The sequence below is a fragment of the Callithrix jacchus genome, chromosome 2 (assembly GCF_049354715.1).
Source record: "Callithrix jacchus isolate 240 chromosome 2, calJac240_pri, whole genome shotgun sequence".
Lineage (NCBI taxonomy): Eukaryota > Metazoa > Chordata > Mammalia > Primates > Cebidae > Callithrix > Callithrix jacchus.
Genome location: NC_133503.1, coordinates 23,166,434 through 23,237,325, shown reverse-complemented (window position 1 = coordinate 23,237,325; position 70,892 = coordinate 23,166,434). Strand labels below are relative to the sequence as shown.

General features: G+C 42.0%; 4 protein-coding genes across 14 annotated transcripts in view; 3 read left to right on the top strand and 1 right to left on the bottom strand.

Annotated features, from left to right (window-relative positions):
• Positions 1-2,730, bottom strand: part of PTTG1 (PTTG1 regulator of sister chromatid separation, securin) — a 6,980-nt gene extending 4,250 nt beyond the window's left edge. The window contains exons 1-4 of one of the 7 annotated variants that reach the window (XM_008984331.3): positions 2,434-2,730; positions 2,182-2,283; positions 1,695-1,879; positions 180-273 (exon numbers count right to left, since the gene is read on the bottom strand). In XM_008984331.3, the coding sequence (XP_008982579.1) occupies positions 180-273; positions 1,695-1,879; positions 2,182-2,272 (370 nt within the window). In that variant the 5' untranslated portion in view covers positions 2,273-2,283; positions 2,434-2,730. The remainder of the gene's footprint in view (positions 1-179; positions 274-1,694; positions 1,880-2,181; positions 2,284-2,433) is intronic. The other 6 variants (XM_008984317.5, XM_008984345.4, XM_008984323.5 and 3 more) reach the window with 6 other exon arrangements.
• Positions 2,731-5,851: 3,121 nt separating this feature from the next.
• Positions 5,852-24,367, top strand: SLU7 (spliceosome associated SLU7). Of its 4 annotated transcripts, none has more exons than XM_035284117.3 (17): positions 5,852-5,910; positions 6,609-6,774; positions 10,231-10,416; positions 11,104-11,257; positions 11,600-11,680; positions 11,970-12,134; positions 13,068-13,136; positions 16,110-16,157; positions 16,338-16,469; positions 16,718-16,815; positions 16,972-17,039; positions 17,172-17,311; positions 18,167-18,328; positions 19,974-20,078; positions 20,232-20,303; positions 20,540-20,653; positions 21,630-24,367. In XM_035284117.3, the coding sequence occupies exons 3-17, from the start codon at positions 10,247-10,249 to the stop codon at positions 21,807-21,809; spliced, it is 1,758 nt and encodes a 585-aa protein (XP_035140008.1). In that variant the 5' UTR covers positions 5,852-5,910; positions 6,609-6,774; positions 10,231-10,246; the 3' UTR covers positions 21,810-24,367. The 4 variants fall into 4 exon arrangements, with proteins under 4 accessions (XP_035140008.1, XP_008982532.1, XP_078214948.1 ...); XM_008984284.5 differs by having other exon boundaries at positions 6,606-6,774; XM_078358822.1 differs by having other exon boundaries at positions 5,852-6,375.
• A 623-nt stretch (positions 24,368-24,990) lies between these two features.
• On the top strand, positions 24,991-31,619 carry FAM200C (family with sequence similarity 200 member C). Its single transcript, XM_008984272.5, has 2 exons — positions 24,991-25,405; positions 29,230-31,619. The coding sequence occupies exon 2, from the start codon at positions 29,279-29,281 to the stop codon at positions 31,061-31,063; it is 1,785 nt and encodes a 594-aa protein (XP_008982520.1). The 5' UTR covers positions 24,991-25,405; positions 29,230-29,278; the 3' UTR covers positions 31,064-31,619.
• Positions 31,620-47,340: 15,721 nt separating this feature from the next.
• On the top strand, positions 47,341-69,980 carry C1QTNF2 (C1q and TNF related 2). 2 transcript variants are annotated; one of them, XM_035284088.3, is made up of 4 exons: positions 47,341-47,465; positions 63,393-63,508; positions 63,715-63,967; positions 69,192-69,980. In XM_035284088.3, exons 2-4 carry the CDS (start codon positions 63,464-63,466, stop codon positions 69,803-69,805), a joined length of 912 nt encoding a protein of 303 aa, XP_035139979.2. In that variant the 5' UTR covers positions 47,341-47,465; positions 63,393-63,463; the 3' UTR covers positions 69,806-69,980. The 2 variants fall into 2 exon arrangements, with proteins under 2 accessions (XP_035139979.2, XP_035139971.2); XM_035284080.3 differs by lacking the exon at positions 63,393-63,508.
• Positions 69,981-70,892: the final 912 nt, after the last annotated feature.

The following is a 70,892-nucleotide window of genomic DNA, read 5'->3' as shown; positions in this document are numbered from 1 at the left end:
CTAAGACAATACCTTGCAAGTAATTCCATCAACAGGTACACTTGTCCAAAGCAACCCAGATTCAGACAGTCTCATTATAGTTTTTGGTCATACATTATATTCCTATCAAGTTACAGCTGATCTGAATACTAAGAAACTAAAGGCCAAAAGCAAGTTTCCGCAATTGCAAAAGATACTACCTAGAGGATTGAAGGGAAAAAATTTTTCTATTTCTGGATAGGCATCATCTGAGGCAGGAACAGAGCTTTTTGCTTTAACAGTCTTCCCAGTCATCTAGAGCAACCAAAGAAAATGAGTTAGTGAGAGGAAGTATTATCAGCTATTTAGTTTTTAAATTTGTCAATTTCATGCTGCCTTCTAAGAAGATAATCCTTAGTTTTCCTATTCACACCTAAATATACTTCAATAGGATTTAAATGTAATTCGAGTAGCATGACTTAAAATTTAAATCTGAAATTTAAGTATCAGCCCCTGTCAGCATAAGTTATCAAGAATGCAGAGTTAATTCAGAGCTAATCAACACAATTATTCAACCTAACAGAAGAGCAAATGGGCATGAATCACCCAGGTCAGTAGCTAATCATCAAAACCATTTTTGGCTTATGGGAGTATGATTTTTTCCGTGTTACCTTAATTATTTGCATGGTTAATATTAAAAACAAGTTTGTGTTCCTCAAATAAACACACTGAGTAAGAGGCAGCAAGACACTGTCAAGACTTTATAAAAACACCATGGACAAGGAGCTGACAGGTCTACTACAATCTACTACAGGAGCGTGCCACAGTGGAAGCCTGCAGGTTCCTGATTTATCTCACCTCACATATGCATGCCTAGAACTCCCTGTGGGGTTCTTACACTTCGGTACTGTTCTTATTGCTTTTCCCGTATCTTTGCAATTCCTGTATTTAATATTTTTAATTCACTTTTAAGGAATACCTCCTAAGTTGCACTACATGTAATTCACTGGTTGTTTCCTAATGCAATTTTTTAAAAAAAAAAAAAAAAAAAACTTTTTTCTGTGTCACTTGTGCTGGAAAGAAAAAGTGTTTCAGGCTGGGCGCGGTGGCTCACGCCTATAATCCCAGCACTTTGGGAGGCCAAGGCGGGTGGATCACCTGAGGTCAGGAGATGGAGACCAGCCTGATCAATATGGTGAAACCGTCTCTTTAAAATATATATAATTTAAAAAAAGAAAAAGTGTTTCAAATAAAGTGTCAATCCACATGCTAACTTCATCTTTCACAGCAAAGTCCTCTGGGTCTGGGATACACAGGCCTGTAGCTTGTGACCCACACTCACAAAAATCAACATGCTAGCAAACTGTCATCTAACAAGCTGCTGCTTGCTCTGGAAGGCTAGGAGAATGGCAGCACCTGTGCTATTATAGCAGCAACAGAACCTCCTAAACTACCCTCTTCTCTCAATATGTATCTGTAAGTAGATAACAACCAATCTGTTTCAAGACACTAGTTAAAAACAGGTGAGGCAAAAATATGCATTAGATGCACGTGAGATTTCCTACGTCAAAGTACCGAGAAGCCACAAGGACAATGAGTCTCCTCCACTACTGTTTGCTAACCTCTACTTCCCTTCTACTCAGAGGGAAAAAAGCTAGGTAGGATGACGCCAAGGGTCATTTTAAGAGTCAAAAGTGCTTAAGTGTTTAAACAGTGTCTTTATAGCCAACACTCACCTTTTTGGCAGAAAAGCTTGGTTGTTTTTGATTGAGGAGTCCACTGGTCTTCACTGACTTTTCTGTAGCTCTGTTGACAGTTCCCAAAGCCTTTCTAGTAGCTTTAGGTAAGGCTGGTGGAGCATCATACGTTTTGCCAAAACGTGGTGTTGAAACTTGAGATCTCCCCTTTAAGGCTTTGACTGCTGAAGAAAAAGTCTTACCGTAAGAATACTCCAGCAGCAAAATACCTGTGCAACTTGAATACTGTGTATATAAACTTAACTCTCACCCCCAAACCCAAGCCCCATTCTTGGTAGTGGCATGACTATAATACACCTAATAGCGGAGATTCAGTACTCTTAAATCATCTCATTAAGATATTGAAAATGAAAAAGTACCGATAACAAACTTGACTGATTGCCCACAAAGTACACTAAATTGTCTCGTCCAGCTCCAGGCCACGTCCACAATATGAGTGTATCTGACTGCAGCCCTGTATACTTACAAGGTCCAGACCCCAGCTTCAGCCCATCCTTAGCAGCCACACGGGTGCCTGTTTCTCCATTTTCCTTATCAACATAGATCAAAGTAGCCATTCTGGATTATTCTAAAAATGAGAAATACATATTAGATATTGGGGAAGGTGCGAGAAGCTAAGGTACAGCAACAGTCCAGACTTTCTATCCCAGGGATGTTCACACAAAAACGAGAGCTAAACAGAGGGGCAATACAATGACGGGCTTCAGCCAACAAGTACTTCATCCAGCTCTTAAATCTTCCAGCCAGAGTCAGAGGTTCTAAGGTCCTGAGGAAGCAGGCTGTTTGGAGCTGGCACTCAGAGAATTGCCGCGAGTCCAGTTCTCAGTCAGAGACCGCGCTCATAGGGGCTCGGAGCCAGCTGCGCCCCGAGCAGTGCCCAAGCCCCAGCCCCAGCTCCAGCCCCAGCCCCAGCCCCAGCCCACCTCCTTCGCCGCCCGAACCGGTTCGCCCTACCAACCCGCGAACCTCCCGTTCACTCACAACGCTCTCAACAGCCACCTTCCTCTGACATCACAGGGAACGGACGCCGCGCACTCCCGGTTTAAACCACAACTCGCGGCCCAATTGGCTCTTCCGCCCAGGAGGCGGGGATGGGGGCGTGGTCACCAGGCAGAACCAATGGAGAGACCTAAGCAGCCAGGGCTCCTCCCCGAAAGCTTTTTTCTGCAAACTTCGTGGCACGTTTTCGGTGGGGGCGGGGCAAACTAGGATCGTGTACTATTTGAAAAAACTTGGGTGGCTTTGTTTTGCTCTCCATATTATTAAGCTTCATGGGCTGAGGTACTGGCTCAATAACAATGTTTTGTTGCTTTAAGATATTTTTATTTAAATGGCACTGTAGAAAGGATGGAAAATAAATAGAAATACTTTTGGAGATGGGGGAATAACCAGTGTTGGGTCTAAAGAATACTAGCAGAGAAGAATTTAAAATTAAGAAGAAATGTAAGTACAGAGAGATCAAACAGCAGCGTTTGAGTCATTCTGTTATGCTTATGAATAAGAACAAACTGATCATTCCCTAATCTTAGGACTATCCTCAATACTTCAGGCTAAGATGCTGTTTCTATTATACCATCACAAATCTGTCTTAGGAACAAAATGATGATTCTAATGAATACATAATTTAGTCTTCCCTTAAAATCCTATCATTTAATAGTGATTTATTTTAAACCTCTAACATCTCAAGAATATATTCCAAAGCTGCCTGGAAGGGCTTGGCCAGGGAGCAAGAGAACATCAGAAAGATAATAAAGGTATAAAAAAGGAATTCCAGTTTCCCAGATATGAAAATAAATTTTGCTTGCAAAAGTTGATGACCTTTTCCTGTTTCTATAGTAAATTGGAATATATTGAACAACTACAAGATAAAGGTACAAATTCAAAAAATCAAAGCTGACCTGTGTCATTCAAACTCTGCTTCCCACAGGTCACCATATATACATTTTAACCTGCAGATCAGCTGGGAGAGAGGAGTTGATTCCATATTACTCTTTCACAAAAGGTTTAACACTATACCTGACATAGACATGGTTCTCAATATATGCCAGTTCATCACCTCTTCTTCCCTGGCATTTCAGGACCAAAATTGATTGAATGATTCCTTCATTCACAAATATTTATTCAATACCTATTAAATGCTGGACATTATACTAGGTATCAAGATGAAAAGAGCCTAACCTAAGTGAAGAAAAGAGGAAAGACAGAAAAATATGCATACCTTTATTGTCTCTTCACTGTCTTCTTTATCCCCATCCCTTATTTCCTCCTGTAGCTCCTAAATTTTGCATCATCATATTATATTATCAGCACTCAAAGCGTTAAGTTTTTGAGACTAAATCTGTACAACACCTATAGCTTCCAAGTGGAGATTCTCTATAAAGGTTTTGGGGTGCAAGGTTTATCTCCTTAAGGTGTCTTCTATTTTCACAGCAGAAACCATTGTTTCTCCCAAGGTCATGCAACAGCTGTAAACTATAACCACCCTCTCTTTGACTAACGGCTATTTTCTTAGTAATGATGCCCCCAGACCAGCTTTGCTATTTCTATTACTGGAGATACTCATTTGCTAACCCACCCTCGCTCATAACAGCACTTAGTCCCTAATCAGTTTCTCCTAATCCTGCTTTACAAACAGCAACCCATCCAGAACCAATTCCCGCTTTCCTAGACCTTCCTTAGAACCCTCCAGAGGGACCTCAAGTCTTAGACTAAGATTGAACTCTCTTGTCCTGAGCATTCTGATTCCTCTTCAAGATGTGCTCTCCTGATGGTTTTGGCTAATTAGGCCTTAACACTCCTAAGCAAATTTCAGGAATGTTTTTAAGTGGAAAAAAGCAAAACCTGAGTGATTCATTGACTCTACTGCCTTATGTTCTCACAGCACCTGGTATTCCTTTCATAGCAACTTTTTACAACTCCTAAATTATCTGAATAGTTGTTTCGGTGTCTTTCACGCTCTGATGTAAATATGAGGAAAGACACTATGTTCACCAAAGCTCCAGCATGCTACTCTGACTCTATTTCTTCATCTACTGCTCTGTAAATGCAAAATTAACATTTGTTTTTTTTTTGAAGCAAAATCTTGCTCTGTGCTGAGCTGGAGTGCAATCTCTGCCTCCCAGGTTCAAGTGATTCTCCTGCCTCGGCCTCCCAGTAGCTGGGATTACAGGCGCACACCACCACATACAGCTAATTTTTGTATGTTTAGTAGATATGGAGTTTCACCCTGCTGGCCACGATGGTCTGGATCTCCTGATCTCATGATCCGCCCACCTCGGCCTCCCAAAGTGCTGGGATTACAGGCGTGAGCCACCGCGCCTGGCCTGCAAATTCTTAGTACAAAAAAATAGATTCTATTATGTTGAGTTATTTTATTGAGGCAGGGATTGCAGCTATTTTAACTTTTATATTCAAAAAGGACACACGTTATGGAGGGGAGAGGCAGAGAACAACTAGAATAGATAGCACAAATTTTAAAAATAACAAGAAATTCTACCACCAAAATTAGTTCATATTCCAGTATTTTATTTCCCATGTATACTTTTAAAGGAGGGATGGGATAGCATAGATACTGTTTCTCCAAAATGGAAATCGTCTTATGTTTTTCTAATGATAACATGCCTTATGTTCTCACAACACCCGGCATTCCTTTCACAGCAACGTTTTACAACTGCTAATTATCTGAATAGTTGTTTTGGTGTCTTTCGCACTCTGACGTAAATTTGAAGAAAGACACTGTTCACCAAACCCCCAGCATGTTACACAGCCTGGCTACTAATGAGTACCAATTTTAACTTTTTTTTTTTATATATAGCGGATACGTCACCAACTTCCCCATTCATTTCATAGTCCCCTGGTGAGGCTTAAGCTGTTGTCTGTTCTGGGTATTTTTTTTTTTAAACTTCCTAACATTCTCTGATTCTAAAAGAAACGGAAGTTCCTAAATAGAAGCCAAAAACAAACTGCCCAACTTGAATCTCTTCACAATCCGGATAAAAAGCTCGACACGCACACGCGACAACGGTGCTAGAGCACCGGAGGCCCCCCGCCCCCTCCAGGAAATTAGTGCGCATGTGCCATTCATCCGGAAGTTGTCTCAGTGGCTGCCGGAATAAGGCGGAAAGCCGGAAGTAAACATTACGAGATTACCCGAGCTTCTGTCTGATGGACTTAGGGTCAGGTTCTGCGGGACTGGGTAAGAAAATGTTCCTAGAACTTGCGGGCGAAGGGCAGTTGAGGAACCAGAGAAAGTGGGTCGAAGGCCTCTAATTACTGGATCTATCCTCACGGGGGTGATGAGCCCCCAGGTGTAGAGGGAGCGAGGCCCGGGGACCGAAAAGGAAGCCGCTGTCCTGAGACGCATTCATGGCACTCGTGCCCAGCCGGACCAGGCCTGCGTCTTCAGGGGAACAGTCGGAATGGCTATGAGAGTGTCGCCTTTGTGGCGGTGGTTTTAAGTACGCCTCGGAGACCTTGCGCGGTACCCGGACTGCGAGCGAGGAAAGCTGCTTCCAGTACCCAAATTTACAGACTATTTCCTCGTCAGAAAAATTTCCTTGAGCTTCAGTTTTTCCTGTTAGGTCGGAATGATCTGACTTCAGTAAAGTATCCTGAAAGTAAAATGAAAACATCTATGTAAATAAAGCGTTAGTGTCTTACGGTAAGCCCTCAGTAAATGGGAGCTGTTACTGTTTTTTTGTTTGTTTTTTGTTTTTGTTTTTTGAGACGGAGTTTCGCTCTTGTTACCCAGGCTAGAATGCAATGGCGCGATCTCGGCACACCGCAGCCTCAGCCTCTTGGGTTCAGGCAATTCCCCTGCCTCAGCCTCCTGAGTAGCTGGGATTACAGGCACGCGCCACTATGCCCCGCTAATTTTTTGTATTTTTTTAGTAGAGACGGAGTTTCACTATATTGACCAGGATGGTCTCGATCTCTTGACCTCGTGATCCACCCACCTCGGCCTCCCAAAGTGCTGGGATTACAGGCGTGAGCCACCGCGCCCAGCCCTGTTACTGTTATTAGTTGGACAAAATAAGCCACTCCACAGCGACGGAAACTAGTGAGTACAACTTAGTGACTAAAATACTTTATTCGGTCTTAGTTTTTAATGTTTCAGAACCAGAAGCCAGTTTGGAGAACTGACTTTGGCGTCAGAGTTGTGTTTGAAGTCTTTGTTTCTTACTACAGTGTGTCCTTGGCTGAGGATCTTACCTCTCAGAACCTGTTTCTTCACTGTAAAATAGGGTTCATCAGACTTATCTACTGGGTTTGTTGTGAAGATTAGATGAGGTGATGCACAGTAGGCTCAATAAGTGGTAGCTGTTTTAATGAAGATTATTAAATTTACCATTGTTACGCTTCTTTTCACAGTATAGTTAGGTCATCGGTTCATATGTTACACAAGTATATGTGGAGGTTTTCTATAAGTCAGACACAGAAGAAGAGAACACCTTTGAGAAGCATCGTAGAACCCCTGGCATTGAGTACTTTCCATTGGTAAAGGGCTTGTGTAAAGGCCCAGTGTCTACAGGGAGTACGACGGTGTGTTGGACCTACAAGAAGGTCTAGGTAGTTGGTAGAAAAGGAAGCGGGGATAGTTGTAATGGTGAGGCTGGAAAGTAGGCAGGTGCCAGACCATGGTGGACCATGTAGGTGTGTTAAAAAGACCTCAGTTTTTAGAGTAAGAATGATAAAATCCTTGGAAGTGTCACCTTTTTTTTTTTTTTTTTTTTTGAGATGTAGTCTTGCTCTGTTGCCCAGGCTGGAATGCAATGATGCGATCTCAGTCCACTGCGACCTCCGCCTCCTGGGTTCAAGTGATTTTCTGGTCTCAGCCTCCTGAGTAGCTGGGATTACAGATGCGTGCCACCATGCCCGGCTAATTTTTGTATTTTTAGTAGAGACAGGGTTTCGCCATTTTGGTCAAGCTGGTCTTGAACTCCTGATGTCAGGTAATCCACCCACCTTGGCCTCCCAAAGTACTGGGATTACAGGTGTGAGCCACCATACCCAGTTATCACTATTCATTATGATAGTTATTAGCCACTTGTGGTTATTGAGACTGGAAATGTGGCTAGTCCAAATGTGTATAAAACCCATATCAACTTTTAAAGACAGTTTTTTCTAATTCAAATTTGCAATTATAGTATGTTGTATATTATGTTAAATAAAATCTTGTAAAAGTAATTTCACCTGTTTCATTTTACTTTTTTAATGTGACTACTGGAAAACAAAATTACATATGGGGCTAGCATTGTATTTCTTTTAAATGGTGCTGTATTGACTTTTTGTATGGTACTGCATTGGAGGATTTTAAGCTTGGGCAGTAGGACATTGTATTAGTCCGTTTTCATGTTGCCAATGAAGACATACCCAAGACTGGGCAGTTTACAAAAGAAAGAAGTTTGGGCCCGGGCGCGGTGGCTCACGCCTGTAATCCCAGCACTTTGGGAGGCCGAGGCAGGTGGATCACGAGGTCAAGAGATCGAGACCATCCTGGTCAACATGGTGAAACCCTGTCTCAACTAAAAATACAAAAAAATTAGCTGGGCATGGTGGCGCGTGCCTGTAGTCCCAGCTACTCAGGAGGTTGAGGGAGGAGAATTACCTGAACCCAGGAGGCGGAGGTTGCGGTGAGCCAAGATCGCGCCATTGCACTCCAGCCTGGGTAACTATCGAAACTCCGCCTCAAAAAAAAAAAGCAAAAGAAGTTTGTTGGACTTAAGAGTTCCACATGGCTGGGGAAGCCTCACAATCATGGTGAAAGGCACTTCTAACATGGGGGCAGCAAGAGAGAATGAGAGCCAAGAAAAATGGGTTTCCTTTTATCAAACCATCAGAGCTTGTGAAACTTACTCACTACCAGAAGAACAGTATGGGCCGAACTGCCGCTCTGATTCAATTATCTCTCACCGGGTGTCTCCCACAACACTTGGGAATTATGGGAGTACAGTTCAAGATGAGATTTGGGTAGGGACACAGTGCCAAACTATAACAGATGATATGATCAGATTTGTGTTTTGAAAAATTAACACTGTCTGCAATGTGGAGAATTGATTGGAGGAAAACAGAGGAGACCAGTAAATAGGAAAAAGTAATAACTTACACTAAGGTGGTAGCAGTAAGAATGGAAAGAACTAGATGCATTTGAATGATACTCAAAAAGTTAAAATAATGGTTCTTAGTGATTAAATAGATGTAGGGATAAGCTGAAGCACTTAATGTAAAGGGACGGATGGTGTTGTCTTTCATTAAGATAGGGAGAACAGTAGAAGGAGATTAGATTTCAAAAGGAAGGTCATGAGATTGAATTAAGATGTATTGAGTTTAAAGGTCTCTGACCTTCTAAGTGGAGATGTCAAGTAAGCAATTGGAGAGAGAGAGAGAGAGAGAGAGAGAGAGAGAGAGAGATCTGAAGCTCAGATGAAAAGTCTTGAATAGAAAAGTAAATTGTTTCTTTATTATTTTCTATTTTATAGAAAAATTAGTTGGAGAGCCAGCAGTGGTGTATTGTGACCATTGAAGCCTTAGAAGTAAATGAGCTTGTCCATTAGTGGGAGTTTAGAGTGGTTTAAAAGTTGCAGACTGAGCCTTGAGGAATCCAACATTAAATAACTGGGCAAAATTTGATGACGAGAGGTACAAGAAAAACCAAGAGGGCCTGGTGCGTTGGCTCACGCCTGTAATCCCATGGCTTTGGGAGGCCAAGGTGGGCAGATCGCTTGAGGTCAGGAGTTGAGACCAGCCTGGCCAACGTGGTGAAACTCGGTCACTATGAAAAATATGGGAAAAAAAAATTAGCCAGGTGTGGAGGTGGGCACCTATAATCCCAGCTACTCAGGAGCCTGAGGCAGGAGAATTGCTTGAACCTGGGAGGTGGAGGTTGCAGTGAGCGGAGATCGCACCATTGCACTCCAGCCTGGGTGACAGAGTGAGACTCTGTCTCAAAAAAAAAAAAAAAAGAAAAGAAAAACCAAGAGAATGTAGTGTCAGGGAAATCAAGAAATAATATGTAAAAAGGGAAGGAACAGAACTGAAAAATGTCCATTGGATTTAGCACAATGGTCCTTGATTTAACTCTTTTCTTTAGAATGTTAGGGAGTGGAGGGCTAAGTTTGAGTGAGGATGAAAGTAGAAGATGAGGAAATGGAGACAGTGAATATAGGTAACACTTGAGATGTTCTTTCTTAAAGGGGTACAAAGATAGGACGCTCTTTTCCCTCGTTAGGAGTTACTGTGTTAGAAAAGTTTGAGACCAAGGGATTCAGGATATATATGAGAAAAAGAGTCCTGTGAAATTTTAAATACACATGTGTGTCTCTCTCCATCTGTAAATTGGAGCCGTTGGAGAAACAGTGCTAAGACCTTGAGGAGGGGAAAGAGACCCTTCTTTACACATATTATGGGGAAGAAAAAGAACATATGAAACAGTCTATATGATTATGATGTGTTTTTAGTAGTTTGAGTGAACTCATGAAGGCATACTTTTTACTGTAAATTTGACTTCTTTTCTTAGAGGAGGCCAGGTAACCATGTCAGCCACAGCTGTAGATGCAGTTAATGCTGCACCCCTGTCGGGGTCCAAAGAAATGAGTTTGGAAGAACCAAAGAAGATGACCAGAGAGGACTGGAGAAAGAAGAAGGAGCTAGAAGAACAGCGAAAATTGGGTAATGCTCCTGCAGAAGTTGATGAAGAAGGAAAGTAAGTACTTAATTTTTTGTATGATCTGTTCATTCAAAATTCAAATTCATGTCCTCTTAGTTTATTAATTTTTCATCCTTTTGTTTGAGAGGAACCTGTCTTCATGTTTGTCATTTTTGTTTTTATTATCAAATTCGTGCATATGGTTTAATAATGAAATTATGTTGAAGGGCTTATAGTGAATAGCAACAGTCCGTTTTCACCCTTCCCACCCCTGACCTGCTCTACAGAAGTGACTACTGTTAAATCTTTCTAGTTTTTTTCTGGTTGTTACCTTCACATCTCTACATAATAATACCTACCCAGTTATCTTAATTAACTATAGACAGTGTTTGAACCAAAACTTCTTGTGACAGAAGATTTAGATTACTAACATACATCTCTATTTTATTTCCTCTCTTCTCCCCCTTCAGTTATATCACTATTCTTAGTTTCTAAGTTGGAAATATTTTCACTATAAAATTATTTCTTTATTTTTAATTATTCTTTATTATAGTATAGAGATAGCAACCATATGCTCTTCCCCACCACTACAATATTTCTATTCTTAGATTTTGTATAAACTACTATAATACTGTAATATTTTCAGTGTTACTATAATAATTCAGTAATACTATAATAATTCGTAACTATAATACTGATTATTTTCCAACTTTATTCTTAAAATTTTTTTTAATTTTATTACAGAGACATCAACCCCCATATTCCTCAGTATATTTCTTCAGTGCCATGGTATATTGATCCTTCAAAAAGACCTACTTTAAAACACCAGAGACCACAACCAGAGAAACAAAAGCAATTCAGCTCATCTGGGGAATGGTACAAGAGGGGTGTAAAAGAGGTATGTAGCCAACCTGTGTATATCTTCATGGATATGGAGAGTTTAAGAACTTAATGTAAGAACTTTTAATGCAATGCTATTTAAAGTAGAAACAGATAATATAACCCTTTATCTGGTATTGAAATTCACAGTGCATTACTACTTTATCTTTGTACTTCTTATATAAATTTTACACTCCTGAAGTCCTTAAACTTTCATATTTATAAATGTGTAGAGACTCTAACTCGTTTTCCTTTTAACAAAGAAATCATTTCACTAGACAAAATAGTAATGAGAGCCAAAGTTGTTTCTAACTTACTTGATGAAGACATTTTCTGTGTTTTTCTTTATATATATTTATAGAATTCCATCATTACTAAGTACCGCAAAGGAGCATGTGAAAATTGTGGCGCTATGACACACAGAAAGAAAGACTGCTTTGAGGTAAGGTCACCTGGAGAATTTTGAAAACTGTTGTCAGAGTCTTTCTTTTTCCTTTATCAGAGAGCTTACTTCAGTTTTTCTGAGATCACCTATATTTAGGTACAAGTTAAAAATTAATTTGAGTGGAATTGGTTCAACACCAACAAAATTTTTTGGTGTAAGACTAACTGATAATTGAATAGATCATAAAGTCCCATGATGTATTCATGCCTACTCTGTAAAAGTTGTATAAAGTTTCCCTTTGGGCCATAAACACTTAGGAAAAGATTATATCTTACTCTGTTTCTAGAGACCTAGGCGAGTTGGAGCCAAATTTACAGGTACTAATATAGCTCCAGATGAACATGTCCAGCCTCAACTGATGTTTGACTATGATGGGAAGAGGGATCGGTGGAATGGCTACAATCCAGAAGAACACATGAAAATTGTTGAAGAGTATGCCAAAGTTGATCTGGTGAGCAAAATTCCTTGCTTTCCTGCGTTTTTAAAGAATCATACTTTTGCTGTCTATCTAATTTAGCAGCTCTGTGTTTCAAATCTTGAAGCACTTTTAAAGTAGTAGCATTTTTAATAGTAGTAGTAGTAGTAGTACTGTATAGGCTACCTTTGTAATTGTAATGTTGAATAGAGGAAATAGTGTGCTGGCCATATTGGCCAGCAATTTCTTCTTTGATTCTTATATTGTCCTTTACTCCCTGACTTAGGTAGCAACAGATAGTGGAAGCATGAGGACAGATTAATGTCCAAAGCATTTGATTTTTTGAGGTTAGAAATATATGGCCCCCAGGCTATAGCTTGTCCTTGAACCTATATTATTGTTGCCTCACATAGCATTTGGGAGCAATAGAAGGGAAATGGATAATTTGTTTCAGAAAATTTTATTTTAAACCAACTTCAGTTTTTACTGTTATGATTTCACCTATTCACCCTTATTCTTTGAAGTCATAGTCACGCTGCTTTTAAAAAAAAAAAATTAGAGATATTTTTAAATTATTAGATTTCATATAAAAATCTGTATTTCACCTTTTCTTGAACACTGTAATATATATGGAAACCCTACACCTGCCTGGTAAGAGTCAGTCATCTACAGTTACGTGGCAACTGTTGTTTTCGTCATGGCTTCCTCTCTGCAATTTATCACTGATGCCATTTGGATCCGTTTACATTAATGCCTGATTCAAACAGTGTGTAACTCCTGTTCTTTATAAAGTAGTAAGTCTAGGGCTACAAGGAATCCCAAAGAGATGGGTTTGTTCAGTGACCTTTTCTGAGATGAATTAATTTAAAGTTATTTATTTTAAATATATAAAAATGTAAGTGACAATTTGAATGTTGTAAGTAAAATTTAAATGTTTCCTTGTTCTTTCTTTTTTTTTTTCTTTTAAAGGCAAAACGAACATTGAAAGCCCAGAAACTCCAAGAGGAATTAGCCTCAGGAAAATTAGTGGAACAGGCTGTAAGTAATAGAAATGATCAATAAAATCAATTTTAAAAAGTTAAAACTCTTTTAAACAAAGAAATGGAAATTGAAACAAGAATTCATTTTGTAGATCTTCAGTTAGAGAGGAAGAGAGAAATGCTATTGGGGAAAAAATAAAACTGATACTTTATATACAGTTCATAGTAATATAAATTGATGCAGTCAATTTGGGAACAATATTGCACTATTTCTATTTAGACACACACTGACATACACACTTTTTCAAATTAAATTATTAGATCTCTCCATCCTAAAGAATTTTCTAGAGTTCAGAAAAATCATGATGCATAAAGATGGTACAGCATTTTTTACAATAGTAAAGAAATTGGAATAGCTTAAAAGTCCAGGAATATGGAATTGGCTAAGTGCATCTGCATGGTATAATGCTGCTTATCTCTTAAAGTGGCATTTCTCAAGACTTTGTTAACGACACTGGTTAACACTTGTATTTGAATGATACATGACAAAAATAGCATAATATTGTCACACAGAAAGGCCAGAACACTAGTTTTTATTTAATGTGGAATTTATGAATATTTTTTTCCTATCCTTTTTCTTTAGTATTTTCTGCAGTTTCTACAGTGAATATGTATCAGTTTTATAACTGGGCAAAACATTTTTTATATGAATGAAACGACTATTGCAGCCAATTTTTCATTTTTTGAAATCCTTGTCAACTTAATAGAGTAAATATATTATGCATATTAGAATTGTCAAGTTTCCTTTTTAACAAATCTAGGCACAAATAAATAGTAAACATTTTTAGTTTTTGAGTTTAAATTTCTAAAAGGGACTCTTACCATGTATGAGTTAACAGAGCAAACAGAATTTGAAATAATTACCAAGTAAGCAGTTACCAGGTTACTAAGGTAACCTATCAGGCAAATTATCAGCATAAGTTACTAGATAGGTGTTTAAAATCCATCTCTGGCTGAGCATGGTGCCTCATACCTATAATCCCAGCACTTTGAGAGGCCATGATGGATGGATTATCTGAGATTGGGAGTTCGAGACCAGCCTAGCTAACATGCTCTTAGAAAAGTGAATTTGCCTCTGTGAGCCTCAGTTTGGTATGTATGAAATAGAGATGACAACACCTATTCCCAGGAAGCTTATATACATACCACATAGTAAACACTGGGTAATTAGTAGCTATTATTGTCATGATTATTTTTATTTATTACTAACTTTGGGAAAAGAAAGGGGCCTGTTTCTTTTGTTCTAATATATTCTCTGTTGAATACATAGTGTAATTTATTTTACCAGTAAGGATACTTTATGTATGTAAGGGCCTAATGGTTTTTGCCCACTTAGATGCTTGGATATTAAGACAAATGACATATAGTAGATTTAGAGACTTAGCTATCACTATAGAAATGTATGTAAATGTCCTTTGTTGAACTAGCAAATAGTGGGAACTCAAAAATACTATTTTTTACAAAACATTTATATTTCTGACTTTGAAAGTAACACATATTAAGTGAAAGAAATTGGAACATTATATAAAAAAGAAAATAGCCCCTGTGTTAAACTATGAACATTTTGAAATAGGCCTTTCCAGGTCTCTCTTATGCACATATACTTGTTTATGTGTGTGTGCCAGAATACCAGATGTTTCTTAAATGGATTATTCTTTATATATTCATTTATTACCTTCTCTTTTTTAACAACATAGAGTACGGTGAGAACTTGTTTTCTGTCTATATTTATAGATCTATAGCATCATTTATTTTTGTATAAATTCACATGGTTCAAAAATTAAAACAATTTAAGAAGATACACAGTGAAGACTCTCCATGCCTGTTTCTATCCACCCTAACTAACACTGGCCAAACTTTGTGTGTGTGTGTATGTGTGTGTTTGTGTGTGGCTCCTTTCAGAGTTTCTTGAATAAAATGCAAATACAAATGTATACTCTTATTCCCATCTTTCTCTCCCCTCCCCTTTTTTATTCAAAAAAGTTAGGAAATGATTCATACTTTAGTGCACATTGGATAGAATTACTTTTAATGGTCGTGCAGCCTTCCATGGAGTGCAGTAAATTATATAATCAGTGATCCATTATTAATTCGATTTTTTCCCAATGTTTTGAAAAAACATTGCACATATACAGCACTGCACATCACATTTTTACATGTTTATATAATTGACATAGTACTAGGATAACCTTCTAGAAGTGTATTTCAGTGAGTTTATATTTCCAAAATTTTTTAGTGAGTTTGTAAAATTTTTGTGGCATATCACTTAGCCATTATTCAGAAAAGCTATGCAGATTTATGCTTCCATCTATATACTGTATATACATCCACGTATTTCAACATCTCCTCACTAATGCCATAATGTATTCTTAAGTATTTTTAACCTTTGAAGCTTTTGTGAACAGACATGGTAAAATACTGACCATGCTTTTATAGGCATTCTGTGGAGTTAGAAATTATTCTGACCAATTGCTAGTGAAGAAAAGTGTATCCTTGTGACAAGGAGTTTGGCTTCTCCTTAAATTACAGTATTGTGTCGCTTGTAGATTTTTTTCATTGCCCAAACTTCACTTTGGCTCTGAAGATGTTGATCACATGAACCCAGTGACATTTTCTTTTTGGACTTACTAGGAAACTAGGAAGGTTTAATAAATCTGATATGTCTGAAGACTAACACATTTAGAAATTATATTTATTGGATACTTTGGTCATCTTAATCTTCCTTTTACTGTTCTGTGGTTGTAATCTTATATCAATTAAAATTCTCTTGAAAGTTGCTGGCTTTATAGACAGTCTGATAAAATTATTCACAGTGGCACACATATTCAGAATTTGTATGCTCATTACAACTGAGAAATGTGAGAGTTTGTTTAGTTAGAATTAAGTTTTATTGTCTTAACTATGTTTTTTAAGTGTTAATTGGATTAAGTAGAATGAAATCATGGATTCTTTTTCTTCTTTCATGTTACAGAATTCTCCAAAACACCAGTGGGGAGAAGAGGAACCAAATTCTCAGACGGTAATACATATTTCCTGTCTCTGAGTATATGTTAAGTTTTTAAATTTCTGATGACTAATAATAAATAATGCTAACACCTTTTAAAGAACACAAGTAAATAAGGGTTTGGTTAAAGGGGGGAAAAAAGAAACCTACATGCTGCTTTCTTCTTACTTTATTTTCCCCCCTCCCTCTTTTTAGGAAAAAGATCATAATAGTGAAGATGAGGATGAAGATAAATATGCAGATGATATTGACATGCCTGGACAGAATTTTGACTCCAAGAGACGAATTACTGTCCGGAATCTCAGGATTCGAGAAGATATTGCAAAAGTAAGTCTTGTTAACATACATCTTTGAAAAATATTTGTCTTCTCAGCCTAAGTTTTATCTACTCTAGGTAGCATGTGGATAATATAGTCAGAGTCAAATTCAGATAAGGTTTCATTCTGTTTTTCTCTTCACCTGTATCCCAGAAATGTATACACACATCTAATTGATTATGTTCAACTCCTCCAGCTAGTCTGCTGAAATTCCTGTGAGTAAACATTAATTTATTCTTTAATTTTTTTTTTTTTTAGTATTTGAGGAATTTAGATCCAAACTCTGCCTATTATGATCCAAAAACTAGAGCAATGAGAGAGAATCCTTATGCCAATGCAGGAAAGAATCCAGATGAGTAAGTATCAAGTTAAATGTAGAGATTTCAAGATGAGGGAAAGTTAATTGTTTTCTGACCTGACCATAGATGGTGGTCATTTTAATTCAGATTCAGTTTTACAAACTAATTTTCCTTAAATTGATCTCTGAAACATTTTTTTACTTGTATTTACAGAGTGAGTTATGCTGGAGATAACTTTGTTAGGTACACAGGCGATACCATTTCAATGGCTCAGACACAGTGTAAGTATTTGCTCTATGTCAAGGCATTTTATATTAGCTCATGAGATGTTTGGGATTGTTTTTTAAAGCTTGTTTTCAAGAAGCATGCAGTAAGGTAGCTGGTAATTCATTAAATGTTTTGAATTACTCTAGTGTTTGCATGGGAAGCCTATGACAAGGGATCTGAAGTGCATCTACAGGCAGATCCTACAAAGCTAGAGCTGTTGTATAAGTCCTTCAAAGTCAAAAAAGAAGATTTCAAAGAACAGCAGAAAGAAAGCATCCTGGAAAAGGTAATTTTGACCAAAATGCTGAAGAAGAACTTCTGTTACAGAAAAGTTACTTCTTTAATAAGCATTAGTTTTACATTTGGAAAATAACACAAAGAGAATCCTTCTTCATCCATGAATAAGAGTCCTTTTCTTCCTTTGTCTTAGTCAGAGGGTATACAATTTTTGTATCAGCTTTTGTGGCAAAACAAACTACCTCAAATCTTAGTAGCTTAAAATAAACATTTATTGTTTCTCAGTCGGCCAGGTCTCCTGGTCTGGGCTTGCTCAGCTGAGGTTCAGTGATGAACTAAGATGGCCTCACTCTGGTGTTTAGCAATTAACAGGCTAGTTGTCCTAAGGGGACCTCTTCTGGGACAGCTTATTGCCACCCAATGTGGTCTTTCATCCTCTAGTAGGGTAGCACAGCTTTTTTAAATGGCATTCTCAGAGTTCTAGAGAGTGGCGGCAAAAAGTGTGCATAAAAAAAGGCATAAGTGCCTTTGCGTGGGTCACATTTGCCTACTTCTCATTGGTCAAAGCAAGTAATGTGGCCAAGCCCAGATTCAAGGGATAGAGAAAGACTTTGTCTCTTCATGGGAAGAACAGCAAAGCCATGTGGCAAAAGGGCATGCATACAAGGATAAGGGGCATTTATGGCCATCTTGTAACTTACTGTACTCAACAGATGCATAGCAACTGAGATAGCTATTTGCCTCTGAAAAGATAGGTGGCTTTTTTTTTCCCTACTGTGCTTTCTACAACAAAGCCCAGTAGAGAGTGTTCCCTTTCTTTCTGATTAGAAATAAATATTCTCCTGGAAATTTAAATGCAAATCAGGTTGTAAAATGTATTGAGTAATGTCCATTGTCCTTTTAGTATGGTGGCCAAGAACACTTGGATGCCCCTCCAGCTGAATTGCTTTTAGCCCAGACTGAAGACTATGTGGAGTACTCAAGACATGGGACAGTCATCAAAGGACAGGAGCGGGCTGTTGCCTGCTCTAAGTATGAGGAGGATGTGAAGATTCACAATCACACAGTATGTGCTAAACTGGAACAATTTTGTGTTCTTGTTAGTTTTGCTCTGTATTGCATTTTTCCTTTACAACTTTATTAACTAACCATTTCTATGCTCTATGCTTTAAAAAAAAAAAACATTTTAACTCTGCTTCATGGAATTTTTTCAAAAATAGAAAAATTTTGAAGGAATACTATATTCATCTATATACTCATTAACTAAATTCCAAAATTTTTAACATATTGCTTTATATGCTTTGTCTAGTTGTATGTGTGCATATGCACACTGTTTTACATATATATGTAAAATACACATAAATATACACACACATAGTTTATACATTTATTTAACTGAAACATTTGGAAATTATGTATGACATTTTATTCATAAATGCTATATCACATACCTCCTTAAAAATGAGGATTTTCTTCTATATAACCACATTGACATTATTCACTTTAGAAAGTTAACATTAATTCTATAATATCTAATATCCAGTCATTAATCACATTTTCCAAAGTCTACAGAAAAATGCCTTTAACACCTATTTTTTTGTTTTAGTCAGAATCCATTTCAAATTTATTTTGATCATTATTTGGTTATTATTGTATCACTTTTATAGAGTTTATCTCTTCATTTTCCTGACAGTGACCATTTAACAGATTAGGCCAATTCGTTTGTGAATTTTCTCATATTCTGTATTGACTGGTTCCTAGTAGTGTTATGTAACTCGTTTCTCTATCCCCTGTATGTTTTATAAATAGAAATTCAGGTCTAACGGCTTGATTGGATATAAGTTAAATATTTTGACAAGAATATTTAATAAGTAATATATATTCACATTGCATCACAAGCATCGTAAAGCATATATTGTCCTTTACTGTTCTCTTAAAGTAACCAAACTATAATTGTCTCTCTTAGTTGAGGGTCAAAAACCTAACTCCCTATAGGAGCCAGGCCAGTGATCATATATGAGTGAAGTGAGCCAGCCAAATTGTCCATACTGGAGAACACAGCCCTATCTTTTGTTTTTTTTTTTTTTTAAGACAGAGTCTCCCTCTGTGGCCTGGGCTGGAGTACAGTGGCACTGTCTCAGCTCACAGCAACCTCCACCTCCCTGCCTAAAGCGATTCTCCTGCCTCAGCCTCCCAAGTAGCTGGGATTGCAGGCACACACCACTACATCTGGCTAGTTTTTGTATTTTTAGTAGAGACAGGGTTTCGCCATGTTGGTCAGTCTGATTTTGAACTCCTGACCTCATGATCCTCCTGCCTTGGCTTCCCAAAGTGCTGGAATTACAGGTGGGAGTCACTGCACCCAGCCTCACAAGCCTTATCTAATAGGGGCATCCACTGTTCAGCAATAGCTGATTACTGCCAAGTGATTATGTAGGCCCAGAATTTGCCAGTCCTTAATTTTTCAAGAGAAATCAGATATCCTAAATTTTTTTATAGGCTTTTGGGAATAGAATTTAAGAGCTTTGTAACTACAGTATCTGCTTCTCACACTTCAAGTCAGACTACCTTCTCCCTGTTAGCCAGCCTTGAATCCCCATAATTTTTCTCCCAAATTACCTTTAAAGGGCTATATTATTTTATACACCTATCAACAGTATACAGAAGTTTCTAATTTCAGCTTCCTTTTTAAGTAATTTCTCTCTCTGCAGCATATCTGGGGATCGTACTGGAAAGAAGGCCGATGGGGATACAAATGCTGTCACTCTTTTTTCAAGTATTCCTATTGTACTGGAGAAGCTGGAAAGGAGATTGCTGTAAGTAATAGTCTTTGGTTCTTAAAGGTATAAAACAGCCAAAGCTCATAAATCAAACTAAAATATACTGTCTCATGTTTCAAATCTTAACTTTTTCTTAGATGATTAGTAACTATTACTCAACTCAAATTACATGTTTTTTTTTCCCTACAGAATTCTGACGAATGTATTATAAATGATGTAACTGGGGAAGAATCTGTGAAAAAACCTCAAACCCTCATGGAGGTAAGTTGATAATCGTTTGTGCTGGAGTTGGGGCTTTAAAACTTGCACCAGAGCTTTTTTCTTTTCTTTTGAGACAGAATCTCACTCTGTCGCCCAAGCTCTATTCCAGTGGCACGATCAGAGCCCACTGCAACCTCCACTCCTGGGTTCAAGTGATTCTCGTGCCTCAGCCTCCCGTAGTGCACCCAAGCTTTGTTTTCACATTAATTACACTGCATTTCAATCCTTCCATTCAGCTGCATCAAGAAAAACTAAAAGAAGAAAAGAAGAAGAAAAAGAAAAAGAAGAAGCATCGAAAGAGCAGTTCAGATAGTGATGATGAAGAAAAGAAGCATGAAAAATTGAAAAAGGTAATTTTCGAAGCCTAACTAGTAAAACTGACAAGTAACAGTATTCTTTGTTTTTTGGGTTGTTTTTATTTTTCTGAGATAGGGTCTTGCCCTGTCACCCAGGCTGGAGTGCAAAGGCGCAATCTCAGCTCACTGTAACCTCCAGCGCCTGGGCTCACGCAATTCTCCTGTCTCAGTGTCCTGAGTAGCTAGGATTACAGGAACATGCCACTGTGCCTGGCTAATTTCTGTATCTTTTTATAGAGACAGGATTTCACCATGTTGCCCAGACTGGTCTCAAACTTCTGAGCTCAGGTGAACTGCCGACCTCATCCTCCCAAAGTACTGGGATTGCAGGTGTGAGCCACCACTCCTGGCCAGTATTATTTGTGAAGGCCTTTATTTATAACGGCCTATGGTCTAGCTCTGTCTCCAAATGTATTTTTAAAATGATGAAACAAGCCTGGAGTCTGAGTGATTTGCCCAAGTCATATTAATGGAGGTATTGTGGGGTGTAGGTATTGCCTTCTTCTTGGAGTACTTAATATTGTGACTAAATGGACAGAAGAAATATGCTTTATAAAGCATTTTTAGAGTTATTGTCATGTTGACCACAAAGAATTCCCTTCTAGCTCCATAATATGTAAGTTTCAGCAAGTCTTTGAGAAAAGTCACCATTGTAGTCTCTACCAGAAGTATCATTTGTGAGCTTGTGTCAGTAAAGTGAACCTCATTTAATTTTTATTATTAAATAAAATTTCTTCAACGTTAATTAAAAATGTTATAGAATGTTTTGTGCTCTATAAAAATATCATATGAACCAAATAGTGATCAGTTGTAGCTTAACAGTGGAAGGGCTGACTCCAGAGCTCTTTCAGGCAATCTGGGTTTTTGATAGAGCAGTTCATATTCAGTGGAGTCTTTTGGTGCTCTGCCACTTGTGGAGAAGAGATCTGATGTAGAGCTGTGATAATGCATTTTATTCCTCTCACTGTAGGCACTGAATGCAGAGGAAGCCCGCCTTCTTCATGTCAAGGAGACCATGCAGATTGATGAGAGGAAGCGGCCTTACAATAGCATATATGAAACTCGGGAACCTACTGAAGAGGAAATGGAGGCCTATAGAATGAAACGTCAGAGACCAGATGATCCCATGGCCTCTTTCCTTGGACAGTAGTAACTAGTCAGAAGACCATCCAAGATAGATGCAGCTGATACATTCAACAAGAAGATTCAGCTTCTTGTTGATGTAGATAGAAAAATCCTTGTCTGCTCTTGCTGCCTGGCTTTAATAAATCTTTCAGATGTCTCACAGTAAGTTCACTCCTTTCCATACTGAAGGAACAAAAAGAAGAATAAAAAGAAGAGGCACATGAAGTCTGCTTTTGGGAATAGAACTCAAAATTTGATTAAGATTTTATTTCTAGTTTTATGTGAGTCATGTAGAAAGAGGCTGTGGCTCTCTACCTATTAAGAATGTCTCCTTCTCTACATTTATTAAGCTTCAAACTTTATTGCTTCAATTTTTGTGCCCTATATTAGCATACTTTGGTTTTGAGAAAAAAGGGGTTTCATTTCTTTAAAATAACTACTAGCAACTCTATGACCACATTTATTTTTATTTCTTTTTTTTTTTAAGAAATAAGATCTTGCTATGTTTCCCAGGCTAGACAGCAGTGGCTTTTCACAGACATGATCATAACACACTGCAGTCTTGGGCTCAAGTAATTCTCTCTCCTTGGCCTCTGGAGTGGACTAATTGAATGGAAAACAACTATTTTCTCATCATTGGGTCAATACTGACTGATCAATAGTAGGTCTTTTACCATTCTGGACATAAGCCTTTAGATGTAGAAATCCTTTCCTTTATCATAGAGGATATGGTTTGTAATACCATTTGTTTTCCTTGTGATTGCCTTTATTTAACAATCATGAATATTAGATTTTTTAAATTGTAGAATATCCTAATATTTATAGCCAGGAGCTGTTACTTTGTAAAATTTGCAAAAAAAAAAAAAAAACCTAAAGTTGGTTTCCTCAAAGAATTATAAGAATAGTTTGTAGGGATATTAGTAATAGATTGCTATGGTCCTGAAGCCTCTTCTTAGAACATTGTGAAGATAATACTGACACAGTGGAATCAGTGAAAACAGCCTAACAAAACCTCTGACATGAGTATATCAACTTTTTTTTTCTTTTTGAGACAGTCTCACTGTTGCCAGGCTGGAGTATAGTGGCACAATCTTAGCTCACTGCAATCTCTGCCTCCCAGGTTCAAGCGATTCTCCTGCCTCAACCTCCCAGGTAGCTGGGATTACAGGCATGTGCCACCATACCCAGCTAATTTTTGTATTTTTTAGTAGAGACGGGGTTTCATCATGTTGGCCAGGATGGTCTTGATCTCCTGATCTCATGATCCACCTGCCCTGGCCTCCCAAAGTGCTGGGATTACAGGCGTGAGCCACAACGCCTGGCAAATATATCAACTTTTAACAGCTCACTGGCTTTTCTAAACTACCAAAATCTACCTGTAGGATACTGCATTAAGTCAGAATCTCAGAAATGGCAGTGTAAGAGTAACTGAATCAAATTGTCAAGCACTTTGGATATACGTGGTTTCTAGCTTTAGATTGCTATGAAATTAAACAGCAGTGCAAGTAGACTTAATCTTACTTTAAGAATGCAACAAATTTTCATATTCCTACCTAAACAGGGTGGTTCCACATAAAGGCTGACTTTGTTGCGTCTGTTTTGTATTTTATATTTTGTTAAAGATATATAAATGACAATACTTAACTGTGAGTGGTTTGTAGCATTATTTCTAATACTTGGCAGAAAAGTTGTATGGGACAGGGAGGGAACCTGGATTCGCTTCTGTGAGTTTGTGCAAGAAAATTTTAGCATCCTGTCACTAACCTTTCTGGACCTCTTTCCCTCTTCTATGAAGCCTAGTTTACTTTGATTTAGGAAGAGTTCTATAATATCCAGAATCATATCTTCTGTTTTATTGGTAATGCCTAGCCAGCCTGGCCAACATGGCAAAACCTTGTCTCTGCTAAAAATACAAAAATTAGCTAGGCATGGTGGCACACGCCTATAATCCCAGCTACTCAGGAGGCTGAGGCATGAGAATTGCTCGAACCCAGGAGATGGAGGTTGCAGTGAGCAGAGACCATACCACTGCACTCCAGCCTGGGTGACAGAACAAGACCCTGTCTCAAAAAAAAAAGAAAAAAAGTAATGCCTAGGGCATTACTCAGATTGATCTCAGTAATAGCTGCCTTTGAGCATGGGAACTATGTACTGTAATTGTCATATGTTATCTCCTTCCTCTAAAGAACTTCATGGGGTAATGGATGATATATCAATTTTACAATAAGCACATGGAATTAACTCCCAAGTAATCTGCACAAATCCCAACAGTTATAAGTGTTGGAGCCAGGACATGAAGCTAGTTGTCTCTGAATCTGAAGCCTACCCCTTTTTCTAGTATTTAAGGCCCTAGTTTCTTAAACAAGGCTGGTCTTTTGCAGTTTTTTCCATCCACAGAAAACAAGCTAGCCCTTCAGTATTTACCAGGCTCACACTCAACACCTGAAAATGACGTATCTGGCCCACATTTTTTGACACACCACCACTCCTCAAACACACTGGCCTTATGGAATGCTTTTAACAAGATTGTACAAAAATGAAACTTACTAAATTTATAAGAATTCTGGAAATAAATATCCCCAACCAGGAAAGGACTATATTCCAGTTTATTTCTTTCAACAATGTTTCCTAGTTTCTACTTGGGATTTTTCTCTCAAACCTCTCTAAAAATGGGTTTACTTCTCGAAATCATGTTGTCGAAAGAATTTTAAATAAAAATCTTTCCTCTGAAATGGATGATGATGACTAGGAAATTCATCCCCATGTTCCCATTTATGGGAAGTGAGGGGATCACCCCGCATGGGCAACACTACACCAGCTATGGAAGCTCATCCTCCACTGCCGAAATGTTTAATCTGAGATTACAATGAGCGTCCTCTTTTTTCTCATTTATTCCACATGGAATGTGGTAATTATCAAGAGTTTTATCTCCAAGCTCAAAGCCAGACACAATATAAAAGTTTGAGTGCTCTGCATGTTAAAAAGAACTATGTGGACTTTACAGCTCCTTCCATTCCTGAAATTCTACAGTTCATCCTTTCTGGCAGACACAACAATCTCCAGTCCCACGTATACAATCTAAAAAAAATTGGGGAGGGCCAGCGCGCATGCTCAATACTCAAGCCAGCCAGCCCGTCCCACAGCCAGTTGCTCCTGCGCCTGCGTACGGGAGACGCCTTGCCCAGTTTGCGGGCGGGAAGCAACTTAGAGAACCCGGATGGAACTCGGGCCTGGCTGATCAGGGGTTTGTAGCGGATGCTTCTCTCTCCAAGCGCACCGCAGATTCCTGTTCGAGGGTGGGACCTGAGGAACCATCGCCCGCCTAGACCTGGTTCCGACGTCGAGAGGCTGGGCCCTAGACTGAGCGGAGAGCGGCACTGGAGCCTGAAACGGGCTCTCAAAAGAAGCCCGAGCATCCCTTGGGCCTGCGCCTCAGGCTCGGAGACCGGCGGGCGGAGACCGCGCTGAGTCTTTTCTTTCCTCGCCGCTGGCGTTCTTAGCTTACCCAGGAGGCTCTAAAAGTCTGCGTCCTTAGCAGTAATACCACCAGGCCCTATCAATTAAGAGCTGCGTGTTGTTTGCATGCATTCTTGTAATTAAACCTCCCAACAACCCTGTAAGGTAGGTACTGTTATCCCCTCTGGAGGAACTGAGGCTTGGAAAGGTCCCAGCTTGTAAGCGACAAAGCCACGATCCCAGGCGTTTGCCCCTGGAGCGGCTGCGCAGCCACCAAGTTCCTGCCCGCTTCCTCCTGGCTATCGATTTTAACTGTAAAACGTAATAGTGAAATGCTCTGCCTCCCGGAACACCTGCGCCTACCATGGTCTTGCATACGCAGTGGCTAGATAGAAGTTGACTTATATTTGGCTTGGAGTTTTAGGCTTACAACTGCACTTTGGTGTTTTCCATATATATTAACAATCCCTAATTGCTTTGTGAGTGCACTTTTTACTGATTTTTCTCAGTTGTGATACTTTCATACCTACTCATCATAAACTTGCAAAAACATTTTACTGTTATGTCAGATCTAAGCATCTGAAGATAATCTCTCAGAAGAATCATTCTTAAAAATGAATGATGCCTATTTTAAAATAATGCTTTTAATTTTTTTATTATTGGAAGTTTCCAACATACATAAAAATAGAAAGTGTAATGATGTGTACACATCCAGCTTCAAGAGTTACCAACTTAAGGCCAGTCATTTCTTTTATTTCCACCCCGTTTTGTGCATGTTTGTAAGTTATGCTAAACTACAGTATTTCAAAAGAAATCCCAGACATCTTATCATTTCAGCTGTAAATAATTGTCTGTATCTAACAAACAAGGTATTTAAAAACACAACCATTATCAGGCCTGTTTAACAGTAATTCCTTATGATGATGATGCTTTTTTAATGTTTACATTTTTTAGGATATTGCAATTCCTAAATACCACAAAAGTGCAAGGGCAGATTGTAAGTTTCTAAAAACACAAGCCTCTTGGGCAGTAAGTTCATCTTTGAGGCTCTTGAAAATGCTTGCCATCTCTTCTCCCATTTTGAGAGGACTGGAGGAGAATACTATAAATTGATTTTCCTAAAACTTCTTTTGTACATAACGGATAAATTTTAAATTAAAATATATTTGAGATACATAGTCAAGGTGGATAGGAATGGACTCTTAACAGATTTTTGTAATGATTTCCAGTTTTGTTTTGTTTTGTTTTGTTTTTGAGACCATCTCACTCTATCACCCAGGCTGGAGAGTGCCGTGGCGTCGTCTCGGCTCACTGCAACCTCCCCCTCCCAGGTTCAAGTGATTCTCCTGCCTCAGTCTCCCAAGTAGCTGGGATTACAGCCCGCCACCATGTCCAGCTAATTTTTGTATTTTTAGTAAAGACAAGGTTTCATCGAGTTGGCCAGGTTAGTCTCGCACTCCTGACCTCAGGTGATCCACCCTCCTTGGCCTCCCAAAGTACTGGGATTACAGGTGTGAGCCACCATGCCTGGCCTTTTTTTGAGACGGAGTCTGGCTCTCTCACCCAGGCTGGAGTGCAATGGCATGATCTCAGCTCACTGCAACCTCCGCCTCTTTGGTTCAAGCAGTTCTGCCTCAGCCTCCCGAATAGCTGGGATTACAGGCGTGCGCCACCACATGCAGCTAATTTTTGTATTTTTTTTTTTTTTAAGACGGGGTTTCACCATGTTGGTCAGGCTGGTCTTGTACTCCCAACCCCAGGTGATCCGCCCACCTTGGCCTCCAAAGTGCTTGGATTACAGGTGTGAGCCACCACGCCCAGCCAATTTTTTGTATATTTAGTAGAAATGGGGTTTCACTATGTTGGCCAGTCTGGTCTGGAACTCCTGACCTCAAGTGATCCGCCTACCTCGTCCTCCCAGAGTGCCTCCCCACCACTGGGGGCCCCTCTTGTAATGATTTCTTTTCTTTTTTTTTTTAAAGACCGGGTTTTACCACGTTGGTCAGGCTGGTCTTGAATTCCCGACCTCAGGTGATCCGCCCGCCTTGGCCTCCAAAGTGCTTGGATTACAGGCGTGAGCCACCATGCCCGCCTCTTGTAATGATTTCTAATGTGACTAAAAACATTTTCCTTTATTCCCTCTGCCTCCCCAAATATACATGATAAGTATGCATTAATAGAATACTGAAAAATAAGCATTTTATGGTAATGTTGTAATTTTATTAATTAGAAGTGGTTCTAAGCAAAAGTAGCCATGTAGTCTCATTACTGGACAAAAGAAGGCTTAAGATCAGCTCTTTAAACTTCAGGTTGTCTTTTTTGGTTGACAGACAACCTCCAATTTAACAGGCTTATAACCATGTAACAGGTCAACTTAATAGTTTTATTGGAGTACATTTTACAACTAGTTCATCTTGGTAGATCCACTTGAAAGCTAATGCTTTAAGTAGATACTCTTGGCTTACTTGTGATTTTTATTTTAATGGCCAAAGTAGGTATTCAGATTTAAATGTGTACCTGTTACTTAATTTCAGCCACATTCTCTGGCCCAGAACTTTGGAAATTTTGGGATCACTTATTTATCTTGGAGATAGAATGTTTTCTGAGGTATATTTGAGCCTACCTGTGGATTATGCCTTTACTCATTTCTAAAGAGAAAGAGAAAAGATATGGCTTTCATCTTTAGGTGTTAACTTTCATAAGAGGCTGTCATCAACTCAGAAAATGTAGAAAATTTAAATATCTATTAAAACATTTGGACCATTCACTTGGGAACCTAGAATATTTGTTAGCTAGGGATGGTTTGAAGGATGTTTTTATTCCCCTAAATCTGACTACTTAACCAGGAGGTGTTTGAGGATCACCTGTACAACATCATTTCATATCATTTTGTTCTGCTTTTGGAGAAGATGATTTATTAGTTCTAAGGTAGTGCAGAGACATGTACACTTTTAAAGGGGTTCCCAGTGATTGTGATGATATGGTATCTCTTGTCACAGATCACTGTTCTAGTTACTATTTATAAGAATTATCTAAAATACTTAACTTAGAATACAGATTCTATGCCCCCACTTCATAACTAGAGAATCAGAATCTCTATTCAGATAGGACCTTCTACATCCTATTGTTGGGTTAAACAGAACCTTAGGAATGCTGCTTATTTTTAATGTGTGTTTGTGTGTGTTCTTTCTCAACTGCTTTTACTGAGAGGTATTTAGATGGAAAAGCATCATGAAATTCCTTATTGTACTTAAGGATATTCTCATATGAGAGGGATTTTTCTGAAGTCTCAGTAGCAACAATAGTTGTGTTTCTCCTGAGCAAGTAAGTTTTTTTCTTTTTTTTTGACAGAGACTTGCTCTGTTATGTAAACTGGAGAGCAGTGGCACGATCTTGGCTCAGTAGTTGCGACTATAGGCGTATGCCACCATGCCCAGCTAATTTTTTGTATTTTTAGGAGAGACGGGGTTTCACCATGTTGCCCAGGCTAGTCTCGAACTCCTGAGCTCAGGCAGTCTGCCCACCTCGGCCTCCCAAAGTGCTATGATTATAGGCGTGAGCCACTGCTCCCAGCCTACACTGATTCTTAACTGAGGGTATGCATACATATTTGGAGCTGAGTGGAAGGAGGTAGTGGTAGTGAGATGCCCTTTCCAGGGTTACAAAATGCACTAGATTTGTTTGTAGCATACGTTATTGAAAGCAAGTTAGGCCATACCTGTATTCACCAATAAATAACTAACTTGTCTAAGCTCAAATTTCCCATATATAACTTACTAGCAAATCATTTATTCCAAGGCTTTAGCTATGAGTTGCTAGCCTTAAGTTGAACTATACCCTGTCTTGGCTTACTTCGAATTGGCGTGCTGCAGGCTATATCTTGGCATGTACAAAATAGCATGTGATGACAAAATAGCATGTGATGTGGCTTTATTTTAATTCAGTTAGCCACTAGTTTTTAATGTGTGGGTTGTATTTTACTCCCAAAGCAAAATTCTGTGGCATCTCTGGAATACTACCTGAGAATTTTTGTGTGCCATGTCGAAGAAACGCAAATGGGATGATGACTATGTTCGCTACTGGTTCACCTGTACAACAGAAGTTGATGGAACTCAGCGCCCACAGTGTGTGTTGTGTAACTCAGTATTTTCAAATGCTGATCTCAGACCATCAAAACTGTCAGACCATTTTAACAGACAGCATGGTGGTGTAGCTGGGCATGATGTCAATAGCCTGAAGCATATGCCCACACCATCTGATCAGAGTGAAACCTTGAAAGCATTTGGAGTTGCATCTCATGAGGATACTTTATTACAAGCATCATATCAGTTTGCATATTTATGTGCCAAGGAGAAGAATCCTCATACAATAGCCGAAAAGTTAGTGAAACCTTGTGCACTGGAAATAGCACAAATAGTTTTGGGACCAGATGCACAAAAGAAGCTTCAGCAGGTACCCTTATCAGATGATGTGATTCATTCTAGAATTGATGAAATGAGCCAAGATATCTTACAGCAAGTTCTAGAAGATATCAAAGCCAGTCCTCTTAAAGTGGGCATTCAGCTTGCTGAGACAACTGACATGGAGGACTGCAGTCAGCTAATGGCATTTGTGCGATATATAAAAGAAAGAGAGATCATAGAAGAATTTCTCTTCTGTGAACCATTGCAGCTATCCATGAAAGGAATAGATGTGTTCAATCTCTTCAGAGACTTCTTTCTGAAGCATAAGATAGCACTTGATGTGTGTGGCTCTGTTTGTACTGATGGTGCCTCCTCTATTCTAGGAGAAAATTCTGAGTTTGTTGCCTATGTGAAAAAAGAGTTACCTCATATCGTGATCACACATTGTTTATTGAACCCTCATGCACTTGTCATAAAGACATTGCCTGCAAAACTGAGGGATGCTCTGTTTACTGTGGTGAGGGTAATAAATTTCATCAAAGGGAGAGCTCCAAATCATCGCCTGTTTCAGGCTTTCTTTGAAGAAATTGGCATAGAATATAGTGTCCTCCTTTTCCATACTGAAATGAGGTGGCTTTCCCGAGGCCAGATACTTACTCATATTTTTGAAATGTATGAAGAAATAAATCAGTTTCTTCACCACAAAAGCAGTAATTTGGTTGATGGCTTTGAAAATAAAGAGTTTAAAATTCACCTAGCCTACCTCGCAGATTTATTCAAACACTTAAATGAACTCAGCGCATCTATGCAAAGGACTGGGATGAACACAGTATCAGCTAGAGAGAAGTTATCTGCTTTTGTTAGAAAGTTTCCATTTTGGCAAAAACGAATTGAGAAAAGAAATTTTACCAATTTTCCTTTTCTTGAAGAAATAATTGTTTCAGATAATGAAGGAATATTCATTGCAGCTGAAATAACACTGCATCTGCAACAATTGAGCAGCTTCTTTCATGGCTATTTTTCCGTTGGAGATCTTGATGAGGCAAGTAAATGGATACTGGATCCATTTCTTTTTAATATTGATTTTGTCGATGATAGTTATTTAATGAAAAATGATCTTGCTGAATTACGAGCTAGTGGCCAAATCCTAATGGAATTTGAGACAATGAAGCTTGAGGATTTCTGGTGTGCTCAATTCACAATGTTTCCAAACCTGGCAAAGACAGCTCTAGAAATCCTTATGCCATTTGCAACTACATACCTTTGTGAGTTGGGATTTTCATCACTTTTACATTTCAAAACGAAGTCCAGAAGCTGCTTTAATCTGAGTGATGATATCCGTGTGGCTATTTCAAAAAAAGTTCCTCGTTTTTCAGACATCATTGAACAAAAGCAGCAGCTACAGCAGAAGTCACTGTAAGCTGATATACTTTTTTAATGTGTAATTTTAATCTTAATATTACAAAATTAAGCTGTAATTCTGTTTCTTTCCATTCATATTTATGATACACTGAATTCTATGTTTGAAAACATTTAATGACTTTAGCTTTGAATGAGGCATGTGAAAGTGTGTTTTGAGAATAAAAACACAAAAGCAGAAAAGATGAAGTACTACTGCCTAGTTGCTATCCTAAGATTTTCCTGATTCTGAGTTTCTGTTTAACCTGTTCATGAGGTATGTAAAAAAGATACCTAAGCACTAGAATATCCAGTTAAATTGTACAATCGGCCGGGAATTAAGCCAGGAGAAAAGAGAAGACTTCCCAGAAGTCAAAAAGGCAAAATGACAGATTGAGTTCACCCATCTTTGTTATGAAGAAGCTAATGAAATCAGAAGAGAATTATGAAATATAATGGGAAAAGGAATGATCTGGCTTATATAAGAGTTTTTAAAATATACTCTTTGGAGTTAGTCTCACAATGTCCATTCCTATAGCTCCTATGTTATGAATATTAATAAATAGCCTAATATATTAGTCACTGTTTGTCATCTTTAAATTACTTCAGAGCTCCAAGTTATCAAGACTGCTGAAAAGGAGATTCCTTACCCTAGAGATTCTGATTAGCAGGTCTGTGATAAGGTCAAGGATCCTCATTTGTAACCAGCTTTCGTAACTAGATTCCCTACATAGAAATCTATGTAGGCCAGGTAAGGTGGCTGATGCCTGTAATCCCAGCACTTTGGGAGGCCAAGGTGGGCAGATCATGAGGTCAGGCATCCGAGACTGTGGCTAACATGGGGAAACCCCATTCTTACTAAAAGTACAAAAATAAGCCGGGCGTGGTGGCGCATACCTGTAATCCCAGCTACTCAGGAGGCTGAGGCAGGAGAATTGCTTGAACCCAGGAGGCAGAGGTTGTAGTGAGTCAAGATCATGCCACTGCACCCCAGCCTGGGTGACAGAGGGAGATGCCTTTTTCTTTTTTTTTTTTTTTTTTTTGAGACTCTATCTCTGATAATTACTTTTCTTATATTTAATTTTAAGGTCATTGATAAATTTTGAAAAGGAATATAAATAGAATAAAGATATAATCTTCATGGCCAGCAGATGTCACTCTCTGTGTGGCTTTGAATGAAAGCAACTTTACTCTCATTACAGATTTTGCCAAATAGCTGATTTTAAGCATCCCTAGAAAAGATACTAGTGGCTCAAATTTAAAATGCCCCACCTGGCCCTCTGTGGACTCAAAATTGGCAGGCAGAACTCTGGTGGAACCAGTAACCTCCAGACCAAGAAATCGCTGAAAAACACAGGTGAGAAAGAAAATATAAGTGACTTTTTCTGTAATACTGACAAGCATGTGGATTTTGGCATCCTCACTGTTTGTCTAAGTCACCAAAAGCTGCTTAAAGTTAGTGACTAATGGGTCAGCATTTTGGGGCATGAACCAATGGGAATCAAAACTAAATAGACTTATACTTTTAAATAGTGAACTTGATGATACTTGAATTGTATCTTTATTTTATTTTTTGAGACAGAATCTCACTCTGTCACCCAGGCTGGAGAGCAGTGGTGTGATCTTGACTCACTGCAGTCTCCACTCCTGGGTTCAAGACATTGTCCTGCCTCAGCCTTCCGAGTAGCTGGGATTACAGACACCCACAACTGCATCTGGCTAATTTTTGTATTTTTAGTAGAGACAGGCTTTCATCATGTTGGCCAGGCTGGTCTTGAACTCTTGACCTCAAGCCATCCACTCCCAAAGTGCTGGGATTATAGGCGTGAGCCATTAAGCCCAGCCTCAATTTTTAAAAATAGGCTCTGAGGCCAGGTGCAGTGGCTCACACCTGTAATCCCAGCACTTTGGGAGGCTGAGGGAAGAAGGCTGTTGAGGCCAGGAGTTCAAGACCAGTCTGAGCAACATATCAAGACCCTGTCTCTACAAAAAATAAAAGTAGCTGAGCATTGTAGCACATGTCTGTAGTCCAGCTACTGGAGAGACTGAGGCAGGAGGATTGCTTGAGCCCAAAACATTGAGGCTGAAGTTGGTCATGATGGTCCCACAGTACTCTAGCCTAGGTGACAGAGTGAGACACTGTCTGAAAAAAAAAAAAAAAAAAAAAAAAGACTGGTCACAGTGGCTCACAGCTGTAATTCCAGCACTTTGGGAAACTGGCAGGAGGATCACTTGAGCCCAGGAGCTTGAGACCAGCCTGGCCAACAAAGTGACACCCTGTCTACAAAAATTAGCCTGGTATGGTGGCATACACCCATAGTCCTAGCTACTTAGGAGGCTAAAATAGGAAGATCACTTGAGCCCAGGAGGTGGAAGCTGCAGTGAGCTGTGAATATGCCACTGCACTCCAGCCCAGGCAACAGAGTGAGACCCTGTGTCAAAAAAAAAAACAAAAAAACCTCTGGATATTTATAGTATACAGATTGTTTTTGTTTGTTTGTTTTTAAGCACTAAATTATATTAGATATTATGAGCATGGCTTTAATATCTGCCAGGCATTTAGAAACATAGAATTTGAAGCTTTCAAAGTCTACCTTAATTTGAAGGGCAGTATAAGGTTATTGCCTATTGTAATTTGTACTTCTAAGAAAAAAGAGAGACCTCAGGTTTTTTTTACTTTTGTTTTACAAATTTGCCATAAATCTTACTATAATTCAGCAATGGATTGAGTCCTATTTCGCTACTTACTAACTGTATAAACTTTGTAATTTTTGCCATATAGGAATCAAGAGATCTGACAGTCTGATCATCTTGTTTTGACCTGCTTAACATTCATTCATTAACTTGCTTCTTTTAATAGTAACATCCAGCTTTTTCTTGAGGAACTATTTTCCCCCCGCTATCAGCCCATATGACCCCCCCCGGCTGGTTAGCTCCAGTACCTTTGCTGGAATTAATGGGGAAGATGCTATACGTGCTAAACTAATAGGATATGTCTGGACTTCCAGTGGTCAGTTTTGCTACCCGTATTAGGGTTCTTCAGAGATTCAGAACGAATAGAATGTATGTACATGTAAAAGGGATTTTATTAGAAAGAATTGGCTCACCTGATCACAAGGCAAAGTCCCATGATAGGCCATAAGCAAGCTGGGGATGAGAGAAGCCAGTAGGGATTCAATCTGAAAGCCGCAAAACTGGGGAAGCTGACAGTGCAGTCTTAAGTCTGTGGCCAAAGGCCCTAGAGCCCCTGACAATCCACTGGTGTAAATCCAAGAGTTCAAAGGCCAAAGAACCTGCAGTCTGATGTCCAAGGTCAGGAGGAGCAGGAGGAAGCATCCAGCATGGGAAAAAGAAGGAAGCGAAGAGACGCAGCATGCAAAAGCTATCCTGACTGCTTTGTTCTAGCAGAGAGCAAATGTAAGCTGTAAATGCTTACATTAAAACGAAAAGTCATCTAGGCGCAGTGGCTCTGCCTGTAATTGCAACACTATGGGAGGCCAAAGCAGTTGGACCACCTGAGGTCAGGAGTTCAAGACCAGCCTGACCAACATGATGAAACCTTATCTCTACTAAAAATACAAAAATTAGCTGGGCGTTGTGGCAGGCACCTATAATCCCAGCTACTTAGGAGGCTGAGACAGGAGAATCGTTTGAACCCAGGAGGCAGAGGTTGCAGCGAGCCAAGATCGCACCATTGCACTCCAGCCTGGGCAGCAGGGTAAGACTCTGTCTCAACAAAAAAAGAAAGAAAAGAAAAGTCAATAACCTAAACTTCCACCTAAAGAAACTAGAAAAATAAGAGCAAACTAAACTCAAAGCAAGTAGAAGGAAGGAAATAATAAAGATTAGAGGGAAATAAATGAAAGTGACAAACAATAGAGAAAATCATAGAAATTAACAGTTGGTCCTTTGAAAATATTAACAAAATTCAAAAAGCTTAAGTTAGACTGACCTAGGAAAAACAGGAGAAAGAGGGGACGTTACTACCAACCTTACAGAATCGAAGGAAATATTTTGAACAATTGTATACCAACAAATTAGATAACCTAGATGAAATGGAAAAATTCAGAAGGCACAAACTCCCAAAACTGACTCAAAGAAAAAATAGAAGCTCTGAATAGACCTATAAAAAGTAAAAAGATTGAGGCAGTAATCCAAAAAAATTCGAGGAATTGGGGAAAGTCTTAGGACCAGATGGTTTTGCTGTCATCTGATGAATTCTACAAAATATTGAAAGAATACCAATCCTTCACAGATTCTTCCAAAATGTTGAGAAGGGAGGAACACTTACCTCATTCTGTAATATCAAACCAGACAAATAACATCACAAGAAAACTACACACCAGTATTCCTTATGAAAATTGAAAAGGGAGGAACACTTACCTAATTCCGTAATATCATACCAAACAAATAGCATCACAAGAAAACTACACACCAGTATTCCTTATGAAAATTGAAAAGGGAGGAACACTTATCTCATTCTGTAATATCAAACCAGACAAATAACATCACAAGAAATTGACAGACTTGTATTCCTTATGAATATGCTTATTAAAATCCTCAATAAAATACTAGCAAACTCAATCCAACAACATATTAAAACTATTATACATTATGACAAAGTGAGATTTATTCTAAGAATGCAAGGTTGGTTCAATGTGAAAGCAAACCAGTACAATACATGAAACTAATAGAATAAAAGAAACCACATGATCATTTCAACAGACAGAAAAAGCACTTGACAAATGCAATATCCTTTAATTTAAAAAAAAAAAACAAAAACTAGAAATAGAAGGAGACTTCCCCAACTTGATAAGCCTTTATAAAGAACCCACAGCTAACATACTTAGTGGTGAAAAAAAGCCTTTCCCACAAGATCAGGAAAAGACAGTACTGTCTATTCTCACCACTTGTTTTTTTGAGACAAGGTCTCGCTCTGTTGCTCAGGCTGGAGTGCAGTGGCACAGTCATGGCTCACTGCAGCCTCCACCTGCCAGGCTCAAATGATCCTTCAGCCTCCTGAGTAGCTGCAACCACAGGCACACACCACCATGGTAGGTTGATTTTTTGTATTGTTAGTAGAGGTGGGATTTTCCCATGTTGCCCAGGCTAGTCTCAAACTCCTGAGCTCGAGCATTCCGCCTGCCTCAGCCTCCCAGAGTGCCAGTATTATAGATGTGAGCCACTGCTCCCAGCCACCACTTGTATTTAACACTGTACTTGGAGGTTCTTGGCAGGGCAATTAGGCAAGAAAAAGAAGAATTACTTCTTATTACCATTTGTTATTGGACATAGAAGCTCTAAGAGGTGTACTCGGAGCACGCACTGGTGTCCCAGACATAGTCTTTCTTGCTGCCATTGTGTAGCAGCAAACCAGTTTCTCCTTGGTAATCATAATTGATTGCCTTAGCCAGTAAAGTATTTCCATTCTCTGCCTATTGGTTCATTGACATGAGCCCAGCACTAATAGTGATGGACAGAATTCAGTTGCCAGATAATAGGACCCAAAATGACAGATCTATAATTTATTACAGGAAGAGGACGTAGTATATAGCATCAGCATTGAAATACAGATATGCATCATAGCTAAAGGCTGCCTCATACAAAGAGGTCTAGAGAGGATAGTTTTGAGCACTAAGTGTCAGGGCCTGTGGTAGGCAGAAAAATGGTCCTTCAAAGATGTCAGCATACTTATCCCTGAAACCTCTGCGTGTGTTACTTTATGTGGCAAAAAAGGACTTTGCACATTTGATTAAGTGAAATATCTTGAGATAAGAAGATTATCCTGGATTATACAATGGGCACATTGTAGTCACAAGGGTCCCTCTCATAAGGAGACAGAAGAGACAGGAGGAGATGTGAAGATAAAAGCAAAGGTCAGGGAGTCAGAGTTTTGAAGATGCTACTCTGCCAGCTTTGAAGATGGAGGAAGGGGCCACCAACCAAGGAATTCAGGCAGCCTTAAAATTTGGAAAAGGTAAAGACACATTTTCCACTTGAATTTCCAGAAGGAATAAGCCTGTTGACTGACAACTTGACCTTAGTTTATAAGACTGATTTTGGACTTATGACCTATGGAATTTAAGATAATAAATTTATGTTATTTAAGCTACTGATTTTGTGGTAAAGTGTTAGAGCAGCAATAGGAAATTAATACAGGGCAGTAGGGACACACTCTCTTGGATCAGGCATCAGCAGTATGAGCATGAAACACCTCAGAACAGAGGGCTCAAAAGGAGTCTCAGCTGGAGTTTCTTATACTCTGTTGTTCACACAGGCATATTTTTGCCACATAACGAGCAGCTCCAACAACCAAGTTTTTGTGTCCCTGGAGGAAGGAGAACCGGGGGAGGGGCAGAAGTCTCTAGGTATAAATCGTTCATCTCACTATTACAGTAAACGGTGTTGACAAACTGGTACAAACTACCCTGAAACTCCTCATACATAAGGTTACAAAACTGTTATTAATCAGGATATATTATGCCTTGACCAGGATTTGGTGCTGTGCTGGCAACTGAGGCCAATTTCAGGCCCACTGGAATTCATCCTCATAACACAATCCAAAATGATTAGTGGAAATCTCAACTTAAAATTCAGTGGAAGCACTGTTATGTCACCTAGTGGAAGTATTCCTCTCTTGGGAAACAAGACTGCCAAAATAACAGTTCACAGATGCAGCAGTGGGAAGCACACATTCTTTGAGTGGATTAATAGGTGCAATAGTAAAGTGAGCCACTCCAACTTTTACTTCTTGATTTCTAGACTCATATTTTGACCTTGGAAGTCAGGGTTATTTATCTTCGGTTATCAATTCAAAGCACAAAATGCATCCTGTGAAATAGAACATAATCCTTTTAGGTTATTTTCCTCTCAGTTACAAGTAACTGAGTCTTAAGTAAATCATTCCATCATTCAAACAAACCAGATGCTTCTGGGTGATGAAGTACATCACCCAGACAAAACCAATAAATTCCATGGGCATCTGTCTATCGCCACACTCTGTTATGGACTTAATGTCCCTCCTACCCCCAGCCCCCCACCCCCCTCCCGCCGCCGCCGCCAAATTCATGTTGAAATGTAGGCTATGAGATGTATCTAAATCTCATTTAGATACGTTTAGGACTGCCAACTAGGATGCTCTCTAGTTCTCTGACAAAGACTTGAGCTAAAATCTGAAAGTGCTGAGTGTCACATTTTCTTCCTGTAAGCACTCCATGCACTCAGAAGCAGGCATCCCACCTCACAATGTTTATAGTCATCTTCATTCCAAGCAGCCACGTCGCCCCCAAGGCACCTGCTTCATGGGGTTCTTTATTACAATAAGTAAATTTGAATATCAGTGCCACTCCATGTCATGGATTGCCAGCATTCCATTTCATGAAAAAGAGCTCAACATTTCATTCAGGTCTAAAGACAAACCCAAACACTTCAAAAATTCCATCTTTGAGAGTCTGTTTCCTGGGATTCCTGATCTCAACTTCTGAATTAATCAGGATTCAGTCAGGATACACAGACTATGCCTGTTACTTTCTTTTATTTTTTTGAGACAGACTCTTGCTCTGTCTCTAAGCTGGATTAAAGTGGCGCAATCTCAGCTCACTGCAACCTCCGCCTCCTGGGTTCAAGTGATTCTTCCGCCTCAGCCTCCCAAGTAGCTGGGACCACAGGCGCGCGCCACCATGCCCGGCTAATTTCTGCACTTTTAGTAGAGACGGGGTTTCACCGTGTTGGCCAGGATGGTCTCGATCTCTTGACCTCGTGATCTGCCCACCTCGGCCTCCCAAAGTGCTGGGATTACAGGGGTGAGCCACCTTGCCCAGCCTATACCAGTTACTTTCACAGGGAGAATTTAACATATAGAAGTGTTAACCAGATGTTGTATAACTGAAAGGGCAAAAGGAATACTACAGTAAATGTACAAAGCAGCTACCAGCCCTACCAGTGGGAGGATATGGAGAATAATTTGGGATTATGAAAATGGAGAAGTTTTACTGGAGGGCCCCACAGAGCTGGGACTGAGAAAGCATCTGCCATCTGATACTCGTTGTCTGAAGAAGCATAATGAGACTGAGATGCTGGGGGGAATAAATGCAAATTTGAACCAGATGCTCCTATGGGAAATAACAGTCATTGCCAGGGTAAGGAACTGTTGCTTAGTGACAATGATGGTAACAGGAACAAAACAGAAAAGACCAAGTTCCTTGCCACTCTTCTAGACTCACGATCTTCTTCTAGTGTTCCCTATTTGCAGGCTGACAGAAGCCTGGCTGGCAAAGAAATGTGATTTGCAAAGTCCCAGCCTTGGCATCACGTAGCTGAGTTTGGAACTGAGAGACTATAGCTTAATAACCAATAGTGTGTATCTGTATGTGCCTTTTAAAGTGAGTTCATCATGTGTCTTCACCCCTATGTACTTCAGCATGCGTCTCCTAAAAATAAGCATATTAAATACATATATATATATTTTTTTTGAGACAGAGTTTCACTCTTTCTGCCCAGGCTGGAGTGCAATGGTGTGATCTCAGCTCACTGCAACCTCTACCTCCCAGGTTCAAGTGATTCTCATGCCTCAACCTCCTGAGTCGCTGGGATTACAGGCGCACACCACCATACCCAGCTAATTTTTGTATTTTTAGTAGAGATAGGTCTCAAAGTCCTGACCTTAGGTGACCCGCCCACCTCCATCTTCCAAAGTGCTGGGATTACAGGCATGAGTCACCGATCCTGGCCGACATTATGCTATAAAAGTACAAAACCATTCTTCACACCTGAGAAAAATTAATAATAATTCTTTAATATTACTTAATACTCAGGCCATATTCAAAGTCCCCCCAATATCTTTTATTCCTAATTTTATTATCTTTTATTTCTGAACCACCTTTTTATTTATTTCATGACATTAAAATTTTGAAGAATATCCCACTTACATGATTTGATTGTCTTCTTGTATGCTATTTAACTGATTATTCTAGGTTTTCTGCTAATTAGAGATTAGGTCAAAAGGCTTTATTAAATTTAGGTTAGTATAATTTGATTCAGGTTAGTAGGTATATAATGCCAAATTGTTACATCCTTGGTAATGCTAAATTTTCTTAATTGGTTACAGAATAGCCACCAAATCTATGTTTTTCTCTTTGAACTTTTTTTAGTGTTTTATTTTTAATATGTAATATAGGCATATGGTAAATTGCAACAGTCCAGTGAAAGCTGTGACTCCCGCCCCATCCCCAGCTCCGGAATTCTCCCCAGAGGCAGCTACTGTTACCAGATATGTATCTTTAAAGAGATGTTTATGAATAAACAAGTATGTGCATGGATACCTTGTGTGTTTGTGTGTGTGTGTGTGTGTCTTCACAAGTAGTAGCACACTAGACACTTGAATACTTCAAGATTTTTAATTAACTGTCAAAATAAACTTACTGGATGTAAATTAAGTGGATGAGGCATAGTCTTCTGAGTGTTATTTAAAGAAAATCTGTAGAAGTCTTTTGAAATACAAGATGTAGATAAATTAGTCTCCTTCTACTTCAGAACAGCTAACAGTTAAAATACCCGTTTCCAGCCACTACCAATATCTCATTTACCCCATTTAATCATGGCTCATTAATATGGAATTTCTACTTTTTTTCCCAGCCAAAAGGCAAAGATAGATTCTTTATTTCTTATATTCCCTCCCAAAATCACCCCTGGCAAAATGTGGCAAAGCCTGTTTCTGGACTCATTTATAGGTTACTTTCCTCAGAACCTGATTCTGCAAAGCAGAAACCTCTAGAACTTCTTAGCAGGGCATTTTCTCAAATCAAACATTAGTTCATTTCTGATCCACACACTGAGTTGAGAAACCTCATCAAGAGCTTTTTGCATCAGGTTCCAAAATGAAGTCTTTCCAGCTGAGGCCCTTCAAGTTACGTCTGGAAACCGATTGGAGCTTTTCTGGGTCAATTATTGTTGAATGTAAGTGATAGCTATTTTGGTCTGATTTCATCTGCACTAGGACTCTGTCTCAGAGCTTTAACTTTCTTAAAACCTAAAGCAAGAAGAGCCTCTGAGAACTCTCTGATTCTTCTTTTCCTTCCCTTGAAAACTACTCTACTTGTTGAAGACTTCTGTCCAGCTAAATATAGTCTAGTAGAAGGAACTTATGGCTAGGTGCAAGATTTGGGTTATTCCAACTCTGACCCTCATTCAATGTGTAATCTTGGGAAGATGACTTGCCTCTGTGCCTCAGTTCCTTCAGGTGTATAATGCGGGAAATACTTGTCCCAAATTTTTTGAAAGATGGAACAAAATGCTATTTTAAATTTTTTTAAGAAAGTATATTACCGTAGAAGGATTACTGTTATCCAAACTCACTGGCACATCCCCAGATCCAGCTCATCCACAGAGGAAAGTAAGAATTCCCAAAAACTACAACACAGCATTTACTTTATTTTCTATTTTATTGGGGGGAGGGATGCTGAATAAGTAACATATTCCCATGGTTTTAAAAATCAGATCATTCCAAAAGAAAAGCAGTGAATAATAAGGCTCCCTCTCATAACTGTTTTACAGTTCCCCTCTCCAGAGACAACTTCGTGGGTTACAATTTCTTGTATATCCTTCCAGAAATAATTGTTTTTGTTCCCATGTGTGTTTGTGTGTTTTCCTTTCCTTTATTAACATATATAGTAGTGAACTGAATACATTGTTCTGCTCCTTATTTTTCTCACTAAACAGTATATATCAAAAATAATTCCATGTAAGACAGAATTCTGCCTTTGTAGATACATAGAGTGATTTATTTAATCAGCTTCCTATTACTGGGCATTTAGATGGCTTTTAATCCTTTATTAAACAAGGTTGCAATGAATATCCATCTGCACATTTCCACAATTAAGTTCCTGGAAAGAGAATGGCTACATCAAAAAATAAATTGGGTGTTTTAAATTTTTTGTTAATCGGCAAGCTTTTGTTTGGGTTGATCTTGTTTCATTCTAAGTGACATAATACAAGAGCAGCCAACATGCACTTCAACATCATGGTTTTTTAAACCTGAGTGATTTTAATCTTTTCCCTCATATGACATTACAATAGTGAGTACAGTTCTCCAGGCTTGAGGACTTAGAAGTCTGTGGAATGGCAGCAGGTCCTCTCTATAAACAGCTGTCTCCCCGGTACTGCCACATTGGTGAGCACCATCTGGAATTATCTCATTCTGGAGAACCTCACAGCCCCTTATTAAAAGTAAGCATCTGAGAACTTGGGTCTTGGCCATCAGCTGTTAGGAATGATTCAACAATAGTTTTAAAATGTTGTTTTATACCAAAATTGGAGAAAATGAAAGGCTGAAAATGGGGGAGGGGGGGAGCCTACATTGAAATAATGAATGTAAGTCAGAAGACCTTCTTCTTGGCACAACCATCAAGTCACTGAAGGTCTCTGTACCTCTTTGTCTTCGTGTATGAAATGAAGATCATGGACCAAATTATTTCTCAGGACCTTTCCTCCTTTGAGATTCTGAAGATTCAGATGCAGCATACAGGGTACTTGTCCTCCCAATCTCACCATTTTCAAAACGCAAGAAGTGTCACAAATCACTACATGATTACTATCCAAAAGGGTGATAAAATTGGGAAGGGATTTAGACAGTGATGTGCTGGCGAACAGGCTGGGGGCTGCGGTAAAGAGAAAAGTGCTCTGATTGGTAGAATTTGTCGATTTCCATATTGTGATTACTTTCACACTACCAGCATGACATCACTAAACTCAGAGTTGGGAAGAGATGCACAGAATTGGCTGCTGGGATCCAGCAAACCAGTTAAGAATGCAAAGAAGGCATTTTCTTCATACTGTTCTATGCTGAGAGGACTTGATACAAGAGGAAAGATTTGAACTAGGTACTGAAAGATATTGATAAGGACTTTCCATGCTAACTCACAGAAGCAATTCAAACTAGCTTAAAGAAAGAAAAAGAATGTAAGAATGAGACTGTTTTAGCACAAGTATTTGAAAAGGGGCTTTAACAATGTAGTCATGGCACTTGCTCCACCTTTCAGTTCTTCTTGAATCTGCTTCTATTTGTGTATTGTCTCCTGCCATAAGCAGGATCTCTCCAAGTGGCAGGAAAATACAGCTAGTGGCAGCCCAGGGCTACCTCTTTGCAGTCAACAATTCAAAAGAAAAGCAGTGCAATCTTATGGAGATCACATGGAAAGACTCTGGCTCACTCTGGTCTCATGCCCATCAATTCAGCTCCTAACTGGGCAGAAAAGGAAAGGGTACATAATTCACACTCCCTTGCCGCTGTGGTCAGAGGGCAGACAGAGCACTAAGATGGACCTCTCTACCACCCAAAACACATGAGAGTCATCCAAACAGAGCTCCCTAATGGAAAAAGCCATGAATTTGTGGTAAAGATATGGGTAAGGCTTTGTAGAGAGGCAGAAGAAGAGAGAGTAATTAGAGGGAACAGCATATATAGGTGCAGAAATGTAAATATTGATGGTGCATTTGGGATCAGTGAGAAAACCACCCTGACTAAAGCAGAGCTACCCATAAGACAGAGGTCAGCTTTGCCCCTCTAGAAACATTTGGCAATGTCTGAAGACATTTTCGGTTGTCCCAGCTGGGGTTGAGGGGGGCTGCTACTAGTAGGTAGTATCTAGTGGGTAGAGGCCAGAGATCCTGCTAATCCTACAATGCACAGGACATTCCCCTCAACAAAAAAGGTGTGTTTAGGCTGATGTTACACAGGGAAGCATTAGAAAGAGTAAGGTAGCTTGTACATACTCTACTTCTGCCTGGCTCCTCGCCTCACCTAGGCCACCTTTGTATGACTAGCCCTTTGTTATCCTTTGGGGCTCAGCTTAAATATCACCTACTGAAGAGATCATCTAGACTTCTCAATCAAAACAGGTTATCTCACAGACTTCATATCAGTATTCTTTCCCACGTTTCCCTCTTATTTTCCTTCATAACTTACCCCAGTTTTGAATCATATATTTATTTGGTTGCTGGTTTTGCATCTGTCTCCTCATAAGCCCTGTGGAAGCAGAGACCTTCCCTATTTGTTCACTGTGACCCCAATGTCAAGCAGAGTGCCTGGTGCATTGTAGTTGCTTATATTTAATCAACTGATTAATCTGAAGGTTGATGGTAGGATTGAAATGGGGTTGAGCATAGGAGGTGGATAGAAAGAGGAAAGAAGGCAGTCTTCCTTCGCTGCTTGTTCTGATCCACACTCATCTCCCTTCCCTGACTTTCACAGCACCTATAGTTCATAACATGATATGTCAGTTAGGATTTTAAGCAGACATGAATTTAATAAAAAGAATCAAACTCAGAACCATTGCAGAACAAGTTCTGATGAGGGCTTGCAGGAATGAGTCCCAAAACCCGTCACCGTACTAACCCCACCACCCCAAGGGAACAGTTCCTTCTGCCACAATCAGGAGGCCAGTGACTGGCCCAGTTGACTAACACAACATCTTAGGTGTAATCTGGGGATCAGGAACTGGCAGAACTCCAGAGTCACATTGCACCTTCCAAGTCAGCAACAGCAAAGTAGATTCCTCCCAGGCTGCTGCCTCCTCTTCACAAAACTCAGATTTTGTTTTTGGGTTTTTTTTTTTCTGAACACAATTTTGAATTCAGGTCTTGCCCAGTTGCACAGGACTAGCTAAACCTAAATTATAATGGGAGCCCCAACAGCTAGGAGTCTAGGAAATGGATTTTTAGCTTTCTAGTCTCTGTTGTATAGGAAGGCACACCAAGAAAAGTTTGGACAATTGTGGAACAAACCGCTCTGCCTCATCTGGCTCATAGCTGCCCCGCTCTGTAGCCATCAATGTCATAATGTCATTCATCTTCTCTAGATGGACACTAGCATGTTCTTTAGACATGAATGGATGTGAAATGAATTGAATGGAAGGGGAAAATCCTCCTTTTTCATGTTCACACTTTGCACCTTTCCTATGGCACTTATTCTGTTTTACCTCCTAGTGTAATTTGTGTTCTCATTCAGAAGTTCACCTCTTTGTCCCCATACTCAAAATAGTTGATAAATGTTTATAGACTGTGGCCAGGTGTGGTGGCTCACGCCTGTAATCCCAGCACTTGGGAGGCCAAGATGGGTGGATGACCTGATGCCAAGAGTTCAAGACCAGTCTGGACAACATGGTGAAACCCCATCTCTACTAAAAATACAAAAATTAGCTGGGGGTGGTGGTGTGCGCCTGTGGTCCCAACTACTTGGGAGGCTGCGACAGGAGAATAATTTGAATCCAGGAGGCAGACATTTCAGTGAGCTGAGATTGCACCACTACGCTCCAGCCCAGGTGATGGAATGAGACTTCATCTCAAGCAAACAAATGTTCATAGACTGAGTTCAAGACAAAGAGAAACTAGGGAGAGGAAGTCCTAAGCTCCAGTCTAGCTTGACACAGTTCTTACAGCACATGAAACTGTCGCTTAACAAGTATTTTGGATTGCCTGCTACGTGAAGCCACCACCACTGCCAGGACCCATAAGACAAGGACCCAGGAACTCTGCTAGGCTTCAGGAAACCTAAGTCCCAGGTATCTTCAAAAGTTGAGAAAACATTTGTCCTCATTCATTCAGTCAGTAAATGTTTCACATTGCCAAGTATAGCATCACTTCCTTTCTTATACTTTTCATTAACCTTTTTTTTTTTTTAAAGCAACAAGAGCAAGCCAGTAATTTCAACCTCTGTCCTAATGAAGCCACATGGGTAACACACAGATATTCCCACTGTACCCTAGGAGAAAGGCTTTCCTGAACCCTTTAGATTCTGAATGGCCTCCAGGCATCCTAAGCAGTTTCCTCACCTTTCAGATATCTGACCCAAGGGGCAGTGGATGAAAGCTTCCTTTCCAGACATCTGTATATCAACACCCTGAACTCTGCTTCACATGTTATCACTCATTCTATGTTTAGAGCTCACAGTTCGCCTACATTCAGACAAGTCTCAGTTGTCTCTCAGGGTTCACCTGAAACATCACTTTAGCAGGCCTTCCCCTGACCACCCAGTTTATACTTTAAGTTTTTCTTTTCTGTAACAGTGGTTTCACTTGTAACCACTTGTATCACCCCCAGCTGGAGGGCTCTAAGTTTCATGAGGGTAGGCATCAAGTCTTTGTGTTTTCCTCTATATCCCCAGCACCTTGCTTGGGGACTGACACAGAATGGATGCTTATTAAATATTTGTTGAATGAATGTTTGTTGAGCCTACAAACTAACATTCTTAAACAGTATTTATGTAATATTAGTAATAATTCCCTACATAGTTCAGTGACTTACCAAACATCTTTATGAGTGAGTGTCCCAACTTTGGGGTAAAGACAGTGCAGGTAATATTATTCTCCCAGTTTTTCAGAAAATAAGTCACCATCTATGAGGTTATCTGACTTAAGGCAGTGGATCCAACATTAGAATTTGAATGCATAACTGTATTAAATTTCTGACTGTAAATTGTGTGTCATTTACCAGCTGTTAACCAGATGCTCTGGCCGTGGAGTGAAGTATGTGTAGCTAGTGGAAGAGAGCAGTGGAAGAAACAGGGAGAAGCAAAAGCCAGCTCTTGGAGGGATTTCCTTTCCTCCAGTGCCTGCTTGGTTCCTTAACAAGATTGCTTTGCCTGTCCTGGGAGCTGAGACCCTCCATACATCTCTCAATGACTTGAGGTAGGGCCAGAGAGAGTGAGTGAGACCAGTGAAGCCTTACTTGCTGGGGAGGAGAAAAATGAGGGCTGGGACACAGGAGCACTCACTCACACTGTTGCATATGTGCACACTCCAGACAAAATCCACACAAAGGCCTGCATACAAATCAACACACAGAATGAGCCACTGCACAGTCATACACACATTTAAACGTGCACCCCACATACAGATGTCTAGCCACTGCCGTGTACATCCAGCCGCTGATGAGCACTCCAGTTACACACCAAGCTGCCATCTTCGACCTGCGCATGCAGGTGTGGATACACCTAACAGCCCTGATGAAAATGTTGATAAATGCACGTATGCACACACGTAACTAAACACATATATATGATTTATCATCACACTCAAGTACATGCACACCTTTATAAACACGTGGGAATCAGTCTGATCACTCTGGCCCACAAAACCTCCAAATACACTAACAAGGTCTACACACGCAGAGATGCATCGACACACCCGAGTTGTCATCAGCGCTGTAAGTTTTTTTCCAAACAGCTGCTAAAAAGAGTGCTGCGCTGCGGGCCAGCCCACGTGACCGGGAGGAAGGCTCTCCCGCCCATGACGGGATGGGAAAACTATGCCTGGGGCCAGCGCTCGGCCCGGCTGCTGCCGCAGAGGAAAGCAGGGACGTGGAGCACCGCCGAGAGCCGCCGAGAGCTTCTTTGCTCCGGACGCCCCTGGACGTGGCGGGCAGCCGCGAGGGTGAGTGTCCCGCACCGCGGCCGGGAGGGGAGGGCAAGTGCGCGGGAGGAGGAGGATAGCACTGCTGCGGGCGGGGCGGGATGCGAAGGCGGGAGAGCTGCCAGCGCGCCCTCATTGCCGGCTGGGCAGCTCCCGCATTCCTGCCTGTCACTTCTGCCTTCTGTGTTATAACACAAATTAACATGTTTGGAGTCCTTACTCTATGCCAGGCTCCGTGCCCAGTAGTTTACCGGTTACAGTAGCAATACGCATATTGAGCGCCTACTTTGTGCCAAGTCCTGCGCGCACTTTACTTGCGCTCTTTCATTTTCATGACAACAGATTATCCCTGTCTACAAAAGAGGAACTGGGCTCAGAGACATCAATGACTTCAACAGGGTTGCACAGCTAGTAACTGATGAAAAAGGGACTTGAAGTCTGGTACGTTTGAGTCCAATACCCCAGCTAACAATCACAGTTAAAATTTACTGAATGCATTATTTCATTTAATCTTCACATTTATTTAAATATATGATACAGACTGTCAAACTGAGCTCACGAGGTATTGAACGTCAGGCAGAGATTTGTACCCAGTTCTTCATGACTCTTTTCACGCTCCTTCTTCCCCCAAACTACTTGTCTTAATACACTTTGTTCTTATTTCTCCATCCCCACTGCTGCTGCCCCCTTCTAGGACCTCACTTTTCAGCTAAACAATTGCAATGGCCCCTAATAGTCTCCCAGCCAAGTTCTCTCCTCTGACACCATGAGTCCCTTGCACAACCTCACTGTGATCCTTAGCTGCTTCTTCACCACAAAACTGCCGTGCTTGGAACCCTTCGGGGGTCCCTTCCTTAGACTGGCCATCTCTCAGAGACCCTGTGTTTCCACAATGCTGAACCAGTAATAATAATAGCCAGTGTCCTACATAGGTCAACCCAGGGCTGGTGCTCAGTTAGCATTGTTAAAAATCTGTCCTCTCACATCCTTATTTTTGCCCTCCCTCTGCACCATTCTCTAATTTATTCTGTCATCTGGAGCAATGATATCAATTACTCCTGCTCTCAACTACCCACTCCTCAGACTCTCCACAGTTTCCAACAGCACTAGAGCCCTTCATTCGAACATATCAGATTCACTGCAGAATTTGTTTCCTGCCAAATGTCTGACTTCTCTCCACATCCTAGCAGGGATACCACACTTACCTGTCTTCCAATCCTTAAACCTTAGGGTTAACTTTTGTTTTAAGTGTTATAAAAGTAATGATACTCATCGTAAGAAATTTGGACAGTTCAAAAAGGTAGAAAGTGAAAAGAAAAAACCCACACACTCTCTCCTGAAAGGTGTAACCCCTTTAACAAGATTTTGTGTCTTTTCAGAAATTTCTCCAACCCCTCTGTACATACAAATATCTATTCTATGTTTGTGCTGTGTTTTGTTTGTTTTGTTTTTGAGACAGAGTTTTGCTCTGTCGCCTAGGCTGGAGTGCAATGGTGAGATCTTGGCTCACTACAACCTCCGCCTCCCAGGTGCAAGCGATTCTCCTGCCTCAGCCTCCCAAGTAGCTGGGACTACAGGTGTGTGCCACCACACCCAGCCAATTTTTTGTATTTTTAGGAGAGACGGGGTTTCACTGTGTTAGTTAGGATGGTCTTGATCTCCTGACCTCGTGATCCACCCACCTCAGCCTCCCAAAGTGCTGGGATTACAGGCATGAGCCACCGCGCCTGGCAATTTTTTTTTTTTTCAACTCAAAGAGAATCTTACTTTACGTTCCATGGTACAACTTGCTTTTTTCACTTAATAGTGTGTCTTCTCCATGTTCATATCTGCATATACAGGCCTACATTGTTCTTCTAATGGTGTCATACTGTGTCATTGTATGGATGAACTGAGACTACTTTTCACAAGGCTGGAGTCATCTTTGAAGCCACTCTGTCTCTATCGAATATTCATCCAAGATGTCACTTTTTTCTCTGCAAATCTCCCTGTTCTTCTCCCCTGTCTCACTGTTCCTTTTCTTATCCTGACCCTGCTGATTGGAGAGTCTCTCCTGCAGTGTCAATCACTGATGCTTCCTACTCCTGAATGTTCTTTGTGGGGTAAGAGAGCCCCTCTCCACAACCACAGCTTCACACCCACTCCTTCTTCCAGGTCAAAGGCCTGCCCACCTTACTTTGCCTCCATGAGCTGAACTATTGCATAAATCAAACTTCCATTAATTATATTCCATTCTAGCTTTTCTTTTGAAAGGAAATATTTTTTCCAGCAAATAACCTTTCCCTGGATTTGTTCACTTCTATAAATAGCTTACTTCTATAACACACATACACATGCACATACACATCACTGCCTTGTTAGTAACTCCCCTGTTAGCTGAGGGGCCATGGTAAAGGAACATGAGCTCTGGGCCCCGAGCCAGCAGGCCTGAGTTCCACCCCAGCTCTGACCTAGGAAAAATCATTTTTCCCTTTTCCAAGCTCTGTTTTCTCTTCTGCCAAGTGGCGATGACAGTATCAGCCTCTTAGAAGTGTGGGGAGAATTAAAGAAGATATGAACATCAGAACTTTGAAATAAGAACACACAACATACATGGAGCATCATTACTCTTTTCCTCTGGATTAGGGGTTGCAAACCCAGATACTGACAGAGGCTGTGAACAATGTGTACAGGAGTGGGATGCATGACATTTGGGAGTAGTGAGGACTGTGGACACTGAAGAACTCAGGCTCTTTGTCCTAGTCAGCATGGGGCACCATAACAATACACAGACTCGGGAGCTACAACAACAGACATGTATTTCTCATGATCCCAGAGGCTGGAAGCCCATCATCAAGGTGTCCACAGTGTTGGTTTCTTCTGAGACCTCTCTCTGTGGCTTGCAGGTGGCCGTCTGCTGTGTCTTCACATGGTTGTCACTCTGTGTGTGTCTGTGTCCCGACCTCCTCTTCTTATAATGACACCAGTCATACTGGATTAGGGCCCACCCGTATGACTCATTTTACCTTGATTACCCTTTTTATGGTCCGATCTCTAAATAAAGTCCCATTCTGAGAATCTGAGAGTTAGGACTTCAATGTGTGAATTCTGGGGAGACACAAGTCAGCTGGTAATATCTTGTCTCAAGGGGCAGCCCCCTGGTGACCTACCCAAATGCAGGCTCAGTGCTGCCAGAGAAAAGCAGCTGCTCAAGAAAAGCAGCAAACGCCGATGTTAAACATAAAATCTCCCAAGTTTTACATTGGCAACAATTTAAAATTCAAAACCCAAAACCAAAAGTATGGAGCATGGAGTACAGAGTAGTCTGTGATCCACGTGAGGCCACTGATAAGCCAGACTGACCCCTGCTTGTCTGGGCTATAATTTCCTCAGTGGCAGGGGCATGTTTCATAGCTTCTTAATCCTTCTCAGCCAGTCTTTGCATATATATATATATATATATATTTGGCAATGTCTTGCTCTGTCGCCCAGGTTGGAGTGCAGTGGCACTATCTCTGCCCACTGCAGCCTCTGCCTCCTGGGCTCAAGTGATTCTCCCTCCTCAGCCTCCCAAGTAACTAGAACTACAGGCATACATCACCACGCCCAGCTAATTTTCATAGTTTCTGTAGAGACGAGGTTTTGCCAGGTTGTTCAGGCTGGTCTCGAACTCCTGGGCTAAAGTGATCCACCTGCTTTGGCCTCCCAAAGTGCTGGGATTACAGGTGTGAGCTGCCATACTCGGCCTGCACATTGTAATATTTACAAAACGTTAAAAGCTAATCATTAAATGACTAAATTTGAATTTTACAATCTCATTTAAAGTAGGGCACACCTGTAGAAAAACAAGTATTTGTAGCATTCATGCTGAGCTATAAAATTGCATCAGCCATTATAACTGCCTTCATCTTCAACTTTGCCATTGATGCCAAAGTTTGCAAATGTTCAGCTCCTCACGGGGTCACTGGTACAGCCAATTTACAGATGAGGAAACAGCAGACCCAGGTATGCTTGCTTATTCTCATGAGTATAACAACCTTCTCCCGTTGCATCATCTCTCTCTTTGTTCTCAGGAATGATTATTGTATCAAAAAAAACACCACTGTTACTGAGTGCTTACTGTCGGCTGGTTGCTGCATTATCTCATTAAATATTCACAACTACTCTATAAGGGAGGTGTGAACAGTCAAATTACTCAAGGGCGGCATTCCTAAAGACCTCAAATAATTCAAAACTGGTGTCATTAAAAGCTCACCTGCTGAATGGATAACCAAACATTGTACATTCTCACTCGTAAGTGGGAGCTAAGCTATGAGGATGCAAAGGCATAAGAATGACACAATGGGCTTTAGGGACTCAGGGGGAAAGGGTGAAAAGGGGGTGAGGAACAGAAAACTACAAATAGGGTGCAGTGTATACTGCTCGGGTGATGGGTGCACCACAATCTCACAAATCACCCCTAAACTTTCTCATGTAACCAAACACCACCTGTTCCCCAATAACCTATGCAAATAAAATCTTTAAAAAAAAAATACCTCGCCTGCTAAAGAATGGTAGATATTTCTGATTACCTGTTAGGACAGTGCTGTCATGTGGCTATAGCATAAACATAGTTTACAATTTACAATCCACAACCTTACAAGATTCTTGACAACTTTTAATTTGGGAAATTGGGGCTATTTCAGATTTCACACATAAAGTGAAACAATACTCAAATTAAAATAAGAGCATACAGTATTATTTTTCTCATTTGACAGACAAGGAACTGAAGCCGAGAGAGATTAAATAATGTGCCCAAGATCAAACAGCTAGAAAATGAATTAGCCAAAAAAAATTTAAAAAATAAAAAGAAAATGAATTAACCACCAGAGCAGCTCTGTGCTTCTCTAAGGGCCTGTATCTGATTTTTTTTTCTTTGTAGAGATGGTGGGCAGGGGGGGGGGGTCTCACTTTGTTGCCCAGGCTGGTCTCGAACTTCTGTCTTCAAGTGATATCCCCATCTAAACCTCCCAAAGTGCTGGGATTATAGATGTGAGCCATTGTGCCTGGCCCTATATCAGATATTTAGGGTTACTCTGGATGCCCGTCAAGGCCTGACCAGAAATGACTCCATGGAAGTTCTTGGGTTCACCCAGAAAAGTCAAGGAAAACTTAGCTTTTTCTCCCTGACCCCTTCAAAGTTCAGAATTCATTTCCATCCCTCCAGTCCTTAGATCTTCAAGTGTGGTCCCTTCTATGTCATTCCCAGGGATCATTGTCTAACCCCAAAATGTCCTTCCCCTGCCACCTGCCTCGTCTTGGATACTGTTACATCTAGATGCTGTTGGAGCACCTATTACAAAGGAAAAGAAGAGTGAGGCTTGGTTTTCTCTCCTGGTCGCACAGGTGTGCAGCTGGATGCTCAGGATAAGCAGATAGTTAAAATCTGCCCAGTAGTTCTAGGGCTCACAGGGGCCCCACAGGAACAGCATCTACATCTTTTCACCTCCAAATCTCCAGTGTCTGGCCCCAAAGGCAATAATAATAAACCATACTATTTATTGGGTATCCATGTGCCAAGCCACAGTATCATGCACATATGCACACCCAGTACCCCATTTGGCCCTGTCACTTAGTGAGATAAGCACCACCCCACTTATTCCCTGGTCTTTGTATTATGGAGCATGGACACGCCAGGTAGCTCAAAGTGGTGGACACACCATCCTTCCCTCAGAGAAGAAACAGCAGGGCAGGAACAAAGGCCCAGCCTCCATAGGGTTTTTTTTCTTTTTTTGTAATACCTGACAGAACCGTACTCAAACTAACTTAAATGAGAGTGGGAATTTATGAGAAGATATAGGAGTCCTTACCTGAAATGCTGCAGGACCCAGGGTGGGAGATCAGGACTGGTTTGTTAGTTCAACTATGGTTAGTGGCAATTACAATTCTAAACAAGGTCTTAAACCTTATATCATTACATTCAACATCCATTACCTTGTTTGATTTTCAGAAGGGCGAGAAATAATAAAATAATAGAAGCTAATGTTTGTATGCCTCTTGCCATATGCCAGGCCTTATTCTGGAAGCATCAAATCCTCATAACATCTGTCTAAAGTAGGTGCTACTGTGACCATGTTCATGCTGGAGAGGAGGAGACTGAGGAGGAGAGATTAAATAATGTGTGAAGGTGCTGTAGCTAGTTCATGGCATCTGAACTCACGCAGCTACGCTGGGGCTATTATAGAAGCCACCATGTGGCTCCTGAACACTTGAAATGTGCTGTCTGAATTGAGATAGGCTGCAAGTGTGAAATGCATCACTGGGCTTCAAAGACTCAGTACTAACTTCAGGATGTAAAATGTCTCATTAATAATTTGGTGATTACTTGCTGAAATGGTGATATTTGGGAAATCATGGGCTAAATAGCATTGAAATTAATTTCACCTGCTTCTTTTTTACTTTTTTATATGACTACTAGACACCTTAAACTGACACGTGTGACTTGCGTCATTTTCCTACTGGGCCGTGCTGCTCACACCCACTCCCCCACCGCTGTGGTCAGGCATGTGGAGACCGGCCCTGGGAATGCCATACAGGGATGTGAAAACACCCTCAGCCGCCGTCTCTCCCCCTCACATCTCGCACAGCTGCTGCATTCTTCTCTCCCACAGCAGTCCTTGGTCTTCATGTGGCAGAAAACAGCTGCAGACAGTGCCAAAGCTTGATGGCTTTGTCTTCAGCCATCCCCGAGCCTGACTCTTGCCCTCACTGTGGAGGGGAGGCAGCTGAGGCTCAGAAGTGCAGCAGGCCAGGGTCCAGAGGGGCGGGCTCCACTGCCCACCACGTTATACACCACGTTTGTCGTTTTGTAAAGGCTGGGCGTGTATATATTGGAAGATACAGTTCTTCCGCTTTAACACACTGTGCTTTCAGGAATTCTCACTCAGACAAAGCCCTGGCTTCCGAGACCTACTTACATCATGGTGTGTCCTTGGATCTCTGCTTCTAGGCTAAGCCAGAAATGGGGAGAGAGAAAGAGAGAAAAGAGGAGATCAAATATTTTCTGAGGCATCCTGGCCAGTGGGCCCCACAACTTTTAAGCCTCTGTATTTAGACTCTGGATTCTGGACAATTTCCAAATGGTCGCTGATCTTGCGATCTGGAGAGAGGGGACATTTCGTGAGCTCCGTGTGAGGAGCGGCAGCCAGCCGCTTTCTCCTCCAAAGGGTCTCTAGCTTTTCAGAGAAGCTGGAGAGGACTGTTTCCAATTTACTTCCTGGAATTCAGAGAGGGCATGGAGTATTTTTTATTGTAGTATTCTCTTCTCCCATCAAAGCGAATTTTCAGTGAGCTTCATCTGCAAGCAAGCCTGTCCCTTTTAACGGCAAACACAGGGAGAATTGCCCTGCTGGGTGGGATTTGGGTGTCCTCCTCCACCCAGGATAAGGCCTCCCCTGAAACACTCTGGGAGCTCCCACTGGGAGTTCAGGACTGTGATCCCGTAGTTCAGTTTCAACTGGTGACAATTACAATTTTAAATACAGCTCTAACTTTTGTATCATGTTTTGTTCTCAAATCCACAATCTTATTTGATTCTCTGAATAACTCTGTAAGGCAGATTGGACAAATGTTAATTCCTCCATTTCACAGGTGAGGAAATGAAGGCCCAGATAAGATTAAATGACTTTTTCACAGTCACATGATCAGTAAGTCACAAAACTAGGACTGGCACCCCGGTCTTTAGAATCCAAGCCCAATCGTTGCACTGGGTTTTCCTCAGTAGCCAAGTGAGGCTTGTCATCCACATGTTTATTGAGATCCTTGTGATCTCCTTGTTTTATAAATTATAATGATATTGATGGGCTGGGGAGGTCCTCAAATGCCAGTGGGACCTCCACCCCAGCCAGTGTGCAGGCTGTTGACACCATCTCAACAAGGAATTCATGGATGAGTCAGGAAATTGTGAAAGTATGAAGATTTAGTGCAAGGGAGAAAAGTACACACTCAGGAAAGGAGGTGTGAGCATACTCAAGAGAGAGTTGGGCAGAGGGGTTTGGGGTTTCTGTCTTCATGGGTTTCTTTAACCAAGGGGTGGAATACTCATGAAAATTCCTGGAAAAAGGTGGAGATTTCCCAGAACTGTAGTGCCACCCATTTCTACACCAAATATGGGTGTTCTCGGAGCTGCTGTGGCACTGGTGAATGTGTGATTGAATACACTGATGAGGGTATAAAGAGGTCCTAGGTGAAACCTCGGTCAAATCCATCACCATGTTGGGTCCAGTGGGTTTTCACCAGCTTGGTCCACACGCTGTTTTTCAGGGTCTTATCGACCTAGAGCCTCTAGTCATGTCAAACTTCTGCCTGGAATTTTTATTCTCCTATGATTACCCTGGCTTATTCCTCGGTAAGAGTGGCCAGTTCATTCCAGGTTGTTCAGCAGCTGTGTGTGAGCACTTACTCTATGCATGTGCTGCGCTAGGCTCTGGCAGCACGACAGAGAGCAACATGCAGGGCCCATACTTTCCTAGACCTTCCACTCCGGGGAAAGAGCCAGAGAGTTAACAAGTCCAGAAACAAACAAATACATAATCACAAATTGGGCCAAGGCCTTGAAAGAACAGGATGGTATAAGAGCACACGCAGGGTGAGTGGAATGCTTTGGATCACATGATCAGGGCAAGCCCCTCTGCAGAGATGATAGGAGACCTGAGACTTGAAGGATGAGACTGGCAGCTACCTGAGGGCTTCCTGGAGGAGGTTAAGGATTGGAGGCTTAGTTCTTTCCATCCGCGGAGCTTCAGCCAGACGCTTTCTCCTCCAAAGGGTCAAACACTGGGCTAGCTAGAATCTTTGAATGCATTCCTTCACTCATTTCTCATACTAACTCCCTGAGGCAGGTATACTATTATTTTCATTGCATAGTTGAGGGAAGCAAGTGGCTGGGTGTTCCATGGCTCTTAACCATGGAGCTAAATGCCACTACTACCTGTCAGTGTGTCAAAACCTGATAACCAACAGGTCAGATTTATTTGAGCATGATCTACATCTTCCAATCTGCAAGAGGAGATTGCTCGGCCCCCAGGCCTAACAAGCTTGCTTAAGGCCCAGACAAGGATTGCTGGAGCTTCTACTGGCAGACACATTCAAGAAGGATCAGTGAGAAGCCCATGTCCCTACTTCTGACCCTTCTCACATCACAGTCTGGGCAGAGGGCTCTTGGGAATAAACCAGGGGGCCACGCTGGGGGGCCCAAGAGGAAGACTTTCCTGACAGTACAGCCAGGCTGTGGCACTTTAGCTCCTAGAGCTTTTCTATAACATATGTGTTGAATCATTAGCTACTTAATAGAGAGGTGAGAAGCCCAGGGACCGGGCAGATGAAAACCAGACTTAAGAACTCATCCAGGCCGGACGCGGTGGCTCACACCTATAATCCCAGCACTTTGGGAGGCCGAGGTGGGTGGATCACGAGGTCAAGAGATCAAGACCATCCCGGTCAACATGGTGAAACCCCATCTTTACTAAATATACAAAAATTAGCTGGGCATGGTGATGCGTGCCTGTAGTCCCAGCTACTTGGGAGGCTGAGGCAGGAGAATTGCTTGAACCCAAGAGGTGGAGGTTGCTGTGAGCCGAGATTGGCCATTGCACTACAGCCTGGGTAATGAGAGCGAAACTCTGTCTCAAAACAAAACAAAACAAAACAAAACAAAAAAAAGAACTCATCCAAATTCAGTCGGGTGCAGTGGCTCACACCTGTAATCCCAGCACTTTGGGAAGCAGAGGTGGGCAGATCATGAGGTCAGGAGTTCAAGACCAGCCTGGCCAGCATGGTGAAACCCCATCTCTACTAAAAATACAAAACATGAGCTGGGCATGGTGGCGGGTGCCTATAGTCCCAGCTACTGGGGAGGCCAAGGCAGGAGAATTGCTTGAACCCGGATGCAGAGGTTGCAGTGAGCCGAGATCGTGCCACTGCACTCCAGCCTGGGCGACAGAGCCAGACTCCATCTAAAACAGAAAAGAAAAAAGCTTATCCAAGTTCAGTATGCCATGATTCCATTTCTGGGGTTTAACCAACTAATATTTTTTATCCTTTCAGCAGAAAGGCTGTGATGAAGGCTTCCATATTCAAAAAGCACATTCTCACCCCTAGAAAGGACAACTTAGGAATTGAGACTGTTTTTTTCTTTAAGGTGAGAAAGGCCTAATACCTCTCCTCTGGTTGGACAGCTATCTATGGAGCACCTGCTATATGTAAGGCATTCTGCAAGTCCAGCCCACCCTATGGGCCAGAGAGAGAAGGACTTAGCCCCTGTCCTGAAGGGGGTCAAAAGGAAGGAGGGATCTGATCTGATCTGGGTAAGAAAAGGAGGAGGGGAAAGAATCGATTTGTATCAAGAGGTGTCAGTGCTCTCTCTTCTGGATTTCAGCCACTGGTTTTCTATTCACCATGGGCAGAAAATTCTCAAGAATTTTCTTGAGGGCAGAGTCTGAGTCTCCAACACTTACTAATTAAGCAAGTATTTCTTGAACACCCACTGTGTGTGAGGAAGTTTGAAGCCAGGTTCCAGCTGGGGTCCCTGTTCTCATAAAGCTTACATTTTAATGGAAACATGTGGGGGAGGCAAGCAAATAACATGAATACGAGTGAGTGGTTTCCAGTGCTGGAAAAGAAACGAAGAGTTGGGAAAAGGGAGCTTGCAGGAAGGGACGCTCACTGAGAGGGCATGCCAGGTAATGCCTGGAGGAAGTGATGTTTAAACTGAAATTCAGCAGATGGAGAGCCAGCAAACCAAGAGGGTGGAGCTGTGAGGTTACTGGTGCAGTGACTGGCGCCTTGGGGCTGAATGGAGCTTGACCTGGAAAAGGTAGGCCGGGTGGGAGGGGGAGATGCTGGGCCAGAGGAGCCGAGGGAGCCAGGAAGGAGCTGAAGTTGGGGCAGAGGCTGGAGCCAGGTCATTTGGGGCCTTGTAAGCCATGGCAGGGGTTCTGATGTTTGCTGTTTAAGCCAGCATCTACTGGAGGCTCTTGGGGAATACACCCTGATCTTTTGGCTCAGGCATTGGAAACACCCACCATTAACACCCCAGAGGGGCTTATGGTGGGGACCCAGGGCCCAGGAGTCTGTCCCCTCCACACCTCTCATCACCTTGTCTAATGCAAGTGTGGGCCTCTCAAAGGACAGGAGGTTTTCCTCAAACATTGATATACTCTGGCACCCGGAGAGAGAAAAAGCATCACTTGTACATTTTCTTTCTTTCTTCCTTTTTTGAGGAGTTTTGCTCTTGTTGCCCAGGCTGGGGTGCAATGGCGTGATCTCGGCTCACCACAACCTCGGCTCACCACAACCTCTCAGGTTCAAGTGATTCTTGCCTCAGCCTCCCGAGTAGCTGGGATTACAAGCATGCCTCACCGCACCTGGCTAACTTTGTATTTTTAGTAGAGACGGGGTTTCTCCATGTTGGTCAGGCTGGTCTCGAACTCCTGACCTCAGGTGATCTGCCCAACTCAGCCTCCCAAAATGCTGGGATTACAGGTGTGAGCCACTGCACCCAGCTACTTGTACATTTTCGAAGTCATGTAGTGTGTGCGTGTTTACAAATTGTAAAATGAAACACAGGGCATCAAAGAGAGTTCTCTATTGCTGTGTGTGGTTTTGGCATGTGCTTCAAGTTCTTTTCTGTAATGTGGGATATTTAAGAGGAAAAATCTAAGAAATGCTGACATAATGGAAAGCATTTGGGTACTAGGGTCAGCCAAACCCAAGTTCAAATATAACTCCTGCCACTAACTAGTTGTGTAAACATAAGTAGATTAGCATCTCCAAGTTTCAGTGTCTTCTATAAAACGGGGGAAAATGGCAAGGGCAGGAAGCAAGGTGGCGTGGAATAAGCATAGTCTTCAGAGACATGTGGACATGGGTTTGGACACCATCTCTGTTAATCCCTGATTGTGTGACTCTGGGTAAATAACTTCACTTCTTGGAGTACCTGCTTCTTCCTCTGAAATAAATGGGACCATAAGTGTATCGCATTCATAGAGCTTAGCTAAGCTTCAAATAAAACCATGCAGCGGGCTGGATGCAGTGGCTCATGCCTATAATCCCAGCACTTTGGGAGGCCAAGATGGGTGGATCACTGGAGTCCAGGAATTCAAGACAAGTGGGTGACATGGCTCAATCCCATCTCTACAAAAAATACCAAAATTAGCTGGGCATAGTGGCACACTCCTGTAGTCCCAGCTACTCGGGAGGCTGAGGAGGGAGGAACACTTGAGCCCTGGTGGTGGAGGTTGCAGTAAGCCGAGATCAGACCGCTGCACTCCAGCCTGGGCAACAAAGTGAGAAGAAGAAAAAAGTAATGCAGATATAGGGCTTCACATGGTGCCTGAAACATCGTAGGAGTGTAATAAGGTCAGTTTGTTTCTGCCTTGGTTTCCCCATCTGTAACTGAAGATGTTGGATTCAATGGTTCCCTGAGGCCCTCCCCAAGTTCGTGATTGTAAATGGATTTAAAAGGTCCTTGCTGAGAGTGGTGGCACACTCCTGTAGGTCCAGCTACTTGGGACAGGAGGCTAAGGCAAGAGGATCACTTGAGCCCAGGAGTTCAAGGCTACAGTGAGCTCTTGCACCATTGCACTCCAGCCTGGGCAACAGAACAAGACCCCCAACCCTAAAAAGAAAAAAATGTAAAGAAAGGCCCTGGAAGAGTTAACCTGCCTGGATTCCTTGGGGCCTTACTGCCCCTCTAAGCTTCCTGCCCCCAGGTTTTCTCAACACCATGGTGTAGAGATTGAGGTGAGGGTGCGGCAAGACACAGGCTGGGACCAGAGTTATTTGGAGCCTTGTTTTTCTTGGAGGTGCTGTGGAGGCAATGAGACTCTCCTCTCCCTCCCTCTAGGTTTGGAACTAGAATCTAGTCTCCCCGCCTTTATTTCCAAAACAGTTCCTGGCTCTAGCTGCCAGGACTCCTCTGGGGTTGCAGGAGCCTTCAAGCTCCAGCTCAGAAAATCCTTCCTCCCAGACACACACCCCTCCACCCAGACACTGGGGACTGCCTCGAACCAGCTTTCACAGAGAGGAATTCCCTCTTTGTCCAGAGAAGCTGGTGCAAGAGAGCAAATCCCCCTTCCGCTTGTGGAGCCTGTGTGGCTGGGCACAGAGGTCAGAAGAGAGAGGGGAGTTGTCAGCTATGACAGATGGTTCCCTTTCTCGCCCTCTCTCTAGTCTGGCTCTGTTTTCTGCCTGTCTTCAGCTAGCTGTTTGCAGGATTCTCATCTGCCTCAAAGACTCACTTCCACTTCATTCCTCCCTCTCTCCCTACTGCAAAATGTTTGTAGACTGAAACTTTCCAAGTCATTTCCAACTTGCTCTAAAAATTCAGTTTCTATTCTGGGGGTCCCAGATGTGTTGCAGCTCGAAAATAGGGCCAACCAGTGTTCCAAGACTCTCATCAAGTAGACAAGGGAAAGAGATGGCGATTCACAGGGCCTGGGGAGTGTCTAGGCCATAGTTTCCCAAAAGCACCTGTCATTCAGTCAACATTTCCATGATGTTTGCCATATCTGCCGACCATCTCTACTATTATCTACACGACCTAAGTTGAGCAAGTGTGACATCAGAAATCCAATCAAACTGCAGCCTTGTTTTTGCCTACCCGTCCCGACTTAGAATTTAGTCAGTGAGGGGAGCTCCGCCTCCCCCTGGTTGAAGTCTCCACTCCCAGGCAACCCACACCTCAATTTCCATTAGAAAGTGAGGTTTCTTCCTGCTGCCTCAGTGAAGGTGTGAAACAGGCAAGGCCATCTGCTCCCCTTGTCAGCTCACCTCTTTCTAGGTTGAAGGGAGGGGAGGAACAGGGACAGGAGAAGGATTTCTATATGTTTCATGACTGGGGAGGGGCTAGACTGCTCTGCCTCTCTGTGCCTGACAGATATTTAAAGCTGTCTTTTCCACGGGGGCCTTTTGCAGGCTCTTTGGGAGTGACTGTATTGGGCTCTGTGATTGTAACACTGCTGCGACGTGGGCAATGAACATTTTCCTTTCTCTGCAAGTCCAGGCCTTCCCTTCAGCATCTGTGTCCAGGGTTAAAGATCCTGGAGGGGGCAGGAGGAGAGATATGGCTTGTTTCTGAGAGGAGCAGTCAGAGGCAGCTGAGTAGACAGGCTCCAAGAGCCAGGGGCCAAGCAGAGTCTGAAGGGAAAGAAGATCAAAGGCCCGAAGGAAAAATAAGTCCCAAAGGTCAATGCCTGAGCAATGCCCCAGCCGTGCAACCAGGACCACAGCTGCCGAGGATCCCCCTAATACTCAAAGGCTCTGACTGGCTAGCCACAGGCTGAGTGAGAACTATGAAGCCAACAGTGCTTTGTATCTGGAAAGAGAACAGATTGAAGTCTGAAAGGCTCAGCATCAGAGCTGGAAGGGACCCCATTCTAGTGGTTCCCAAAACAAGATCTCTGGACCACCATCAGCAGCGTCGCTGGGAAACTTATTCGAAATGCGAATTGCAAAGCAGGCACGGGGCTCATGCCTGTAATCCCGGCACTTTGAGAGGCCGAGGTGGGCGGATCACCTGAAGTCTGGAATTCCAGACCATCATGGCCAACATGGTGAAACCCCATCTCTAAAATACAAAAATATTTGCTGGGTATGGTGAAACCCCATCTCTAAAAATACAAAAATATTAGCTGGGCATGGTGGTGGCACATGCCTGTAATCCCAGCTACTTGGGAGGCTGAGGCAGGAGAATCGCTTGAACTCAGAAGGCGAAGGTTGCAGTGAGCCAAGATCGTGCCACTGCACTCCAGCCTAGGCAACAAGAGTGAGACTCCGTCTCAAAAAAAAAAAGAAATGCAGATTGCCCAGCTTCACCCCAGAACTAATGAATCAGAAACTCTGGGGGTAAAGCCCAATGACCTGTGTGTTAACAAGCCGTCAAGGTGAGTGTGATACACACTGAAGTTTAGGAACCACTGCTCCAGTCCATCCCCTGTTGTTCAGGTGAGAAAACTGAGGCCCAGAGAGGGAAAAGGATTTGCCTAAGGTCACAAAGCAGGTTACCATTTCATAGTTCATCGCCATGGCAGGAAGTCATGCCTGGAATGTTCCCCCTCCTGGTTTCATTCTTGAGAGAGAGGCTGTTGATTAGAAAGCAACGGAACTGATTTGTTGAGAGGTCTTGGGCAAGTTGCTTATTTCTGCTCTGGGTCTTAGTTTCTGCGTATGCGCAGTGCGGGCAGGGAGTATGTAGGTACCTCCGGTGCATAGCGCACTGTTTTCCAGTAGGGTTGTGCCATTGCTGCCATCAGCCTTAAGGACACGGTCTAGCCTGGGACAGGAGGGCACAGACCCTGGATCTGGACGGCCTGGTTCAAACCTTAACCCTGCCATCTATTAATCACGTGATATTGACCAGGAGCGTCCAGTCTTTTGGCTTCCTTGTGCCACACTGGAAGAAGAATTGTCTTGGGCCACACATAAAATACACTAACACTAGCGATAGGTGATGAGCCAAAAAAAAAAAAAATTGAAAAAAAAAATCTCATGATGTTTTAAGAAAGTTTACAAAATTTCATTCAAAGCCGTTCTGGGGCGTATGTGGCCCACAGGCCCCGGGTTGGAGAAGCGTGACGTAGACTCATTGCTCAACTTCTCTGAGCCTGCATTTCCTCCCCTGTATCTATTCTGTAAGGGCATTGTGCAGATCAAGTAATGAATGGAAAGTGCTTAGCACACGCCTGGCACACAGGAAACGCTTGGGGGAGGAGCTGCTACCATGGCCTGCCAGGGTTGCTCAGGTGATGGTTGACCTCCACTCAATAACTGAATCCTCCAGCTCTCCTCATGTGCAACCCTGAGTCTTCTGTGAGAAGCAGATTAGTTGCAAAGCCATCTACAATTCAAGCATTTCTACCCTTATAAAACTCTAACTTTCTATTAATGCCATATATTTGGATGAAACCATGGATCATTTCTCTCCATTCACAGCTCCTCCCAGTCGTCAGTCTCTGGGTCGTAATCCTACATCCATTTCAGCCACTCTGGAGGATGATGGTCTGATGATGAGTGCGTCACCCCCAAGACCCCTTCAAAGTATATTCTGGGTAATGACTCCACTCACCCAAATATGTCCTCAAGATATGATGACTCTGTCCACATCACATCTACTTGTATGTGATGCAGGAAAGAGCAAGAGACAGAAATCCATTTGAGTGTATCCCACATGCCTCTTCCTCTGCATCCCCTCTGACCAGCCCCAGGTCAGGTTGGTGGCCACACTCACCTGTCACAGCTCTCTTGCCTCCCACAGGTAACCACCATGATCCCCTGGGTGCTCTTGGCCTGTGCCCTCCCCTGTGCTGCTGACCCACTGCTTGGCGCCTTTGCTCACAGGGACTTCCGGAAAGGCTCCCCTCAACTGGTCTGCAGTCTGCCTGGCCCCCAGGGCCCACCCGGCCCTCCAGGAGCTCCAGGGCCCTCAGGAATGATGGGACGAATGGGCTTTCCTGGCAAAGATGGCCAAGATGGCCAAGATGGCGACCGGGGAGACAGCGGAGAGGAAGGTAAGAGGCCTATACCTGCCCCCCTTATTCCCACCTGGCTGACAGCATCTGGCATTGGTGGGGGGGTTGTAAGGTTAATAAAACTAGTATTAATCCTCTTCGTTATAAATCAAATTGCTGTTTCCTTATAAACAGAGCAATATATATAAATATACATATTTTTTTTCTTGAGATAGAGGCTTGCTCTGTCACAAGGTTGGAGTACAGTTGTGTGATCTCAGCTCACTGCAACCTTTCTCCTCCCCAACCCCCAGGCTCAAGCAATTCTCCTGAGTACTTGGGACTACAGGTGCTGGCTAATTTTTGTATTTTTTTTAGTAGAGATGGGGTTTCACCACGTCAGCCAGGCTGGTCTCAACCTCCTGACCTCAGTAGCAAAGCCCTGACGGTATTCGGCTCCTGTGCTCAGCTATTCCTGGAGCTCGGCTATTGGAATCAGTTTTGTGTTTTGTTTTTGCCTTGGCCTTCCATAGTGCTGGGATTACAGGCATAAGCCCCGGCACCTGGCCTCAGAGCAGTCTATTCTGAAAGGAACAATGGGTATTAAATCTTGTGCTCCTGCCCCTGGTGCACCTTTGGGTTGCTAATTGACTTTGGAAAAGTCTCCCAAAATATTACTCAGAACTCTTGATGATTGCAAGTGACAGAAACCCAATTTATAGTCCCAAATGGAATGTATTAGCTCATAAAACTGAGAGGTCAGGCCAGGCTCGGTGTCTCACACCTATAATCCCAGCACTTTGGGAGGCTGAGGTGGGTAGATCACTTGAGGCCAGGCAGTCAAGACCAACCTGGCCAACATGGCAAAACTCTGTCTCTAATAAAAATACAAAAAATACAAAAAATTAGCCCAGTGTGCTGGTGTGTGCCTGTAATACCAGCTACTGCGGAGGCTGAGGCAGGAAAACAGCTTGAAGCCGAGAGACAGAGGTTGGAGTGAGCTGAGATCACACTGCTGTACTCCAGCCTGGGTGACAGAGTAGGACCCTGTCTCAGAAAAAAACTCAAAAAACAAAGCAGAGCTCCAGGAATAGCTGAGTCTAGGAGCTCAAATACCATTGTCAGAGCTCTGCTTCTCTCTGATTGTTGCATCCTCACAAAGGCTGGAAGTTCTGAAATAGCAACTGCTGGGTTCAGGCCCACATCTTCCTGGCTTCATCCACAGAGAAAATCTCAGAGCGGCCAATTCTTCTTGGCCACATGTGTATCCTGGACCAACTCCCTTGACCAAGGAGGTGAGGTGCTGCCATCTGCAGGACAGGCTCATGTGCCCACCCCTGCATGTGTGTGAGTCGGGGGTGAGGGCAGTCAGTCATTGTGACTGACAGCCCCACTAGGACCATATGAAATGAAATAGGGCAGCTTCCCAAAGGAAGGGATGCCAGGCAGTTGGCAAACAGAATGGATATACTCTACAGACCTTTCCGTTGTGACATTCCTTATGTCTCCAAACTCTCACCCCAGTAACCAAGCACTTTTCACTGTCAGCAGCATCCCTAAGTCTACCTTTTAAGCAGTAGAGAAATTTAATAATTTTTATTTGTATGGCATTTTAATATTGATAAAGCCCTTTTGAGTATGTTGCCCATCTGACCATCCATATTTTGTGCCAGAGGGATTCTTGTTTTCCCCATGTTACAGATAAGGATACTGAGAGTCACAGTGACTCAGTTGAGAGCAAAATGTCATCGCCTCAAGAACATGAATTTGGAAACACACCTAGACACTCATTTTGGCAAACTACTTAAACTTTCTCCAACCCATAGTGTCCTTATCTCTAAAATATGAATCATAATAGCACCTGGCTCACAGGGTTGTAAAGATGAAATAAAACAATGTGTGAAGCACCAATCTCAGGGCAGACATGCAATAAATGTTAGACACCCTGTAATTGACTTGTTGAGCTCCCATAACTGGCAGACAGCAGACTCCAAATCCAGGCCTTTTCCTACCACACCAAACTAATTCCTTCAAAAGTGCCTCCTCCCCAGGAGATTAGTATAAAAGTAACGATCAATGCCAGGCACAGTGGCGCACTCCTGTAATCCCAGTGCTTCGGGAGACTGAGGCAGGTGGATCACGAGGTCAGGAGTTCCAGACTAGCCTGGCCAATATGGTGAAACCCCGTCTGTACTAAAATTATAAAAATAAGCTGAGCGTGGTGGCACACGCCGATAGTCCCAGAGGCTTGGGAGGCTGAGGCAGGAGAATTGCTTGAACCCAGGAGGCGGAGATTACAGTGAGCTGAGATTGTACCACTGTACTCCAGCCTGGGCAACAGAGTGACACTCTGTCTCAAAAAAAAAAAGTAATGATCATACCTTTGACTGGGGGAGGTCAGCCAGCATGCTGGGCACTGGTGTCACAGTATCCAATTTCCTGACCACAAGGGTATACTCAGTTCTGGACATGTGCTCCAAGCAAGCCAGCTAGAGTTTCCCCCGCAATTTGCCTATGGATCCTGAGGGACAGAGTCTCTGCTGTTGACTTTTCCCACAATAGATAAAGCTTACCAGGAAGTTCTGCCGTGTATCGGGGCTGCCTTTGGTCATCTCTTCTGCTATGTGTTGAGTCTGCAGAGAACGAAACCGCCACACCAAGGAAGACAGTGTCGGGAGAGTCCCAGCACATATAACCCAGACAAAGATTGTCACCCTGGAGCCAATTCAGGATAACATCCAACCACCCACACATCACCACACACACAAATCCACCTCCAGAAAGGTCTTCAGGAGTAAAGCCAGCTTTTCCTGAAGTTTCTCAAAAAAAGATAATGAAGAGGGAACCGCATTACATAATACATGGTAGAACTTCCTGGTAAGCTTTCTCATCTATTTGTCTCCCACCAAAAACCCCAATTCAGAATGACTTGGGGGTGGTGTGGTGGCTCATGCCTGTAATTTCAGCACTTTGGGAGGCTGAGGCAAGAGGATTAGGAGGCCAGGAGTTCGAAACTGGCCTGGGCAACATAGGAAGATCCATGCCTCTACAAAAACTTTTAGAATTAAGCAAGCCTGCTGGGGTGTACCTGTAGTCTCAGCTACTCAGGAGGCTGAGGCAGGAGGATTCCTCAAGCCCAAGAGTTTGCGGTTACAGTGAGCTATGACTGGGCCATTGCACTCCAGCCTGGGCAACAGGGTGAGACTCTGTCTCTAAAAAAAAAAAAAAAAAAGATTCTGTCTCTCCTCTTCTCTTGGCCGTTTTTCCCACCTTTTGTTCATTTTCATTTTTTCAAGGAATAGCTTTGTGACTTTTTCTAGTTTTATTTTTTCCCATTCTTTTTATTTATTTTTAATTATATGAGTAATATACAAATAAAGTCTCATTGTAATATATTCAAACAATACACATAAAACAAAAGTCCTCCTTAATTACTACCCCTTTTTCTCCCCTCACCCTTCAGATGTAACCACTATTAATTAATTGGTTAGGTGTGTATCTTTCCTGGCGTTTTTATGTGTGTTTAATAATACCAGGCACTGCCAGGCGCCTAACATAAGCACTCTGTTCCTGAAAATAAGTCTTCCATAAGAAAATGCAATTTGGAAACCCATTTCTGAATTATGTAAAATAGGAAAAATTTAGATTCATTACAGATTAACTCAAAACTCTAAAACACAGTGAAATGCCGACATACATACATATAAGAAACAGCCGGGCGCAGTGGCTCACGCCTGTAATCCCAGCACTTTGGGAGGCCGAGGCGGGTGGATCACGAGGTCAAGAGATCGAGACCATCCTGGTCAACATGGTGAAACCCCGTCTCTACTAAAAATACAAAAAATTAGCTGGGCATGATGGCGCATGCCTGTAATTCCAGCTACTCAGGAGGCTGAGGCAGGAGAATTGCCTGAACCCAGGAGGTGGAGGCTGCGGTGAGCCGAGATCACGCCATTGCACTCCAGCCTGGGTAAACAAGAGCGAAACTCTGTCTCAAAAAAAAAAAAAAAAAGTACCTTGCTAGGATGTAAAATGCCTAAACATTCTTCCTTGATCACTCAGTTCATATGGTTGTAACAACCTTGTGTCAAGTGAACTCAAATTGTTACCCATATAGGTTTTGTTTAAAATGTTGTATTAAGGGGACATAAATTGATTTTATATAATCAATAGCCAAAAATGTTGTTTTGAAAGAAATGTTTATTTTATGAAATATGAGTATGAAACACCAAAAAGTCTTCCAAAGGAAAATACAACTGGGGGAGTTGTTCTGCAGGGAATGCCAGCTAGAATTCAGGGAATGTTTGCTATAGGCCAGACGTTTAAATGGGCGTAGAAATATTTAGCATTGTGGATTCCTTTTGTTTTTCTAATTCTTATTTTTTAGAGCAAGGTCTCACTCTGTTGCCCAGGCTGGAAAACAGTGACACAATCATAGCTCACTGTAACCTGGAACTCATGGGCTCAAGGGATCCTCTAACCTCAGCCTCCCAGGTAGATAGGGCTACAGGCACATGCCATCATGCCTGACTAATTTTGGTATTTTTTGTAAAGACAGTGTCACACTACATTTCCCAGTCTTAAACTCCTGGCCTCAAGTGATTCTCCAGCCCTGGCTTTCCAAAATGCTAGAATTACAGACATGAGCCACCATGCCCAGCCTGGCTGCCTTTTAACATAAAGGTTTGGCCACCTGCTCTTTCCTCTTAGTGTACTTTAGAGAAGGTTTCATAGAGCACACATAACTCTCCTTTTTATTTTAAGTCCTGCATAGAAATCCACAGTATGGATGAACCATAATTCTTTTTTGTATAATTTTCCTTTGGTTAGGCATTTAGATTTTTCTATTTTTTGCTATTATAAGCAATGCCACAATAAAATCCTTGTACTCGCGGGCAGGGCTCGCATGCACTAGGCAGGGATTTTACTAAGGTCAGCGTGTTGAAGTCAAGAGGCTTTTTCCAGTTCTCAACCCATTACCAGCATAGCCCATGGAAGGATTGATCTGGCAGACAGACCAGACCCTCGGAAAACAGGAGAAGGAAAGGGTGTGAACTGTTATAAGTTATTTTTTTTGCCCTGATACACGGTGATTCTTGAAGGTCAGTATTTCTATTTTCCTCATAGCTAGCATTAGGATTTACACCGACTTCTGTGTGTCTCCAGAGCAGTTTTGTTCTTCCCATTACCCAAGCACTCCTTCTCCGGGGATGGAAAGGCAAGGCACACACCTCTGCCTCGGTCTGTGACAATCCTCCATAACACCAGCTGCTCTGTCTTCCAGGTCCACCTGGCCGGACAGGTAACCGGGGAAAGCCGGGACCAAAGGGCAAAGCTGGGGCCATTGGGCGGGCTGGCCCTCGTGGCCCCAAGGGGGTCAGTGGTACCCCCGGGAAGCATGGCACACCAGGCAAGAAGGGGCCCAAGGGCAAGAAGGGGGAGCCAGGCCTCCCAGGCCCATGCAGCTGCGGCAGTGGCCACACCAAGTCGGCTTTCTCGGTGGCGGTGACCAAGAGCTACCCACGGGAGCGGCTGCCCATCAAGTTTGACAAGATTCTGATGAACGAGGGTGGCCACTACAATGCTTCCAGTGGCAAGTTCGTCTGCAGCGTGCCTGGGATCTACTATTTCACCTATGACATCACGCTGGCCAACAAGCACCTGGCCATCGGCCTGGTGCACAACGGCCAGTACCGCATCCGGACCTTTGATGCCAATACCGGCAACCACGATGTGGCCTCGGGCTCCACCATCCTGGCTCTCAAGCAGGGTGACGAAGTCTGGCTACAGATCTTCTACTCAGAGCAGAATGGGCTCTTCTACGACCCTTACTGGACAGATAGCCTCTTCACAGGCTTCCTCATCTACGCCGACCAGGATGACCCCAATGAGGTATAGACACACCAGGGCCGTCCTCCAGGCAGGGAACAAGCTTCTGGACTTGGACATAACAGAGTGAGACCCCTCAACTGTAGGCTGGGGGGCAGGGTGTCGAGTGACCGGTTCTAGCCTCAAGCTGACCTCCTCTCCCTCTTTTATTCCCCATCATTAAATCCAAACCTTCTTATTCATCCAACCATCTACTTACTCACTTCTTTTTAGAGTATCTCCTGCATAACAGGCACTATGTTCTTCTCTGAAAGACAGAGCAGTGGACAAGACAGAGTATCTGTCCTCATGGGGCTTACATTCTAGCAGGAGACACAATTTACAAATAAACAAGCAAATAATATTATGCCAGCACAGACATGAACACGCCATGGTTGAGAGTAACAGGAGACAGGGAAGAGGTGGACATTTGTGGGTTTTTTGGGGTTTTTAGATTTTGACTTTTTAGGTTTACTTACATACAGTGACTCACCAAATTTTAAGTTGACAGCTCAGTGAGTAATTTTTACTTATGTGCTCACCTTCGAACTTCCATGTAGATCAAGGAACAAACTATTTCCAGCCTCTCACCTCCCTTCCCCGAAGACTCTCTTAAGACCCCTCTAAGTCAGTACCTGGGGAAGTTCCGTTTTTGAGCTGAGTTCGAAAGAAGATAGAGGTGTTGCAAAGGTGTTGGAAAAGAGGTCTCCCAGTAAGTGCAAAGACCTTGACAGGAGAGAGGGAGAGGCCAAGGTCAGAACTGAGAAGGGAGGAATGAGGCGTGAGGCTGGAGGGTAATACAGAACCTCCCAGACCTTGGCAGAGCTCACTCCGTTTACAAAGGCTTATCAGAATGCAAAGTGAACGTAACCCTGATAAGCAGATCATCTTGAATCTGCTCAATGCTTGAGTCAAATCGGCCACAGATTTGAGCACTTTATTATTAGTTAATCTTTTGCAGGCCCGCTTCTCAATGAATGAGATACACCAGGATATGCACACGTGCCTGAAAACCGCTGCTCCAAGATGGCAGGAATGGATTCCACCCAAATGAATCTCACCCCAAGCCCCATTGTTTCCAGTATGCAGGGATCTGAGGGCTTAAGAAGCCACAGTA

Coding starts and splice junctions, on each gene's coding strand:
- SLU7 (XM_002744116.6), top strand. CDS start 10,247: ATGTCAGCCACAGCTGTAGATGCAGTTAATGCTGCACCCCTGTCGGGG. Junction 13,137..16,109: donor GAAAATTAGTGGAACAGGCT/GTAAGTAATAGA, acceptor TTCATGTTACAG/AATTCTCCAAAACACCAGTG. Junction 16,470..16,717: donor TTCGAGAAGATATTGCAAAA/GTAAGTCTTGTT, acceptor TTTTTTTTTTAG/TATTTGAGGAATTTAGATCC.
- FAM200C (XM_008984272.5), top strand. CDS start 29,279: ATGTCGAAGAAACGCAAATGGGATGATGACTATGTTCGCTACTGGTTC.
- C1QTNF2 (XM_035284088.3), top strand. CDS start 63,464: ATGATGAGTGCGTCACCCCCAAGACCCCTTCAAAGTATATTCTGG. Junction 63,509..63,714: donor CCCTTCAAAGTATATTCTGG/GTAATGACTCCA, acceptor TGCCTCCCACAG/GTAACCACCATGATCCCCTG. Junction 63,968..69,191: donor GGGAGACAGCGGAGAGGAAG/GTAAGAGGCCTA, acceptor TCTGTCTTCCAG/GTCCACCTGGCCGGACAGGT.